This window comes from Antedon bifida, chromosome 6 (assembly GCF_963402885.1).
Source record: "Antedon bifida chromosome 6, ecAntBifi1.1, whole genome shotgun sequence".
NCBI classification, from domain to species: domain Eukaryota; kingdom Metazoa; phylum Echinodermata; class Crinoidea; order Comatulida; family Antedonidae; genus Antedon; species Antedon bifida.
This window is the reverse complement of record NC_136231.1, coordinates 20,496,803-20,568,891: the sequence shown is the minus strand read 5'-3', so window position 1 is coordinate 20,568,891 and position 72,089 is coordinate 20,496,803. Positions and strand designations below refer to the sequence as shown.

At 32.1% G+C, this 72,089-nt stretch overlaps 4 protein-coding genes across 4 annotated transcripts; 3 read left to right on the top strand and 1 right to left on the bottom strand.

The window, feature by feature from the left end:
- Nucleotides 1–21,222: 21,222 nt before the first annotated feature.
- Nucleotides 21,223–48,267, top strand: LOC144845911 (DNA-directed RNA polymerase III subunit RPC1-like). Its single transcript, XM_078703420.1, has 39 exons — nucleotides 21,223–21,366; nucleotides 24,923–25,055; nucleotides 25,717–25,866; nucleotides 26,498–26,657; nucleotides 26,997–27,151; nucleotides 27,905–27,958; nucleotides 28,354–28,475; nucleotides 28,797–28,896; nucleotides 29,948–30,025; nucleotides 30,455–30,592; nucleotides 30,777–30,824; nucleotides 30,997–31,100; nucleotides 31,240–31,285; nucleotides 31,706–31,801; nucleotides 32,054–32,194; nucleotides 32,413–32,482; nucleotides 33,035–33,162; nucleotides 33,388–33,523; nucleotides 34,061–34,225; nucleotides 34,571–34,655; nucleotides 34,934–35,021; nucleotides 35,682–35,793; nucleotides 36,084–36,197; nucleotides 36,638–36,733; nucleotides 37,102–37,163; nucleotides 37,383–37,538; nucleotides 38,226–38,347; nucleotides 38,588–38,670; nucleotides 38,799–38,992; nucleotides 39,562–39,708; nucleotides 40,431–40,517; nucleotides 41,107–41,172; nucleotides 42,578–42,694; nucleotides 43,374–43,558; nucleotides 44,210–44,309; nucleotides 45,090–45,158; nucleotides 45,561–45,624; nucleotides 46,003–46,061; nucleotides 48,108–48,267. The coding sequence occupies exons 1-39, from the start codon at nucleotides 21,326–21,328 to the stop codon at nucleotides 48,108–48,110; spliced, it is 4,074 nt and encodes a 1,357-aa protein (XP_078559546.1). The 5' UTR covers nucleotides 21,223–21,325; the 3' UTR covers nucleotides 48,111–48,267.
- A 257-nt stretch (nucleotides 48,268–48,524) lies between these two features.
- On the bottom strand, nucleotides 48,525–50,209 carry LOC144845934 (uncharacterized). Its single transcript, XM_078703455.1, has 2 exons — nucleotides 49,922–50,209; nucleotides 48,525–49,129 (listed from the first exon to the last, which is right to left on the bottom strand). The coding sequence occupies exons 1-2, from the start codon at nucleotides 50,207–50,209 to the stop codon at nucleotides 48,596–48,598; spliced, it is 822 nt and encodes a 273-aa protein (XP_078559581.1). The 3' UTR covers nucleotides 48,525–48,595.
- A 2,165-nt stretch (nucleotides 50,210–52,374) lies between these two features.
- Nucleotides 52,375–63,779, top strand: LOC144845702 (kremen protein 2-like). Its single transcript, XM_078703130.1, has 6 exons — nucleotides 52,375–52,575; nucleotides 60,340–60,471; nucleotides 60,807–61,010; nucleotides 62,810–63,091; nucleotides 63,453–63,720; nucleotides 63,767–63,779. Exons 1-6 carry the CDS (start codon nucleotides 52,506–52,508, stop codon nucleotides 63,777–63,779), a joined length of 969 nt encoding a protein of 322 aa, XP_078559256.1. The 5' UTR covers nucleotides 52,375–52,505.
- LOC144845200 (uncharacterized) lies at nucleotides 63,739–66,447 on the top strand. Its single transcript, XM_078702380.1, has 4 exons — nucleotides 63,739–63,800; nucleotides 64,101–64,220; nucleotides 64,531–64,609; nucleotides 64,916–66,447. Exons 1-4 carry the CDS (start codon nucleotides 63,779–63,781, stop codon nucleotides 65,607–65,609), a joined length of 915 nt encoding a protein of 304 aa, XP_078558506.1. The 5' UTR covers nucleotides 63,739–63,778; the 3' UTR covers nucleotides 65,610–66,447.
- Nucleotides 66,448–72,089: the final 5,642 nt, after the last annotated feature.

Below are 72,089 nucleotides of genomic sequence, written 5' to 3'. Positions count from 1 at the left end.
CCTTGAATTTAAATATAGATTCAAGTAAATAATAATTATATCATAATCATCAAAAATCATATCATATGTATGTTTATAAATAAAAAAGTCCAACAAAAATGAAACTTTATAATTGCTTTTACTGTAATTCATTGTTTGTAAATTTTGAGTTTTTATGAAAATATGGCGTGACGTAATTGATAGTAATACATGTTTCTATTAATCCAACTTCTATCGTTAGTCACACCTTGTTGCACCCCACCATTACAAAATGTAAATGTATAAACAAATGAAACTATTTACCTTTCCACTGTCCGTGTAGAAGATGCATCAATTGACCAAGTCGCTGCTAACATACACCGACTTAAAGTATAGTTTACATCTATGTTCTGATTGTCTGCTTTCAGTAGTTTTAAGTCAATTACATCATTCACTGTGATACTCGGCGTACTAGATTCTGTAAATTTTGATTTTGATTGATTTCTATCAGTAAATGTTTAGACTTAGAAATGTAGAGCCATAATGATTTGTTTGTCTTTTGAAACAGTTTAATAGTTTTAACATTACCGTAAATCTTCTAATAGTAACCCACACTCTAATAGTAACATTCCTTCTAATAGTAACTCACCTTAAAAGACAATCTATAATAATAACCCACTACTCAAAAACTTATGAAGCAGCCGTATTTTTAAAATAAGGAGATAATGCATGTTGATCTCGGGAATGGGGGAGGATTGAGTGTTTTTGAGTTTATAAGTTAGAGTTCAACCAAATTTGTTTATTCGTACTGTTTTTTTATTTTGCTATGAGTTGCTGACCGGAAAAGTTGGGGGTGGGTTACTATTTTCAGGTGCTTAATTTAAGATTAGTAATAGTAACCCACTACTCTAATAGTAACCCCTATTCTAATAGTAACCCACCCTATAAAACAATCAAAGAATAATAACCCAGGGTTACAATTAGCAGATTTACGGTATATGTACTTTAATGTACCTTCAGTTATATCCTGGCAATTAGAATTAGCTGGAGGAAGACACACTTGGTTTTGGGGTGCACAGATACAATGACCTTCACATGAGTAAGCTGAACATCTTCGTATTAACACTAATGTTCCTTCATTTACAACACCAGATGAGACGACTTCAAAGGCAGAGTGTGCTCGTAATGATGACAAACCAACCTTGTACCGATTGAACATTCATGTTATCATAAACTTATTCAATTAACATTAATAAATATTGTTTTTAAGTATTAACATTTGAAAAAAAACTTTTAGTTTCATAATTGATTCTCCTACTACAGCCAACAATATGCACCTATTTAATTAAGCAAAAAACTATAAATGTTGTAAGGTGAAATAATATAACCAAAGAGTTGAACTTACTCCATTTACAGCCCAAAGCGAAATATAAAGAACTACATTTGATTGAATATCACCTTTTACCGGCACCGATGCTACAAACACTTCATCACCATCTACTACCACAGTGCTATTGTTAGGTATGACGTCAATAATTCCATCCTATATCAATTGTAAGAGTAATTTCTTAAGTGTAATGTTATATTGTGGTAATACATTTGTTGAGTAGAAGAGATTATGTATATGGTTTGTAAGATTACTTAGGTCTGGTAATGAAAAAAGAAAGTACACGTTCATTACAACAATTTATCTGTGTTTTTATACTCACAGGAGATAAATCGGAAGCTGAGTAGCTGCTGCCAATCGTAAATCGGTATTGATTTACTCCGGAATGAGCATCCACAAAGCCAAGCCAAGCAAGATTCAAAATTCCATTACCCGGTGAGATTTGCCGCCAGGTCATCCAACCGGACTGGTGTCTATCTAGGTCAGCTGCATGATCAGTATCAATAGCAAACGTACCAACCGTTGGAGGTGTTGAATCAACCTTTGGAGAAAGAAAGGAAGTATTTTAAAAGGTTAAAAATAGTTGTTCTTTTGTACACAGTGTTCATTCGTTATGAGTAAGTATCGAGGTAACAATGTTCCTACATTATTTCAAGTGTAAATTAAGAAATTAAATTTGTTTGTTTTCTCTTTACCAATATTTTCTTAGATGACATTTCACTACAAAGTTCAGCACCATTACAGGCTACCACTTTGACTTGGTATCTACTTCCGTCGTGAAGAGCTAGATCTGTAAAAGAATAATCAACTTCGGAGCCTGCGATCTGAAAAGTATGAACACAAATGAATGTATCTTTCTTTTGTAAAAGCATGAAGAGTTATTGCTCTATGATTAATTAGTTAATGGATTGATTACCTACAGTAAGTTTTGAGCTTTGAATGGGAAAAATAATTATATCTTTTTTTTTGCCAACACTAAAATCAGTTAAATTTTAATTACCTTTGTAAGTGGAACATCAACATCACCATCATTATGTGTAAACACTGACAAGTATTGACGCCTAATACCACTTTCACTGTCACCAAACTCCCAGTTTACTCGTAACACCGAATTCAATACCTGATAAAGACATTCATTTACTTAATAATCCAAAATGTTCATTAGATTTAAATTTTATATTAGTCGAAGTTTGGCAATGCAGTTAGTATTATACATCTGCCAACAACTTTGTCGGTTATTATGCAAAATAACAATTTGTTGGGTAAAAATACTGGTCCTTTTATAAACTCACTCTACTAACTCACCTGAGTAGATGAAACAGCAACTCCTGCTCTTGTTGACATTTGAATTGACTTGATTATTTCGGGCGTTGTAACATCAACTATGAAACCATCAGACGTTCTTTCCGCCGAAAGACCAACCTTATTATACGCTTTTACTGTCACAAAAATCTTCGTGTTTAATGGTAGATCAAAATTAAGAGTAGTAAATGCAGACTCCGATAAATGATGCGTCCGTACGTCCAGGATGTCACTTCCGCCTGGTGTTGTTCCAGCCCACCATTCAAAATTAGACAATCCGGAGTGTGGGTCATTAAATCCCCACCAATGTGCCTCTAAGATACGTCTATAAACACCATAGTAAAATAAGCATTGGCAGGGTTTGGATCAGAGATATTTGAAAATACATTTGTATTTATCATGCGAATACGAAAAAACTTAACTCGTTTAAAGACCAAGCTGTACAAATAACATAATGAGGTATAGTAACTACAATATACATATAATACATATTAATCTTCTATTATTTTGTGTCTTTCATAAATCGTTAGGCTCAGCTAACGAAATCCACTTTCTAACATCCTTACTTCATACTTACCTAGAATTCTGAAAGTTGATGTCAGAACCAGAGCTGCCATCAAAAACAAATCCTGCAACCGGTGGGGAGTTGTCAATAAGTATTCCGTCTGAGATAACTTCAGTACACAGATCTGCCGCATCACATGCAGTGACGGTTGTATAATATACATGACCAGAAACAAGATTCAAATAATTGACTCTTCCATCTATATCATAACACAGAAACAGATGTTATAAAGTTACAAGTTTCAGGTTCAGAAGTTAAGAGGAATCATTGGCATGAAACTAAATCATAAAGATGTTCAGAGAAATTAAATTGTACCAACCTACCTGTTGCTAAACCAACATGTTGTTCTTCCATGACATCATCGCATCCAGGACACAGACCAACTTTCCAACTATAACCAATCACTTGTGTTCCACGATCTACAAATCCACCCCAATTAGCAAAAATAGTGGATGTTTCTTGTTGGGTGTCTTTATCTTCTGGTGGCATGACTAAATGTCCATCATACACAAAACCAGCCGATGGTGGTGATGTATCAACAGTTACTGCGCCACTGCACGTCATTGCAGATAACCCAGCTCCATTGTAAGCCTGTAACAAATGTATTCCGTCAATATAAATTAGCTTATATTTTAAACAAGGCTACATAAACTGTATCAATGAATATATAAGGATGTATGTTATATTATGTTATAATTATTATACTTCAATTCTTGTTGTTTTTCTATTTCTTTAGAAATTCACCATAGCATACAATGTGTACTCTTCTACAATTCGTAATTTAAATACCGAACGTTCAAGTATATGTATATTTGTTTAGCACTCACGTAAATACATTTTAAGATAGAACACTACATTATAACTCAAAAGTGTATATACATATTGTATTGTGTTACCTTTACAGTAATGTAATAGTGATGCCCCTCTTGTAAATTTAGATTGTAGTTTTCATTTGTAATTGCACCTTCTGATGTTGTCTTGGTATTTGGATACATGTCGGACCAGTAGGGTTGTGAACCAATACTCCATTCGTAAGTAGATATTCCACTTTCATGGTCAATAAAAACACCATCCCAACTAGAAACCAAAAACTTGATATTAAAATAATATTATTCAATTACAGTATATTGAACTTATGAATAAGTGTATCACTTAGTTTAGTTTACCTAGCTTCTACATGAGACGTAGAATAGAAGACATCGCCATCGACAACAATGCTATTTTGTCCCAACACAGGTGGTGTACTATCAACTGTAATCCCTTGAGATGTCGCTGATGATGTTAACCCAACAAAGTCAGTTGCTGTAAGAAGTAATGTGTTATAATTAAAAGATTGACATAATAAACACTAGTAAACGAAGGTGTAGCATGTGTTTCCAAAATGTAGTAAATAAGGTTATTATATCAATGTAATTCTCAAATGTACTTAGTATAAAGTACAAATTACGTCAGAGTAGGGCAAAACATCTAATTACTCAACTGCCTGACGCAAAACTACAATTACAATCTTATATAAATGTAATAGTGAATGATCTGTAAACATGCATTTGAAATAGATACATTTCAATTTGTAAAACAATAAGTGTAACAACTCAAAAGTTGTTTTAAAAAATAAAATAAATCTACTATGCCACAATTACTAGAAGATAATTACCTTTAATTGTTGCGTAATATGTTCTACCATTTATAAGATTCAGGTTATGAACAATGAGATGTTCGGTGATTCCAACGTTTACAAAATCAATGATGTCAATTCCTCCAGGATATGTGCCTATAAAGTTCAAAATTTGTAAAACTGTATTTAGAAACATACTTTCTCTAATAAAAAACTACAATGCAAAACAACATTCGGGTAATTAAACTTTTTTACCATTTTCAGGCCCCGTACCCCTATTTTAATACGGATTGTCTAATGTGACTGACGCTTTTCTTTCATGATCATTAGTGCCATATTAAAAAACGGGTGAATATAATATACATACATAATTTCCAATAATTTACATTTATATATATATATTTTTTAATATTGCATCATAATAATATATTAATGGCTTACCAAGAGAGTATTCGTAATACTTTATTCCAGAATGGTGAGGTGATGTCCCATGCTCTTCCACGTCAACAAAAGAGTCCCAACTGATACTCAAGTCAGACATTGAATGCTAATTTTAGAAATAATCATTAATAAAATAAATCGAATTTTTTAAATTATATTGTTGGTATATATACTACTCATCAGCAAACAGCTTGGGAGATATAGAGTAGTGTTAATGTAAATACTAACTTAAATTTCAATGATTTTATGTAATGTGTTCGTAGGCCTATTATTTTTTATTCTTCTTTGTCCATTCTGGTCAAGGCAATCAGTAGTTTTGAATGAATGAATAACCATTTTTTGCCAGAACTAAGAACGTTTCGTACCTGATACCTGTCTCCTTTTTGCCAACCTAACCAACCATCTCCCTTCGTTGGAGGTGTATGGTCAATCACAACGCCATCACTACATGAGGACAACTCTGGTAAATATTCTGTCCATTTTTCATGGTATTTTGTTGTTTTCTCGGCATGAATACAGATGAAATATTTTGAACCGTGTTTAAGGTTAAGTTTATCAACGTTAATATACTCAGCATCTACAAACAAGATACCAAGACAATGAAATGTACATTTTACAAGTCCCAAACAAAACATTTTCATTTTTTATTTCCTGATACGAAATAAAATCTGTATTCTTATTAAATATCATTATCATGTTAGTACTTGTATTTGATGGAAATAGCAATTTGTATTCTTAATCAAAGTCATTACCTGTTTCGCCACATTTAATTGTGTTAGGATGAGCACATGGTTTAGCTATATCTTCGAGTTCAAAGTCCGCCGGAAATTCTAATGGTGATACACCAATTACAGCCCATTCATAAGTAAAGTAGCGAAGAGTTGGCCAAACAGCGTGTAAAGACGTTTTCTGCAAACTATAGTCAACGTCTTCTTTCTCCCATAAGTCATTCTCTTCAAGTTCAACATTACCTAAAACAAATCAAATTATATTGAATTTAGTAAGTATGAGAACTTATAATACATCATCAGTTATACAAGAATGATCATTGATTATTGCAATATTAATATTAACTAATTTGACATTTTTAAATTTTTATGTATTAGGCTACCAAACTGGTAATGCTAGTGGATTGTGTTAAATCAATATCTTCTCGGATGTATATTTTTAATGTTTTCCAATACAAATTACTTTCTTAATTTATGCGTATAATATTACCGATAGCATCGATGACAATATTAGGATTTGCTTCTGGTGCTTTGTCACAATCCCAGAGTTCAGTTGAGGTTGTTGATGAAAGTCCTGCTTTATTGAAACCTCTGACAAGCAATTTTATACACGTAAACGTTGATGTGTTAAACGTCAATTCTGCTTGGAAGGTTACCTGAAATAAAAAAATAAATAGATAAATAAAATTAAAATTACTATATCGATGACAATTTAACTTGTTTTAAAACTTCTCTTTTCTTAGTGGTGTTGCAAGCTTCTTTCTTCTTCTGTTGTTTTTTGCTATAAAAGACTACAAAGTTATTGTTCTTATTTTTTATGAATTTTTTAGTTCAATTAATTCATTCATATTTTATGTTACAACTTTATGCTTGTAAGAAAACAACAAAACAAACAAGCGATAATCCAAACACTAATCATGCATTGACTACTAGATCCAATAAAGACAGTATATCAACTTACTTTTAAAAGATTTATCAGACGTAACTACAAACACGTTAACTGTGTAAAAGCATTAATATTCTGTAGAATAATGAAAATTAAAAACAGGATGACTACTTATAGGAAATCATTAAATAAAATTATTTTTTTTATTACCATTTCGTCACCTCCATACACATCAACTACTTTTTGCCATGGTAATATCATTCCATTTCCTTCTTCACCATTTGTTAAAGACCATTCGTAATGATCCATAGTATCAATGCTTAAAGATTGCTGGAAAGCATCCTGATAAAATGGCTCAAATGCGACTTCAATGTGTGTGCCACTCTTGTAGTCGAGCTCCACGTAAACTCTGCTTGCAGTCGGTGGTACAGATAGTACCCAGGATCCGTCAGTAAAAAGTGGATTAAAACATATATCGGAGTTGCACAATTCTACTTTTGACCTATAGTGTCCACCATATTCAAATTCTAGACCAGATGTCAACATGTGACTAACGAATCCGAGATTCTCTGGACCATCGAGTGTTTTCCAAATTTGGTTATTGACTATAAATAAAAGAATTGTTTTAATGGTAATTTTTGTTCCAAGCGTATACTATAATAAGCCAATGTAATAGTAATTTAATTTAGTTTGTAAATTAAAATTACGTATGTTCTCTTACCATCAACCTCTTTTTCCAAAGTCCAAATAACGTGTGTAATCAAAGACGTCATGTTGTTTGATATTTGCCAATGCGAACTGTAACTTGATGTACTACTTTGAAAATCAACATCTTCAACGCAAGAACCTGTTTATGAAAATATGTTGACGAGTATGAAAATGTTCCAATGTATGTTAATAAAGGCAATTTTAGATTTTATTTGTATTCATTTCAATCAAGGAAAATATTTACCAATATCTGAACATGGTTCTCCGTCAGCAACCTTTGTTCCGTAAATAAATGCATCCTTAGGAAGAATATTCACGCCATCTGAACTTACATTGACACTTCCGGCAGAAGATGTTGCGATGATAGTCGTATAATACATCTTGTGTTAAGCAAAAAGGGAGAATATTTTACATTTATTCATTATTGTATTGTAAGTTAAAATTTTGAAAAAAAAGTTTTGAAAACTACAGTAAGTTCTTTCTCCAGTTTAATGTAAAACAAAGTTTAACTCCATGCTGTATATTGTCAATGGTGTATGAATATGGGTTATAGTGGTGTTTTTTCCCTTTATATATCTATATCTAAAAAACGACACTTACCTTAAAATACAAAAGATTTAAATTCTCTATTTCAAAGTAGTCCAAATCACCAACGTCTACTAGTCCTTTAGTGACGTCACTATCTCCTGGATTTGTTCCAACGGCAACGTGGTAACTGACATCATCGTGTACATTTTGGAAGCCGTACCAATAGACTGCTAAGGCATCTGTCTCACTTTGACAGTCGATATCAACGTAACTCTATGAATATTAAAAAATAAGGCTCTTAATAATATTTATTTGTCACCATGTTTCACGTGGATTAGCTGCAATATACATATATAACGGTAACAGCTTTAAATGCGTTAATAAATGCTTGGAATGATTAAACGAGTCTTCTTACCACAAACGGAGTTGGTGCGGTCTGTCTAACTGAGATATCAAACACAACTCCAAGTGTTGGAAGAGCGTTATTATGATAGTACGGATCAGAGATACCGATAGTGGAGAGGCCGGCGACGTTGATTGCTTTGATCGACACGAAGTAAAGATGGTTAACATGAAGCTCCCAATCCAAGTCTGAGAGTGGTATAGCTGTACACAACTTTGTAGCATCAAATGTACATGGACTTATTGTGTTGATTGGTTGAAATGGAAGAAGCTCAGATGTGCCTTTAGAATGTCCTTTGATATAAAGTAAACAAAACATTCTGTCAAATAAGCCTATTCTGCCAAATATAACTAAGAATCGTTTAATAAAATACAATCGTCATTACGATTGGCAGAATTAGACGTGGTAACGTCATGTGCTCAATGTTGTGTTAATTATCTATTTTCCGTATGGATCTCTTCCTTAAAATAGTTACATCCAGTTAAAAATGCTATGCCTTAGTTTAAAAGTGCTTACCAACAGCGACATGGTATGTAAGAGGTTCGTCATCTTCTTCGTCAATAAAACAATCAGAGTTCCATTCAGCTAAAAGATATTCTCCAGCAAGACTGACGTATATTATATCAGTGAAAGAGGGCGGGGTGACATCAACAATGATTGGACCAATCAACTGAAATATCAACACAATACAGCAAGTTAAAGTAAATGTTGTTTGTTGACAACATACATATTAATGACTATAGTTGACGAACAGGCATTGTTTAGATGGGGAAAGATAGTAATTTTGTTGAATAATTAGTACCGGAATTTGTCATGCTTATTTATTTATTTATTTACTCTGCTCTATAAACATCACTTATACCTATATTTTATATTTTAATACTCAATGTGACGTTATGGCATATATTAATACATAACTGTCAGTGACTGAATGACTTTAAAAGAAAGTTTACCCTTGTAGTGGCCATCTTTGCTCTGTTTATTGCTTTTAAGACAATGTAAAATTCCACGCCTTCACCAAGATGAGGGTGATACGTTTTAAACATCGGATGAGATCCTGTCGACTTAAATGGCATCAAGTCTGGACCAACATCAGAAGGCGTACTTGATAAACCAACCGAATAGTCGAATATCTCACTTTCATTGTCTCCTCCATTCCACGTGAAAGATAACTGAAATTACAAAAATGTAATCGTGTGAGGTTAGATTAATCCTTCTATGGTATAACTGCAAGTTGGAACAATGACTGAACATAAATACTTTCGCAGATATTTTAAAGATACAGTAGTACTCACATATCTGTCCTCTCTCAAGTATAAGAACATTGGTAATGGCTTGTTCTCCAAACACTCTAAATCACTGATCATGTTGATTGTACCATTTGAGAATAGAACTGGAATCATAGATAATGTTGCTTCATCTATTTTGCGAGAAGAAGAACTGTAAGAAAAAAACATCATGAATAGTAAATGTGTATTTGGATAGTAAATGTGTATTTTATTTATCTATATGTATTGGATGTCTAAGGATGGATAAGCAAGCCTACGAACTACAGCGATTTGAATTGCTTTTGCTTATCCTTGCCTCCTTAGATTTTCGCCTGTCTTGTTTTTGTTACGTATGTTTAAATTTATTTCGATTTTGAAGGCTAAATAAAGAATGAATGAATGTATTATGAAGCTACATAAAATTAGAGTTACCATACTATAGATTAGCAACTACGTTCCATGCATACGTCTGGGGACGTCATCAGGGAAGGGCTTCAATAATATATACATTTATGAAATGATCAACTTGAAATCAAGAAATTGGGTAAAACTTACCTGCATTCTTCTGATGGACTCTCGACAAGTGATCTTTTTAGGTCCTGACTGATAAACCAAACTGTCGAGTTATCATCGTTGATAGTTACAAGTCCTGGTCTGATGTACAGGTTTTCTACGATTACGTCTCGTAGTGTGGGCGGTGAACTGTCAATTGTTACACCATCTGAACATACTGGATTGGATGGGTCAACAGCATTGTTGAAAGCAACAACAGTACAGTAGTACTTTCCAGAAGATGATGCTGACCACGTTGCAAACGTTGAAGTTGTTGTAAAAATTGTCTTCAAACAAAATTGTTAGATAATAATAATATCAAGTAGAACACATTAAAATTGAGCTTTAGACTTACATTTTTAGAAACGTAGTAGATACTAATGCTATTAGTTATTACGAATATGCTGAGTATATACGTTAGAGAAGCAGAAATCTTACTTAATGTTAGTGATAATATCCAATATCACTTACTATATTTGTATTATAAAAATCATCAATTGTTAAGCAGTTGTCACTAATACCATATTTATAATACTTGATGCCACTTTCCTTGTCAAAGAATCCAGACCAATGTGCATTAATTTGTAATTCTTGCTGAAAGTCAATCTCATTTTCTCCAGATATACCTTCACTTACGGTACCCTCATGCGGAGGAGATGTGTCAATAGTTATCTAGTGTAAAGCATTTTCAACATTTTATTTTTTTATTTATTTTAAACAAAGAAGCTCTTAAACCAAGGCAAATCTGAAAATGATTATTAATTAGCCAGTGAAGAAACGGCAACCAAAACACGAACTCTTATTTATCTACAATTAGATCATGTTTTATTGTGTGATACACTAGGCTATACGTTACTATTGTTTATAGTACAGTATGCCACGTTATTTGTATTATTAATTATTGCTATTATTTATATTTTCGGTGAACGTCTACTGTATAAGTCTTGCCTTATTTGATAAGAAACGCTCTTGAATAATGGAGTATTAGGTTAATGCATGATAGATTCCAAATACTGCAAAAAATCCGATTAATAACATACCTTTCTTGTTAAATTTGTCACAAGCATTGCGTAATTTGTCACGGTAATCTTCACATAAACCTCCTGATCATGTTTTACGTTGCTAATGTTCATTCTGCTCAAATCTGGTTTGAAGCTGTAGTTGATTCCGTAACAATCTCCTTTCGGAATACATATGCAATCCGGTGGATGACAGGTAAGTGGGTCCTAAATATTTAGAACATCAGGCAGCAACAACAATAACAAAGGAAGAAAAAGAAGAAAAGAGAGTTTGTCAAAAGGAAAAAAAAAAGATTTTAACGTAGCATTTGGATATGGATAATTCAAGTGTTTATTGTTCTTAATTTTGTGAATAATTCGATATTATTTATCATTTCTTACACTGATATGGTTGGCACCGAGATGATCTGAACCAAGGTATATTTTAGTACCTTCATGCATATCGTAAAGTTCCCAATGTATAGTTTTAAGACCGCTGTGCGCATCAAACGATTGGAATTCAAAACTAAAAGAAAAGAACATTCAGTATATTATTCGATTTGACGTAAAAATGTCACTATTTTAAGCAATACAAATATTTAGTTGTGTCGGCAAAACAGCAATAACGTTGGAAGAATAAAAAAAATCTTGCTATTGATGCCAATGGAATGAGCAATATATTTGTCACTTACTTCATTTCAAGCAAATCTGCCGAATTATGCACTGCAATACTTCTTTCACCGTCTTTTGATAAGAACAGATCGTCAATGATTGCTTCACTGGAGTCAACGTGAACCTTGACCGAGTCAACTAATGTATTCCCCATGATGTCAGTCCCTCTAACCCAAAATGTTATTGAATCACCGTCAATACGAGGAATATTGTAAGACTCCGAGGTAGATAGCCCAACATCATTCCATGCACCTTGATTACAGCTTGAACATCCACTATGATCCAATGAGAACGTATCCTCGAACTTTACAACGCCTAATTTATTTGGTATGGCATTTCTCCCTCTAGTGCCTGTCCATTGGTCATATTCTAAACAAAAAATTGAATTGTCATCAAATTATAATATTTTTCTTTGCTGACCACTAATTTAGGCCTAATAATTAAAGTCAACTTTCTGGTTGATACTGTAGTTATTTGATGGAGTATATCAGTTTTTCTAAAAATATATATTTCTTTTCGTTTTCCCTACATGATTATTTCATTGTATTTATTATCCTGTATATTATTGTGTATTCTGGAATTAAATTGAATTGAATTGAAATAAAAGAAAAGAACAATTAATTAATGACAGTTGTATTTTAATTGTAGTACTAGATAGCAGACTATCGGCCTAATTAATTCTAACGCAAGTATTCGTTAACTCAAATATTTTTAAAAACAAAATCTTCTTTTCTATACTTACCTGATAGTAATTCAGAGCTAAAGTAGTCTCCGATTTCATTCAACAGTTTATTCACATTATGAAATTCATTTATGTAATGTTTAGTCCAATCTACAAGAACATATGACTGTAGATCAGTCAGCCATTCAAATGCAGTATCCGGGGAAGCTGATGTCACCTGTAGTACCGTGTCTTTTTTAAATGTTACGTTGTGGATGTCATCAAACAGAATAAACCGCCGAGCGAGTTGTACATTTCCCGCCAAATCAAAAACTTCTAGCACAACTGAATACAAACCTGAAAATAGAGAGTCTCGTCACTATATCAGAAATGCAATCTCAATAAAAGGGTATTTCTGAAACGACATTGAGACACAATAGACTTAGAGCATTTCTTGCCATTTGATCGCGATCTTCTTATTTGACCGATGTATGTGTATGATAACAAATACGAATCTTCCGGAACCGTTCCATTACCAATACCGTTTATTTCCTTTAGTATAAATGATATTGAGTGACATAGATTGTATTTCTGAAGTGCCGAAATACATCAGTTTGAAAAGAATTGGACTGAGTATAGCAATAAGATAGACAAACAGAATATGCTTTTATGTGATGGCTCATTCGAATGTAACTCATGACCAATCGCAAATTATTATTTAGAAGTAATACCTAATAGGCCTACATACCCGGATGAGGCAACATGGTGTAAGTGCCTCCATTGCTGTCATCAATTGCAATCGGATTTCCTGTCAGAACTTCTTCTAGTTTATCATTGGATTGTACTGACATTTGTCTAATCTCATACTGATATCTTTTGACATCAGAATCCGGATCAGTCCATCCTGACCAACTTACAGAAATGTTTCCCTGTCAATTAGAAGGTTATACATACTGAAAGAGAATCGTATCACTAACTACGTAATGCAGATATATTTTGTCAAAAGGTATCAGAAAAGAAATACCTCTTTTGTGACATCTTTTCCACAGTTAAATGTCTGCAAAGAACAAGAAGTCGTGACTACACAATGAGCTGGGTCAATAAAGTCAAAAATATAATTCCCGGTTCTTCTGAGAATACGCCCATTGTAATAACGATTGGATTGTACGTTTGTGTCACGGTCTTCGACTGTTACATATCCACCATTTTCCACCTCTATATCAATAGTCATTCTACATTGGAAAACATTGGAAATTACCAAATTAGAAACATACAGTGTACGTTGTATATATAAAATTTCGTACAGTACAGTTAAATTGAATGTATTTCCCACTAAAAAGCTAAATTGTTTAAAAGATAAAAAGCGTCGTCTGCTACCATATTTACCTATCACCTGTAGTTAGTGTCCATCCTGTTAAATCCAACGTATCCATACCGACACAATGGTAGAGATTCTGTTCCGGAGCAGTTTTATCAGCTGAATCACTACATGGAATCCTGGCAACTTCTTTAGAATTTGTATTACCTGAACATTGTATAAACATGAATAACAATAAAAAGCAACATTGTTCCACATATACAGGTTAAAATGTAAAAGTGTGATACATAAAAATGAATATCTTCTACATAGTCGTTTCAGATTTTATTTCTATTTTCATGACTTAGATTATTTACTCGTAAAATAGGTTATTATTTATCGTGTGTTGTTTAAATGTATATTAACAATAGAGGTAATATTGATTATTAGAACTACCCTTATTGTATATTGTCGCTACGGTGACACCTCTAATCATTCCAAGCGCAAAGGCAGATATATATTTTGGAAGTGGTGGATTTGGTTGAGTGTAAGAACTTCTCCAGTCATTCTCTATATTCGTTAAGGTTAACTGTCGAACGTAAGATGTATGTCCACTATCTACACATTGGAGTTCTATGGTTCCACCAGATGTATCATGAATCTTTGAAAGACAGTAGTCCATGGTAGGTGTTGCAGACGATGTCACTGTTAAAGACATCATAAACAAATAGATGTCATAATTTATGTTGAAGAACTAATAAAGACAACTTGACTTTCCATCTGCGCATGAGCATAACTGTGGTGGGTGTTTTCATATAGAAAAAGAGACAATTTATATATATATAAAGAAAAGAAATAGAAATGTGTAAAATCAACTACTGTTGAGATAATTTATTTAAGTAAATTACTTGTTCTACAGTCAGATCCGGAAAAGCCTGCTGTACATGTACAACTCTTCTCTCCATCTGGACAAGTTCCTGGGTAGCAAAGTGTGCTGCTGCTTCTCCATGAACAATTTTCTATCAATTAATTATAGGTTAATACAAGATAACATAAAATAGTAGGCTGGTTTTCAAAAACAATTAGGTGACTTCTAATTATTGGATGGGGGCGCAGTACATGGAACAGGAGTACAGGAATAGTAAAGCAATCATGCAACATATACAATATTTCTATGTATTAAAACTAACTTTGATAATATCAACAGTACCTTCACAAACAGTATTCTTATTTAGGTAAGCTTGCCCCTTTGCCGTTCCATAGTCACCATTACATTTCATACATACTTGGTTACTAGATGTTGTACAACTTCTTAGATCACAGTTTTGTATAACAGTACAGGCTGTAAAAACAAACACACGTAAATAATCTAAATTATTTGATATTGAAATTGTAATAAGACAATAAAGCTGTTGATTATTCTAATACTAATTACATTGGCCAATTACTGACTTATTATATTGACGCTAGGCCTACTTATTTACTGCCTACTCAATATTTTGTGCAACCATGTTAGAGCTAGTGGTTCCAGCTGCATAGTATTGTATATGCATAGAAGTAAGTGGATCTCTAGAAATCCAAAGACATGTATTTAAATACAAACATCGGTTGATCTGTGATCCTTAGCTGTAAAATGTACAAGGAAAGAGTGAAATTACACAGAGACGTAGAGAAGTAAACTCAAAAGGTAGTAGTATTCACGGTAGTGATACTAACATTATGAACACATCATAGAGACTGTGATATGTATAATAGCTGAGTGGTACTAATGATACCTACAGAAGATAACACAAAAATAATGATACATACCAGGACACGATGTTCCAGAAGCCAAATAATACTGACTGTTACAGGATGAGCATCTGCAACTACGAGGGTTCAGGTTAAATGATAGATCTTTGCAGTTGCCAACATTACAATCTGTTAGAAAATACAATGTTTAGCAATAATGATAATTATTAATGTGACCCAAATTATAATTATAGTAAAACATGCATCAAACCTAAGAACTTAGGTTGGGACACGAGAATAAAAAAAAATATTTTGTGTATACCATGTTTTACCACGTTAAATTGGCAATCCACATTTGTGACATTGTTTGAAACACTGAAAATCCTGTACTACACCTACATGCTGTTTTGCAGACATAGCCAATCTTAACGTTGTCATTACATTCCTCATCATTCCAACGGTAGTTTGATTTCTGCATCTTAACACAATCAGCATCGTGCCATCGTCCGTCTAGATTAGGTTGACCAGAAGACCAATAACTAACAAAAATAATATTATAAAGACATAATAATTATCAATAATTATACAGTGAAGTGAATTTTCAGTGTGAAACTTTTTTTTTATTACTACAAAGTAGATTTATTACGAAGATTTCATGGTGATCCAACGAATTCACAATACTGTACATGCTTTTACATTGTTACATTTGAACATTCTAATGTTAAATGCTAACGAATTCCGTGACGCGGATGGTCCATATATTTGTTTCACGCAGTACTTACTGCACATTATCATGTGTTCCATCTCTCCAATAATAATCTTCGTCATCATCTTCTGTCATACCAATCCATGCATCGGTAGAAATTAACTGTCCAACAAAAGTCTGATAAAGAATTACAGTAAGGTAAACAAGTAAAACCGTGCAAATGATTAGCAAAGTCTACACAATATGCATAATTAACACGAAAGAAAAAAAAAGAAGAAAGAAAGAAATAAATAAAGAAAGAGAGAAAGAAACAAAGAAAGAAAGAAACAAAAACAAACAAAGACAGAAAAAAACAAACAAACAATAAAGAAAGAAAGAAAGAAAGAAAGCATGAAAGAAAGAAATGTAAACAAAAGTACACACAATTAAAAATAATCATTAATGATATAGGATCATATTATTAACTCGACCGTGGTTACATGTTTAAATATGGTACTGTATTCGTTTTTAGTACTGTTGAAAAATAATACATTTCCTTCATTTAATTAATAGATCAATCACTTATAAGTAAACTGTGTGGAAACGAAAGTCAACCCACTCCTGATGTTTTACATATGAGTGGAGATCACGCATACGTATATAGACCCCGTAAATGTTAGCGAGCAGTATGGTGTGTGACTTTTGATCAGTTAACTTACGTTTTCTTCCCATGAATGTATAGATACAATGTCAACCCCAGAGCCCTTTCCTCGACAGCCGCTCACACCCGATCCCCAATACACACGTGACGTAATGTGTTGGTAGCAATACGAACCATATCCACTCCATCCAGATGGGCAAACGGACTTGCTATCTAAAATGGAAATAGCCGATAAGGTAATTCAACATCGTACAAAGGAAACTTATTGAATTGTTTTGATAAACTAAAATGCAAGATAACCACAAACATGGTTGTTTTATACAAACAGTTTTACGATCGCATTTTCTCGTGTAAAAACATAATCATGTTGTCTGCTTATTAAGTTTATTTCAATTCAATTCAATTCAATTTCTTTATTGCTGCAAATGCCATCAAGGGCTAATATCCGCTAAAACATACTACATCATACAAACAAATACATATTTACATTTAAAATTGTTGTTATCATTACTATAGTTATTATTGTCATTACTACTGTTGTTGTTATTATTATAATTATTATTATTTATTATAATTGTTATATTAATCTATGTTACAATATTGGGTATTCAAATAGGCCTAGGCGTGATCAAGACATCTGAAAGACTGACAGAAATCACACCTCCAGTTTCAAAAATTTAAATAAGTGGAATTTATAATGCTGCATTATTACATAAAATGTATTTAACTCACCCCCTAATCAGACGTCCACTTATTCCCTGAATGAGTAGCCATGATTACAATTATGTGATCATGATTATATGAATATAATAATGCACATATAATATGTTGTTACGCATTATTTGTAACATACTCTCATCACAATCTACATGATGTACATTTTTTTTTAAATAAAGATCATGAAGTTAAGTAATGTTACTTAGAGAAATTGACTTTTCTTCTTACCTTGCCTCTTATCAATCAACTAAATTTGTAGTAAATCATTTTCACTAATTTTAATAATATTAAAGGAACTCTATTCATAGTTAAAGAAAACAGAATTCCTGACAGTTGTAATTATTTAATTATAAAACAGTTATCTGTAATGTATTTCCACAATACCAGTGTTAGTGTAAGTTAATATTATCTAGGTTGTGATTGTCGAATGTTTTTGTTGTGTATGTTTTATTCCATAGACTATAGTTATTACCGGAAATAAATGAATCTCCACTGTAACAACATGTCTTATATTCGATGGAGTGTAGAATATAAAACAATTAGTTGCACGTAGCCCTAAATTAATATAAAATCATAACTTACCAGCAATAAGTACGCCATATGTAATTAAAATCCATATAAGCAATCCTATTTTAAACGCCATTACTATAATCAACGTCAGTAAGTAATTTAAAAATTTGAAGTGAATGTTATCATTGAGAAACAGGACATGGCCAAAGGTTGTATGTGTTTTTTGCGCTGAGGTATCAGACAAACTATATAGTACTATCTCCCAAATTGCAGGTTTATCAACGTGTAACTAAATCAACCATATCTATTAAGTTTATTATTAAAGTACTAGAGGGTGAGCTCGCTTCGCTCGCTAAAAATTACAGATAACTGTTTTATAATTAAATAATTACAACTGTCAGGAATTCTGTTTTCTTTAACTATGAATAGAGTTCCTTTAATATTATTAAAATTAGTGAAAATGATTTACTACAAATTTAGTTGATTGATAAGAGGCAAGGTAAGAAGAAAAGTCAATTTCTCTAAGTAACATTACTTAACTTCATGATCTTTATTAAAAAAAAAATGTACATCATGTAGATTGTGATGAGAGTATGTTACAAATAATGCGTAACAACATATTATATGTGCATTATTATATTCATATAATCATGATCACATAATTGTAATCATGGCTACTCATTCAGGGAATAAGTGGACGTCTGATTAGGGGGTGAGTTAAATACATTTTATGTAATAATGCAGCATTATAAATTCCACTTATTTAAATTTTTGAAACTGGAGGTGTGATTTCTGTCAGTCTTTCAGATGTCTTGATCACGCCTAGGCCTATTTGAATACCCAATATTGTATAATAAAACATCACTTTGAATAATAACCATACCCCCCCCCCCCCCCCCCAACCCAACTATCTAATAAACGTCCATCCACATTTATAATAACACAATTATACTATTTGTAGTAGAATTCATCGCACTGTTATCTACAATTTACCAAGCATTTCTTATTCTTTTTTACTACTTTCCATATCTATTAGAGGATTTCATTTGATTATAAATGTTACCATATTATTAAAACTAAAACATTTAACATATCCCTCGAATAAGCACCTCCCTCAAATGAACTCCGCCTCTCCGCCTCCCCACCTATAAGGGTAGTTTAGTTTTACGAATGTCAAGCATTTTCAATAATGGTAACCGACAGAAAACGTACAAGGAGAACATTATCATTCCGAGAACCATCGTCTACACTTCGTCTAGATATGGAAAGTAGTAAAAAAGAATAAGAAATGCTTGGTAAATTGTAGATAACAGTGCGATGAATTCTACTACAAATAGTATAATTGTGTTATTATAAATGTGGATGGACGTTTATTAGATAGTTGGGTTGGGGGGGGGGGGGGGTATGGTTATTATTCAAAGTGATGTTTTATTGGAGAGGCGTTTCTTCAAGTAAATACCATCCTAATAATTAATACATTATTTAATTTAAACATCTGTTGAAACTAACTTCCGTGACAGAGTGGGCCGTTTCGGCCCAAGAAAGACATTACAGCTTGCAACATGGGCAGACATTTCGGGATACAGATAGCCTACAGTTATTCCTGCCAGCTTACTCAATAAAACTCGGCTATCGGGATTTCACTCGATTTTAAACAAAATGTTTTATCATCAAATCTCCCTATGTAATTTTATAATACTATTCCCCGCAATATATTCCGATTCTTTATGGCGTATATTTAATTTGATCTTTATTAATTTGTTATTTTTTAACTACTGTACCTTCACACGCGCTGTCCGTTCCTAAAATAAACAAAAAACTACTACTGTACTATCGGTTTTTTTCTTCTGTCTTCCAAATGGACACTGTATTGATTGATGGAAAGTCAAATCTATTATTGTAACTGCTCCCTAATTGTGTATAAAAGAGAGAAAATAGTTGAAACCAGGTTGTTGCAAGGTAAACTCACCGTGAACCCGGAAATTACTTTGACCGCGAAGAATTAAAATTGAGTTGAAAATCTACTGTTGAAATCATAAATTTAGTTAAAAAACTCTTTATAGGCCCTAATATCTTCCTAAGATAGAAATATGGAACAATATCGTAATAGTGAAAACTAATGTTATCAAATTTACATTTCACGGTACATCTGAGATAGATCAGGTAGGTATCCAAGGCAGAGATTTGTACCGAAGTTTTTCCATTGTGCTCGCCTATGTCAGAATTAACCATAATTTATATATAGATGCAACAGCATTAAACACTGTTATCTCCGATGTGTAGTCGTATTCCAATTGATGAAAGATGTTACCGTTGTTAACTTCAAACATCCTTTTAAAACTGGGCAACTATCTTCCACGATTTCATAGGGTATTCCATTATAGATATCTCTTAATTTACTGATAATTTATAAATAGATACAACCCCTGTTATTGTGGTACTTTTTTAAGTTTGAAAAATACCTATAATAACATATTTTGTGTTTGTTTCCTTTTCGTTTTTTTTTGTACTTATTTTTTCTATTGCGTTTGTTGTTAATAACAGTTTTGGTTAATTAATGAAGATGTTAGACCTATTTTTTCCACATCATTTTTTTACAGACGTTAAAGTATAATTTTCACAATAATATGTAGGCGCGCGAAGCCTAACACAGAAATGACATCACGAAATCAGCAATGATAATTCCTTAACGGACATATTAAACATAATTTCGCAAATGTTCTCAAATAATATATCTTTGAGTGGTACAAAAAAATATATATATATATATATTATTATTTTATTATATACTATACTAATATGTTTTATTAGTTATTACCTGAGACACCATTTAGGCATAGATGGCCACTATGAAAATAAATGACGGTAATGGCGTTCCATAGCTTCACAATCGCTCATACGCACGTCGCACACACATGCTTCTCCGTTCCCCCGGCCGCATGTTGATGAGAGCCTTGATTTAGGCCTCCTCCTAGCTAGGCCTACTGCGTGGTAGCCTAGCAAAAATCATTTAATTTTTAAATTCTTAATTTTCTACGCCATTGTTGTAATAATGAAGGAACAGTTTAGAGAAACCGACGTGGCTAAAAAAATGTAAGTTTGGCTAGGCTAGGCAGCCTATACCTACCCTATACCCTATACGTACTAGGCCCTAGCTAGCCCCTAGGCCTAGGCCTAGAGCCTAAGAAGGCCCTTTAGTATGCTAGGCCTAGGCCCTTTAGTCCTAGGCCTAGTACTACTAATTCGACCCATTATTAGCTACTAGCTAGGCCTACCTGGTCCTAGGCCTAGACCTAGGCTCGCCTCTAGCCGGTAGACCAGGCTAGGCTATATGAATTTCCAGCTAGGCATTTTAGAAAGAAGGCCAGAAGATAGCTCATAATCATCATCATGGACATGGAATCCCCATTCTCCAATGGAACTCCATGGATAGCTGAATTCTTTTTCCTGTCTTGTTCTCTTGCTGTAGTGTATGCCTACTTTCTTTGCTTTTAAATACAATTTAAAGTTAAATTTAATATAGGCCTGTCTCATACAATAACATCTAGCCTAAACATTGCAAAATATAAATGTTAACACATGTCTAACATGTTAACATGTCATGTTTAAATGACCATAACTTCTACTGAAGAATGCCCCGGTAACGGGACGATTCGGCCCTGAGACGATTCGGCCCGGGACGATTCGGCCCTGGGACGATTCGGCCCAGGACTATTCGGCCCTGAGACGATTCGGCACACTTACATTTATCGGCTTTGATGCATTTTATAAGCATAAAATAAGCTTTTCTCCCCAAACTTTATTTTCAGAGAGACTATGGGGTAGTACTACTAGGGATAAAGATGCAATAAAGCAAACATTTAAAAAAAAATTGTCGAAAATGATCAGTTTTTAGTCACGCGAACGATGTAAACAAGTTACGCCCTCTGTTGGCCGCTTGGCGAATGCACGAAATAAACAAGGTTTTCGAAGTAATAAATTGAATATAAAATAATGTTTTTTTAGTAATTTATTATATATATTATATCAACATTGTCAATATTAATAAAATACGGATTGTTAAACACCTTTAAAAACTTGATAAATACTCCAAAAAACGAAACGTCCCACTAAAAGTGGGCCGAATAGTCCCGGGCCGAATCATCTCAGAGCCGAATCGTCTCAGGGCCGAATCGTCCCTGAACCAATGCCCCAACACTTTTTAAAACATTTTTATACAGTTTTTATTCCTGTGTTTCTGAGCAGAATTATACTCACTCTGATACCATAATACTTACTAATAGTAATTAAATACAACAAAATGAAAAATTTGATGTAAGTAAATAACTAAAATAGATCAAATGTAGGTTTACACGGGTCCTCCTAAATACCAAGAACTACCAAGACCTACCAAGACCTGTCAATTTAGAGTGTTAATTTAACGAAATATGATATATATAGACTTCTAATAGCATTTCCAACAATAAAACCTCAATTCTAGCGCGATATAGACACCAAAAATGTTAAATGTAGGCCTACGACAGGAGAGCTGCGTCGAGTGTCAGTGACGCAATACAGACATTTGTGATGCAATGTATGCATCAACTCAGTTCTTTTCTCGAACGCGAAGGTTGTCGATTATTTAACATTTTTGGTGTCTATATGATATCACGCTAAAATTAAGGTTTTATTGTTGGAAATGCTATTAGAAGTCTATATATATCATATTTCGTTAAATTAACACTATAAATTGACAGGTCTTGGTAGTTCTTGGTAGGTCTTGGTATTTAGGAGGACCCGTTTACACTACTACAATGCCAGACAATGTACCTAGCTGAGCTACTACTCCAAAAAGATTGCTAAATAGTATGTATTTTATTAGGTATACATTGTATTGTCATGAACAAATGAGACAAGGGCGATCTATGCCTTCTTAGATACACATGTGCTGTGTTAAGATGACTATCACAGAATGGCAACCATTGTCACCCAGTACATGAAGCAGTGGTGAACAAATATATGCTAATACTAGGCTACTACTACTACTACCATTAATACTACCAGTTACTTTAACTACAGTAACTAAATGGTACGCTCGCTTCGCTCGCGTACCGTCTAGGTCGTGTCCACAAATGGTTCTCGAATACACAGTAATTTCAGCATAAAAAAACTGGCGATTTCAAATGTACGTACCGCAGGACTATAAATACATTGTCGTTTTCAGAAACGAATAAATAGACACGATGATTAATGTAGTCAACTAAAAACCCTGGGAATTAGGCCTACTTCTGAAGGGGGAACTTGTCTTAAAATGAGTCCAAATTTTTTATTTGAACTCATTTAAATAAACCCAATTTGTGTTTTGTATATAACATTATAGTTGAGGGATGAGGAAGAGGATGGGAAGAACAATTTTTAAATATATTCTTTATCCACTCAGTAACGAAATATGTTTTAAATGTTTTATAGGCCTAATATACCACTAAACACAGTAAAACATTTACGATTTAATAGTTAATACTTTTTTAAAACTGTCCCTGTTATAGTCGATTGACATAGTAAAGTACATGTAACGATACACCTCTACGACGTTTATATTTTTTATAATTATTAATTAATACAAAGGTTGAGTAAGCAACTGTCATTAATAAAGTTTTTATTTGTATATTATGTGTTTATATATCCAGCAGTAGAGCCTATCCACAGTCACAGTAATAAATGTTTTTTGTATATGTGTTTATATATCTAACACTAACCACATTCACAGTAAGAAAATTTCGATTTAAATGGCGACCAAAAATGGTTAATATGTATTTACAATATTGTCAAAGTATTGCAATACTATACTATATCTCAGTTTTAAGTTTATTCTCCAAGGGCCCATAAATTTACCTACTTGTGTTAAACCAAGGGCTCATAAATTTACCTACAAACTGGGAGTCTGAGAGATTGGAATGTTCCATTCATCGCAAATCAATACATTTGTATAAACCTATATTAAATCTATCAAAATAGTATTTTTTAAAGAAAATCGGCCTGTCTTGAACATTATGATACTGTACTCGAGCTGTTCAACCGGTTTTCAGCTATTAAAAACAATGGTCGTAGGAGGAGATAGGAAAATGCGAAGCATCCTCGTATTATTGTGTGCGGGTATTTTTCAAGATGGACATCCATTAGACAGTGTATACCACGATCAGAAATTCGTTTTAATTGTCAATAACTAATTATCTAACTAAATTTAATTAGTAAACAGGGTTACATCAGGTGGTTAAAATCAGTACCGAGATTCTAACCAACTTTATATACCATCGAGTAAACATTCTAGAAATAACGCATGATTTACCAAATTTTTCCCTTACGTAAATTTATATATAGATTATATCTTCAGGCCTTGTCTTTTAAGGCGAGCAAGTGCGATCACTCACCTAACACACTCCTAAACTGCCCTTGAGGAGTGTGATTTACAACACGCTTAAATTTGGTAAACTTCTACACACCAAAATACAAAGAGCACACCTACAGCATCCCTGAATGTATTGAGGAGAGCAATTTGTAGCACACCTAGGCCTGTATCTTATCATTTTATTTCATCCTCAGATTCTAGTATCATAGCTAACAATACACTACTAGTTAATTAATAAATACTTTTTATTTTATATCATTATAGAAGCCAAGTATGCTTTGGTGTAATGTCAGCAGCTCAAATGAGACAACAAGCTCATATTCATGTTGTGAGTAAAGGACTGTACCAACAAGAGTCTCACACTCCTGTTCAATATGGTGTACTTGATCATAGAATGGTAATTAAACAGACATATTTAGATTATGTGGTTATTTATAATTCATACTACTACTAATGCTTTTCTTTTTCATACTAATACAGTACCTGTTGTAATAAATAATAAAAAATATAAACAATAATACAGATAAAGTTTAAATGAGTCTTATTTTTTCGGGATGTGTTTTCTACGGAAGTGATTAACTTTGTTAAAACTACAAAATGGCCTATTCAAAGTATGATTTAATTAATCTTCATTTTTCATGTCTTTTGGGGACAATACATCGTATCACAACTGGTCAGCCCGTTTTACTCAAAATGCCTAATGATTATTTGTGACGTAGATAACCTAAACATTAGTCAATCAATAGGCACTAGAATAAATAAAATCACATAGATAAATTAAGGAGATTTATGAAAAACACTATACTGGTCAAATGCATTATTTAATAGATTAACATAACTTTAGTGTCTGGAGGTTTCTGGAACAATATAATAATTTGAATAAAAAAATTGCATTTTATGAATATTATCAAATACTTAAATGTGTATGGTAAATAGTCAGCATCTTCCTGAGTCCTCTTGCCTTTCCACTATACTGTACACTCATTTTGCACGCTGAATGGTATTTGAAAGTGAAAGTGTTCTTGTTTTTTACTGTCAATTATATTATTTTTTTATAGGGAACAAGTGAGAAGAAAAACGATTGTTTAACATGTATGAAACCACTGGCTGATTGCATTGGTCACTATGGTTACATTGACCTTGAGCTCCCTGTCTTTCATATTGGATTCTTTCGCTCTATATTATCAATTCTTCAAGTAATTTGTAAGGTAAAACATTGATAATATAGTACTATAAAGCTCGGTTTACACTAATATGACAAAAAAGTGTGATGTGCCCAGATATGGTATAGTAATATTCCCAAATATGGTAGTGATATGACATCATATATGGGCACATCACGTTTTTTTGTCACATAAAGTTTGATAGTGTAGTACAAGGCTTAAAGCTCTGTCTATACTATCCTATCAAATATTGGTAGTGATATGAAGTCATTGAGAGCTTAACATAAGTATACATTTAGGTAAGGGAAAGACCTTATCTAATCTGTTTATGGTTTAGTCTATTCTCACCTGGTTATTATTCATTGGTAACCATATAAATAATTATTATTATTAACGCTTCATGTACAGCACATCTTACACTACAAACTGTATACATTCTACATATATCACTGCCCAATAAGTTTGTCCATAGTCTTTCAAAAAACATCTTAATAAGTATAACAAGTTTGAGTCAGCAAGATCAGATTAATTTTTCAAATTATTTGGTTTTGAGAAAATGTCCAGTTTGATTATCAATATATTACTATGCTAGATATGTAAGATAAAGTTTGACTAAAGTATGAGTATCTCCAGTTTTAAACCCTAACTGAGATTATATGTGTCTTCTTTCTTGCAGAATTGTAGTAGAGTCCTGTTGCTACCACACGACAGAAAGACATTCTTGGATATGCTTCAGCGCTCTGAACTGACGTATCTTCAGAAGCGTGGTTTGAAAAAAAAGATCAGTGAAAAAAGCAAAAAACTTAAGATTTGCCCTAACTGTGATATGGCAAATGGTATGGAGTCATGGTTTTCCTAGATCCAGTGCTTCAATATTATCAATACTCTGACACCTAGCCAGGATATAAAGCTCTGTCTACACTATCAATCTAGTTTGACAAAAAAAGTGTGATGTGCCCAAATATGGTAGTGATATGCCCAAATATGGTAGTGATATGACATCATGTCCATATATGGGCACATCACATTTGTTTCCATCACATAAAGTTTGATACTGTAGATTTTTATACCCGGATTCGGTCCAATAGCCAGAGTAATCTTTCATGTAGATAACTTTTTAACATTCTATACAAAATCCTGTAATAAGACTTATTACAACAACGTTACTATTTCAGGTCCTGTTAAAAAGTGTGCAATGCTAAAAATTGTTCATGAAAAGTACAAGAGTTCCAAAAAGAAAGTTGACCCTGTTGTATCCGAGTTCCACTCTCAGTTTAACATTGCATCTGAAAACAACAAAGAAATTGATGGTTTACTGAACAAAGCTCAGGTATAATACCTGTTAACAATAATTGTTATGATTGTGTGGCAAATAAACACTATTATAGATTTGCCGTACACCATTCTCTATGTTTCCAAAGGAAGTATGGTTGAGAATGTTTCATACCTACTTTAGACATTCTTTACCATACTTCATTTTCTTTGGAACTATACGGCGACAGCAAACCTTACTCCACTAAATCTATCTTGTGTCTTTATGTCATTTTGTTTTCTTTGTTTAACTTTTGTATACATGTATACTAGTCAAACTTAAGAAATGAGACATACAGTATAAGAATTATAGATATATTTCTTATTCTTTGTATTATTATTTTTTTTGATATGACAATAATGTCACAAAATAGTTATTCACCTCTACCAAAAATTGAATAAAATATAAGTACCCGAAAAAAAGCTGTAATTTAAAGCAAACAAATTTACCTGTATATTTTGTCTTTATATAAGTAAAATCAAGGTCAGATTTTATTAAACCTTCATGTTTTTGGAGGACAGTTCATCTTTAGGGCAAACTAGAAAAATGTGTTGTTTACTAAAGCCAATGTATTATCTTATCTTGTGTTGTCTTTCTATCTATATGAAGTAATGGTATTACTCTGGCAAGTCCCCTCATTTGACAACAATGGTTGTCAAATGTTATCAAATTCAATGCACACATTAATCACCTTTTGATAATTATCAACATTTCTTATGTTTGTTTTAATACTCATATTATCAGTTTTTTGAATTATTAATTTTTGTAAAGGAATCGTTGCACCCACTGGCTGTATTAAACCTTTTCAAGCATATTTCAGATGAGGTAAATGTTATCATTTTAATTACATTGTGTGCCTAATGATTTAGATAAAAATAATATTAAGTATATGATTTAGGTCAGAAATGCACTGTGTCAATATTTTATCTGTAAAACTTGACATAGTTGTTTACTTCATGTTTGGACTTTCAATAAAGTCAATTGATTGCATTTAACCTATAATAAAGGTGTCCTAAATAATGTGTAATAATATTTACCCCGGTGTACTAGTTCACATACAGCAACTGTCACAAACTCATATAAAACAACACACACAGCAAATTGTGCACAATTAATAAAGTTATACAAGTAATTCATGTATGCTGCACTGAAGTATTTTCCATAACTTTTTTAAATAAGATTAAACACTCAATTTACCTTACTCACAAATTTTTATTTAGGATATCCCTCTATTGGTAATGGACAGTGGAAATTCTCGACCCCAAGACCTAATACTTACTAGGCTTTTGGTACCTCCTATCTGCATTCGGCCATCCGTTATAACTGATCTTAAATCTGGAACGTAAGTATTTTGGATTTGGTGATTCAATACAAAAGTTTTCAAAGATTGAAATGTTTCATAAAAATTGTATTATATTACTCTACTAATTAACTGCAAAATTTATTTTATATAAGTAAAAAAAATTGAAATAATGGGAACAATGAAGATTACTGAAAAGAAGTTATGTGATTGAATATAACAGTTTTTGGAAAGTTCACTGTACATGTATAATTTGCATTAAATCAGGAGCTCAAATCTTGTATTTATCAATAGCTGCTAATTAAGAAAAAACAATTTAAAAAATCTTATAATATAACTATTGAATTCCATTTTTGTTAATAGGAATGAGGATGATTTAACTGTTAAGTTAACTGAGATAATTTTTCTCAATGATGTGATAAAGAAACACAGGCAGGCTGGTGCAAAGATGGCTATGATTATGGTATGTTACAAGGGAGATATAAACATTATAAATATATCACAATACTTTTTTGTTTAAAATTTGGTTTTTTACTTAATTAGATATAGACAATTGACATCAACAATAGACAAAAAATGTAAATACTTTAACTACTAATCAAATGAGAATTTATCCTTTTACTATAAATTTTACTTTCAATAAAGAATCTATTTTCATATATCAGTTCTTGATTCAAAGGAAAAGGTGATAAATAGATATATATTATTATAAAAGGTATACTAAAACTATTTGTATGAATGTTGCTTTTAAATACAACAATAACAAGTAGACAAATATGAAACATGCATCAGCTAAAGGGAGTATCTTGTTAAAGATGTATTGTCCCCTTGAAAAAATAAGTCTTAAAAAAATGTTTTGTTGAATATGCCATTTTAATGTCACCTAATAGTTATCCACAAAACTTGGATCGAAAAAATAATGTATTTACCTAAAAAACCTATAGCAAAAAATAGTCAAATTAGCTGCAGGTAATGGGTTTTTGGTTGAATTTAACCATTTATTTTGTCATTTATAAGTGAAAACATTAAATTTGTCCGGTTTGTTTTCTACGGAAGTGATTAACTTTATTAAAACTACAAAATAATATATTCAGTCTGATTTTGTTAATCTTTATTTTTCATGTTTTTGGGGGACAATACATCTTTAACATTAATTTTTGTAAGCCTGTGAAACCTCTCTATAAGATATTATGATGATGAGGGTAAGCGTAGATTAATATATAAAACACACATGATATTCTACCACCGGTTCACCAAGTTCAATATCTAATATTACACATGATTATTGTCAGTTATAGGCTAAAAATTGTATTTTATATTAATGTGTACTGATACTAGAATAATTCAATTTCCATAATACTTTAATTTTTAACAGAACGTTTTTAAAAATTAGTATAGGAGTGTAACATCACTCGATAATTCATGTAATGTTAAGAAAAATTCTAGATAATCTGATAAAATAAATATACTAATAATATAAGTTATTATAAGTTTTATGATCATTTTCATTATAGGAAGACTGGGATTTCCTTCAGCTTCAGTGTGCTCTCTATATAAGTAGTGAGACGACAGGGATTCCACTAAACATGCAGGTATTAGTTACATTTGTAAGATTACCTATGAGAAGGTAATCCCAATGATTCATTTGATTGGAGGATGGTGGGTCACATGATACTCTATTGAACCCATACATCATCGAGAGTGCAATTTTGTTACTGTATAATGCAAGTTATTTTTGTTACACAATGAGCAACTGGAACATGTGACACAAAACTAAGCTGTTCAAAAGTCAACCTGTAGTTTCATGCTGTGTAAAATTTATCTACAGCTGCCTTCTCGAATGGTTTAGGCCTTGGCCTAGCGTTTCGTTATGTTATATAACAAATAATGAATGTTGTATATATTCGTGCAATGGTACAAATAATTTCGTGTCATCTTTCAAAATTATTTGTATCGTAATAACATTCATAATTTGTATGCCATAATATAATACTAATATTTTGTACTTTTCTGTTTCTCAGCCCAAGAAACCTACACGAGGCTTTTGTCAAAGGTTAAAGGGCAAACAAGGACGTTTTCGTGGTAATCTATCAGGAAAACGTGTGGATTTCTCAAGTCGGACTGTCATTTCTCCGGATCCAAATCTTCGTATTGATGAGGTATAAATACATGATTAGGCTATTATAGACTAAAAATGATTGCTCCTGGACTGGTACCATTTTCTAATGTTAATAATAAAAGTTGATTCTCAAAGCAAAAATGTTTGCTTTCCAATACTTCGTCAGTGATTGAAATAAACGGTGCTTTCTGTAGTTATCTTCTCTATGTTAATTTCGTTTTTAGGTTGCTGTTCCTGTGCATGTCGCAAAGATCTTAACCTACCCAGAGAAGGTTAGTATCTGTTGTTTTTTTTATGCAAACTAAACAAAAAATTCATTCAAATATTTTCCTAATTATTATATATTTGATAAAATTAAAGAATTGTTTTGGTTTAAATTATTATGAATGACCACATCATTCACTTTGTTTAAAATATATATAGTATGTACTTTAATTTCATCAGGTTACTAAATACAATATGCAATTGATGCGGAAACTGGTGTCCAATGGAGTTGATACACACCCTGGAGCCAATTTCATCCAACAACGGTTCACCAATGTCAAAAAGTGAGCTTCATATTAAAACACGATATATATACTAGAAGATCCAATTGAATATTTTCAGACAAACTGAAACATGGGTAATTCCAAATAAAGAACAAATAATAAATATAGGAATTGAAAGTATGTTTATATTTTTTTTTAGGTTCCTTAAATATGGCAACAGGCAAAAGATTGCTCAGGAGTTGAAGGTATTATTTTGTTGTTGATTGATCTGAAATGACAGTTATATAGTGAAATAATAGCAAGTAGTTTTATGATTTAAGATTTGATCAATTTTATTGGAAATTCATTGACTGATCTTAATTTATATGGTACGTGACGCGATTGTGTAAGTAGGTTGTGGAGAATATGGACCTTAGGAATTTTCCGTTTTCGAAAGTATGGTTTTCTTTGCACAGTCGGGTACGTCAGTCCTCAATCTTGGCAAATACTGTGGAACCTCTCTTGGGACACCTACTAAGGAGAAATTTTCTTACCAAACGAAAGGGAGGTATAATAATTCAAAATTATGACCAATACCTATTCAGGGGACACTTTTTTGTGTCCTGAAGGTTTTAAAAATGAAACATTCTATTGTCACTATAATGAACTATCAATTGCTGTTTTAGTTTGGTGACATTGTAGAGCGCCATCTAATGGATGGTGATATTGTACTGTTTAATCGACAACCTTCTTTGCACAAACTGAGTATCATGGCTCATTACGTAAGTACACTCTTTATGAAACTTTTCAATTCTAATATTTTCCAGGAGCCAATAACATTTTTATTGATTAATAATATTTTGCTTACTTGGGCTCGATTGTAACCCCTAGCCATCAGCACAACCTCGGTGGTCTAGAGGTATGAACGCCAAGCTAGTGATCTGGAGGTTGTGTGTTCGAGTCCCACCTCAAATATACTACAAACATCTGACAAATTGATATTAAAATTTGTTTGTAATTTGTTAAATTTGTAGGCACGTGTGATGCCTCACAGAACGTTCCGCTTCAATGAATGTGTGTGTACACCATATAATGCTGATTTTGATGGAGATGAAATGAACATGCATTTGCCACAGACAGAAGAAGCAAAAGCTGAAGCCTTGACGCTTATGGGGGTAATTTGCCATTTCTTGTTCAACCACCATCTCAATGAAGATTAGATTTGTATAGTGCTACTGTAAATTGATTCCTTGACTTCCCAAAAATACATTCACAATTTTGTTTTTTTTTCATGTTTTCTATTTGGTCTGAAAAATACCTAAAATAATTAAAATAATATTTGTTTTCTTTTTTATGTTCTATTATGTTAATATAATTTTGCTTTATTTATCAGGTAAAAAGCAACTTGGTTACACCAAGAAATGGGGAGCCATTGATTGCTGCCATTCAGGATTTCATTACAGGTCAGTGTCATATATCAGTTAATTAAAGATTAAAATATTAACCTGAAATAGTTTGGGGGAAAATGGTTGTAGATTTTAATCAATCTCGTTTCTGGCTAATAAAGCAGTTCAATTTAAGTCTCATAATAAATGTTAGATTGTGCTTTTTATTAAATATTTTTTTCTTAAATATTTTAATTGATATATACTTTATCTTAGTCCACAAGGACCAGTACAGGATTATGATCAGCACACCAGGTGATGATCTAATTTTGTGAATAGTTTACCATGCAAATATTCAATGTATACTGGACCAATGGCTTCACATCTCATCCGAAGGATAACGGCAATGAGAGCACCTTGTCTAATAATATAAGCTCTCAACCTCTTACGATATCCAGAGCACCTTGTCTAATAATATAAGCTCTCAACCTCTTACGATATCCAGAGCACCTTGTCTAATATTATAAGCTCTCAACCTCTTACAATATCCATATCATTAAGCTGTAATAATAATTATGCGATTTAAAATGTGAAACAAGCATAAATGACAATAAACTTAATTTTTTTCAGGTGGCTACCTTCTTACTCAGAAAGATACATTTTTTGACAGAGCCAAGGCTTGCCAATTAGCTGCAGCTATTTTATCTCGGTCAGATATAGATCTGAGAATTGAACTTCCTCCCCCTGCTATTATTAAGGTATGAATTATATACTCTGCTAATTAGTGTAATTACTAAATACCAAATTAGTAGTCGCAATAAGTTATTGCAACTTTAGATCTTTAGATCAGATTTTGAAATAATTAATTAAAATGTTAGTAATGCACATTGCAGTTACTTCAAATACTTCTTGATAATATGCAATTTTTAAAGTTTATTACACAATTATAAGAAAATAATACATGTATATTTATATATTTTCAGCCGGCAATGTTGTGGACAGGAAAACAAATCTTCAGTCTAATACTTCGACCAAGTAAACAGTCTCCAATAAAAGCCAATTTACGAGCCAAGGGAAAGAACTATAGTCAAGGAGAGGACTTGTGTATTAATGATTCATGTAAGTCTTACATACTTCATTTGATCTTTACCTTTGTATATAATAGAATTTTTCTTTAGGAAAACATTGCACTTGCTTCTTGTATTTTGTACAATTATGTATTTAATTGCTTACAATGACCTTTAACTCTAGCCATCAGCACAAGCTCAGTGGTCTAGAGGTATGAACGCCAAGCTAGTGACTGGCTGAGATGTAGTTAGCATAAAGTAAAATCTATGTTCGAGTAGAGAAATACGTCTGGCATACCCTTTCATTATGAACACCTATTGATGATTTCTGCTCAAGTAGCTGGTCTGAAAGTTTATGTCAAAGTTCATATCATATTATAGACAGATCAGAACTGAGAATTCTCAGGAGATTGTTAGATGTGTTCATGTTTCATATTGTAGCATATTTATTCAAATTGTTTCAACATCATCGTTGATCACTTGTTTTTATTATCAGAGCATAATTAGTTGAAATAACATGTTACCTAAATAATGGTGCCACTGAAAGTTTTCAAATTGTATGTGTACATGTATGTATCTTTCGTTTTAGTTGTAGTTATTTATAACAGCGAGCTGCTTTGCGGTGCAATGGACAAGGTAACCTTAGGCTCAGGATCAAAGACTAATATATTTTACATCCTTTTACGAGACGTCAGTGAAAAAGCAGCAGCAGATGCTATGGCTCGCCTTGCAAGACTCTGTCCAGTTTTCTTGTGTAAGTTCATATTTATGTATCTTTTTTACCCCATATGTATTATCTACTAGTTATTGTTTAACTAGTTAACATTCTGAAGATCTTTCTCCCTTTTTGTCTGTTTTCGTATTACTTGAAATAAGTCAATGGATAAACATGTAGCAGATGTATTAAATTACATACATAATTGCACTATAGCCATCATTGAAGAAATCAATTGCCATGCGATATCATCATCAATAATAACACAGATATCAATAAAAAATTAAACACTTTCTGATCAAGATAATATCAAATGTCAATATGACCACTTGTTCTAGAATAAATTTTAGACAATTTGAATAGTTGGAACTTGTTTTGTTTTAGCAAATAGAGGGTTTTCAATTGGTATTGGTGATGTTACTCCAGGTGAAGGGCTTCTTACTGCTAAGAGGAACCTTCTACAGGATGGGTAAGCATATTGGAATTTTATTTTGAAGACAAAGTTTTTGTAGGTCTTGCGCTCCAAGCCTGATGGCATATGGATCACTGTTACTACCTCTTGTGGTAAACGACTGTAGCAGAAAGACAGGCCCTTGCCCTGAAAGTCAAAGTCAAATCTTTGTTGGTAATCATGTAGAAGGAACGGCGTATAACATTCATATAATAATTATAGATGCCTATGTTTTAACGTTTGTATGTTCTAATAGCAATAATGTGTTGAGTTTCACCAATATTTTGGATTTACAGATATTCCAAATGCCATGAATACATCCGTGAGTTAGAGGCAGGCAAGCTGCAGAGTCAACCGGGTTGCTCTCCTGAACAAACTCTTGAGGTAAATTTTTCATAGCATAACATTTTTGTAAACTTGAATTAGAATACTTAAAATAAGAATAAATTAATAGGTAGTATGGTATAGTAATTTGTGAGATGGTACAGTGTTGTGAATTGCCGAGTGAGTATGATTAATACACGGAGTGGCTTACCTGCTTAGAGGGGCTGCTCTCCTTGCTCGTCATAAAGGTCACACAGGCACAATATTGACCATAATAATTAAGATCCGGCAGCACACTAACTATCAAGTACTTGATTATGGCTACACGAGAGAACTCAGAGCATGTACAGATTCCGTTCCTGTGTTGTGCCTGCACAGGTTAAACTTGGCTCCCGGGACTGATACTAGCCTTATATCTAGTAGCAGCAATATTCATGGTGATCAAAACATGTGTATGTTTATCCTCATTCAAATCCAAAGAGAGCGTCTCGCCCTTCGTGGACAGCTCACATGACCTCGTGTCACGCTGGGAGGCTCAAACATTATTCAGGAAGGGCATTCACTAAAACAGTAATTGGTGAGGCAGTATGGTAATTGGTAATGCCGGGTATGGTAATTGCAGCTGAGGTATGTGCTTGTTGTTGCTTTGTGTGGAAAAAAAAGCACTACAGGTAGGTAAATGAAACAAACTATTTAACATTTTCAAATTATCTTTTTCAGGCAATCATACTGAAAGAACTTTCTGTGATTCGTGATCATGCTGGCAAATCATGCCTCAAGGAACTACACAGAAGTAATAGTCCCCTCAACATGGCTGTCTGTGGATCAAAAGGTAAGGAAATATAATTCTCAACTATTTGGCTGTCGAAAACAAAGTTGGTATAAAAAACATAACTGAATGGCGAGAGAGAAATTAAAGGTAAGTCAGCTCGAATGTGGCGAGTATTGGTCCTGCCGCAGTTTAGTAGATAGATAAACAAAGTTGATACTATAGTGTGTTTTTACTTAGACATCTTAATAATAATACCGATACAAAATTAGCCCATAAATATCATTACTTTAAAATGACATCATTTAACATTTGTTTTACCAAGGGCATTTCTTTTTTCATATTTTTCATAGGATCATTTATCAACATATCACAGATGATCGCATGTGTTGGCCAACAAGCTATCAGTGGTAAACGAATTCCAAATGGCTTTGAGGACCGTGCTCTTCCTCACTTTAAAAGACATTGTAAGTCTAATCCTTCATTATATATGTTCTTTTTTTAAAAAATTGTACGTAAATCTACACTATCACCAACAACATTACAGTAAAAAATACAAAGCCACTCTGAGAGTGCATACCTCTGCCTACTGTAAAATTCTCCTACATTAGATTTCTTCGGAAAAAAAAAAATATATATATATATTTGTGTGTGTCTTAATGCTGTGTGTGATTTAGGATAATTTCACTACAAGCATGTGTATGCGAGTTTGGTGTAAAAGTTATGTAGCCAGCCTTTCAACTAACAATAGTTTCAGTTGACAAACAATAGAATAAATTGATGAATGCCAGAGATTTGTGGTGGTTTATCAAAACAAGATGAAGAATCCATTATAAGTAACCTCCTCTTCAACACACTACATCTATTCACTAAAGTGTATTTTATTAATTTTGTTTTATTCTTTTAGCCAAAATTCCAGCAGCTAAAGGATTTGTTAAGAACAGTTTTTATTCTGGTCTTACACCTACTGAATTCTTCTTCCATACTATGGCTGGGCGAGAAGGTATGCAATTGATTGTTTTTATAATAGGAAAAAATAAAAAGATAATAAAAATACTGTATAATAAAATGTAAACATGTTTTATATATAAACACATCAGGCAAAGAACATTAATTCTAAACCGCCCGGTGATACACTGAAATTTAATTTATTAATTTGAAACGATAAAGATGAGGAAGTCTGTAAGAATGAGAAAAAGTCGCCCCAACCGAGACTCGAACTCGGACCGTCTGCTTGATATGTAGTTGTCCTAACCACATTTATATATATATATTTTATGCTAATGTATCAATGCATCTACTGTATTGGTACAGTTTGCAGTGCCCCTGCAATAACTGACAAATACTAAATATCTTTTTTTACAAACATAGGATTGGTTGACACAGCGGTAAAAACTGCTGAGACTGGATATATGCAAAGGCGACTTGTCAAGGTAAACATGGCATGCATATACCACTGGTGATCCTACGTGTGTTAGGAATAAGTAATGATTATAAAATTGATGAAAGTAGAACAAAATCTTAAGTCTGATTAGAAAAAACTCAGAGAAAGAGACCTGTAGAAAGTATTACCAGAGGAAGTCTTAATATTTTCATAAATCATGTTTTTAATCCATTTATACTTAATGTCATGCTTTCTAAATACTGTACAGTCACTAGAAGATCTGTGTGGGCACTATGATTTGACTGTTCGTAATTCGATGGGCGATATCATTCAATTTATTTATGGAGAAGATAATCTTGATCCTGCAGTTATGGAAGGAAAAGATAAACCTGTAGATCTATCTAGAGTCTTATCCCACATAAAGGTTATTATAGCATTTCTATATTCACAAACACCTGATAAAAAGATTTTGTGTCACATGATATTCAATAAAATACTCCAATGAACACTTCATCAAAAGTGCAATAATGCGTATTCATTGCTGTTCAACTTGTGAAAATATCTTTCACCTCATAAATTGTACTGTTACACTCATAAACAATAATTACTTGCATATTATCTGCTTTAAAGGGTGGTTCTGGGTAAAATTTCTATTGTTTTTTAAAAAACACTGTATAAACCTTTGCAACCACATTTACTATAGGTAAAAGGTAAAGGTGAGTCCCGTGTTCATTCTGAACGTAGGGGATTGAGCTGTTAGGAGCTCATTGTACTAAGCCTCGGCATTATGTGGTAGGGTGGCCAGTTCCTTTCCACGCCGCCTTTTTTCTCCCTAGTATTTTCAACTAGGTACTCATTTACAGCTGAGTGGACTGGGAGTTGTCGGGAATTTAACCCGAGTCTATCTGTATGACAGTCAAGTGTCCTAACCACTCGGCCATCCAACTCATTTACATTTACTATAACCCCCACTTATTACCAGACAGTGAAGCAGAATGAGTGTCATATAAGTCCCCTCTGTTAAAAGTGATGCTGCAGAACAACAACACTGTATCTGTATATGAGATAATGATCACACTTTTTGTTTTAAATATGTATGTTCTGTTTTTAGGCCAAGTATCCATGTAAAGATGAAAAGCCCTTAACATGTGAATCAATTACAAAAATCTCTAATGAGATTCTACAAAAGCCAGAGTTGTCTAGCTGTAGTACCATCTTCAAGAAGGAGCTAAAGTAAGATTACATAATAGCAAATGATGTTTAAAAAACAATTTGTTTTTTTAAGATGGAGGGGCTGTGGATGGGTTTTTGTTTTTGAGTTAATTGATTTTTTAAACAAAGCTAAGTAATGTGTAGTTTAGTAAACATACATTGTACTGCTCTTATGCTGACATTTTGTATTCTGTAATAATATGCATTACTTCTGCATTAACCATGTTAAACTTTGTGCTTATTATTCGCATTTAATTTTAGGGAATATGTAGAAGAAATGTGCAACAAACTGCGAAAATGTAGGCTTGCATATGGACTAAGTGAAGACCAAACTGAAGCAAACAGTAAGTGTGTTGGTGCCCTAAAAATGTGAATGTTTCCAAAGAAAAACCATTGAAATAAAGATTAAATTAAAACATTAGTTTGTTTTAGATATATTTTTCTATTATAAATTGTACGCTTTTTTTCAAAGTTTTGTATCAGTTAGAGCGAGTGACCACTACACAGCTCAAAGAGTTCTTTGACATGTGTCGATTGAAACATCTTCGTTCTAAGATGGAACCAGGAACAGCTGTGGGAGCAGTGGCGGCACAGAGCATTGGTGAACCAGGAACACAGATGACTTTGAAGACCTTTCATTTTGCTGGTGTAGCATCAATGAATATCCTTTTACCAAATGAAATACCGGACTAACTATTTAATATTTAAAAAAATATTAAGAAGAACTTTTGTCAATTACACTAATAGGCTGAACATGTCTAAAGATCCACTTGTCTTCCTTTGATATAGAGTGATATTTTTACAAACCTTGGTAGTTAGGCAGTTCATGAAACAAATTGTATGGCACCTAGATGTTTGCCTACTACAAAATTTCAGTTGGATCGTTTTCTTGTTATAAAGTATTCATAAATTGCTTTTACCTTTTCAATCATTGTTCATCTTTATTATTGTTGTATCCTTTCCATAATCATCATAAATGTTCAGTTGAATTAATTAAAAAAATGAAAATTGAAGATTATCAATTTTAGAAAGGAAACTAGGGTATTAAAAAGGTTAACTCAGTTAAGCCAGATAACCACATAATTACAGTATGCTTTTATGTGATTTGTTGCAAAATAGAATTGTTCAATTTAAATGTATTCAATTTGTATGATACTTCAAAAATTTGATACCAAAATGACAATTCCTAGAAATTGTTTCTACTACAAATAATTCTTAACATGTATGTACATATCACCCTGGGTGTGCCACGTATCAAGGAAATCATCAATGCTTCCAAGAACATCAGCACACCTATCATAACAGCACAATTAGAAGACAATAAAGACCCAGAATTTGCACGTCGTGTCAAAGGTCGAATTGAAAAGACAAAGTTAGGAGAGGTATGTTTTTGCAGTTATATTATCATTTCCTATGGCTTATTGAATTTTTAAAGTAAAGTGATTATGATGATTTCATTCTCATGTCATGCAACATATATTTTTTTCTTTACTGTTCATATGTGAGTGAAATCTGAAATAAATTGAATTTATTTGAAAACTTTTTTAATGAAACTATAATGTTCTTTTAGAATTGATTTAATCCTGAATCAATCCATAACTTGTATTTTGAAATAGATTAAAAATAAAACTAAGGGGTCACACAGGTCAGTTATTGTAGCAACTGCATCTATAAATGTTAACCATAGATGACCATGACAGATGACAAATAATTGTTTTTAGTAAAAACTAAACAAAACTAAACATATACAGTATAATAGAGTAATTGGAAAACAATATAATTTATGTATTCATTGTGCGTTGTGATTTTGAAAATTGTGCATAAAATACTTAGTATGATGTATAAAATCATAAAATGCATAGGTCTCAAAAGAGATATTTGATATCGGAATTAGTCTTAAAGTTTACTGATCCGTCTTAAAGTTTTCTGATCCCTCTAATGTCATCGTTGTTTTTATGATACAGGTACTAATAAATTGTATTTCCAACTTTATTTTACAGTTAACTTTCCATTACTTATCTGAAAACTCTCCAAAAACCAATTTCTGGGAGAGTTGACATTTATTACAAATTGTATTGTGAATAAAATTGTGTTTATCTTTAAGGTAACTGAATACTTAGAGGAACTGGTACTGTGCGACAGATGTTTCATTCTTATCAAGTTGGATTTGGAAAGAATCAAGCTTTTGAAGGTAAATACTGTATTTGTGTTTGTTCTAAACCTTTGTATCAATTTTTATTACTTGTTTAGCAATGTAAAATGTCTATTTTTCCATTAGTGTGATAAAAATATCTTGTACCTTGTATCAGCACATACTGTACAAGAAAAATAAACTGCATTCACCAAGATTGTTGTGATCTGTTTTGTAATCCTTTAGGGCACTAAGTTTTTTCTGTGCATTAGGAGTATGATTTGTTTCAGACAAGTCTGGAATAGAACAAATATTGTTAAATATAATGTTTTTGTGTATACTGTACATGTATTTACCCAATTCTCAGTGATGTATCCCCACGATGACAATATTTGATAATACAGCATCTCATGTTGTGCCTGTATCATATTATATATGAATATTATCAGTATTTGTATGTAAGGTTATGTTATGCTCTCTGATACATGGGAAACACATACAATGCTGTATTATAAGAATTTTCATATGATACTGGCATAAACTGGATACATTACAGAGAATCAGGTGCAGTATTGACAAAAAGTATCTAGAAATGTACTCAATTTTGTTGTTTTCTTTTTATTTCTAATTTAACAATTTGTACTTTAAGCTTGAAGTTTGGCCAGAGAAGATTAGAGCTGATATTTGTGGAGCAAGACTTAAGGTTAAATTTGCGGTCAGTAATCATTATTGTAATTTGAATCGGTTGACAGAACATGTGACTTCTAAGAGACATAAGCGAACAAATTCCCATGAAATCAAGTAATTGATAATGATGTTCATAGACCATAAACACATATCTCTGAACCCTGTTATTTACAGATATTTATTTATAAGGTCGAAATAATACCCTGGTTGTCCCTAAAATGACCTAATGATAATAAGACTACTTGGTCATGCGTCAAGTAAACAAAACTATAAAACAATTTATTTTCCTTTTTTTATTGAATTTATTGTTAATGCCTGCTAAATATGATTAATACAAAATGAATTAAACAATCGTGATATATAACTATATTAACTAATTAAATTATACAGTATTATAATTCATAAAGTTTAATAACAACTTAATGTAGAAACATGTTTCTATTTTGAATCAGATAATGCTGGAATCATTAAACTCTTTCTTTCTCAGATTTCACTTTATGTGAATATACATAGATATATAAAACATTTTATGTTAACATGTTAAAATATGTTTTAAAAAAATATTTAGAACAATTTTATATCAAGAAAAACAACATGAAAGGATAAATGTAAATCACAGTCAATTTACAAACACTAATATATTGAAAAACTGTACATTAAAATCTGAAAATTGTAACTGTTTTTCAAGAAAACCAATATATGAAAATACAAAAAGTAAGTCATAATTTGTAAGTCATTCAACAACTAATGACATCTTGTACAGATAAATTTACATATCTCATCACTCTCGACCATTACACAATCTTGCCGAGTTCAACTCTATCTTACTTTAACATAGCATTTATTTTTTGGTTGACAGCATTTATATATAATTTATTTCTCTATCTAAAACTAGACTAACTATTATACAGTATTTCACTCATTTGTATACTCTTGATCTAACAGACATTTATTGATCAAGGTCAAAAGTCTTTTTGTATTTCCCCATAATGACCTAATCATCATAAGTAAAGACTTTTAAAAAAAAGTTAATTCCTGCTAAATATGATTAATATAAATTAAATGAAATAGTCGTAAAAGTTAAAATGATTTAATAATTATTGTTGCTTGGTCTATCTGTCCACTGTTGGACATATCCCTCTCAACTAATCCACTTAGGCTTTGTGTCATCAGTCGGTTTTGGACTACACCTAACGCTGACCAGATATGTTGTAGGCGCATTTTAAGAATGTCTGCCGACTATATAACAGTTAACAACTGAGAAGAAACAGAATACGCGGTTAACTCTTTACTCTTTCCGAAAGATGCAATGGATTCTTTTAACACCTATAATCAAAGTTATATTGAACTTTAGTTACATTTCACTAATTCAAAAAATTTAGATATATTCTGAGTTAAAAGTAAACTGTATAATTACTTTGTTTAAATTTTAGGATGTTGAGATTTTGAGTGAAAGTATGTTGACAGTAGAGCCACATGAGTCAGCAAAAAGTTCAATGTACTACACATTACAGTCACTCAAACAGTCCCTACAAAACATAGTGATACAGGTGAGAATGTCAATTACATTATGGCACTATATTTTAAAACCTTGGATCTGAAAAAACTTTCTTGAAGTTCTTATAGCTCTAAGTGCTTAATATTATTACCGCGGTCATTTTTGGATCAAACATGTATGGAAAAACACTTCAATATTGTTGCAGCTAGTAATCAGCACATGTGTTTTGATTTTACCTGGTACCCATTTGTACGCCTGGGTGGGGAGAGGCAAACAAGGGTTGCCTAAAGAAACAAGCAAAGCGACGAATGTTGGAATCAAACTACTGATCTTGTGATCAGAAGCCCAATGTCTAACTGTGCCACATGCAAGACGCTCTGCTCTGTGGCAACAAGTCAGCTTTTTCGAAGACAAATAAAGTTTCTTGTAACTAGTATCTTTTATATCACTCTTTTTTTATATTTGTATTTTTGCGTGTAAATTGAATAGATATGGCAATATATATTCCAATAAATAAATAGTTCTGCTTGTAATAAGGACTTGAAATAATTTCATTTAGATCCTAATATAGCAGAGAAATTTTTTCTTTTTTGTTAATCCAATGGATAGAAAGTTATAAAATTGGTAATAATAAGGATTTTGAATTATTTCAAATGTTCATTTCTAAACCTTGAGCTTAAAAACATTTTAATTTATACTATATATTTTCCTAATTTATCTCAATTGTGTAGGGTATTCCAGCGGTTTCTCGGGCTGTAATTCATGTTGACGAGAAAGGAGGGAAACAAGAATACAAACTACTTGTAGAGGGCGACAATCTCCGAGCAGTTATTGGAACTAGAGGTGTTTATGGAACAAAATGTTATTCCAATAATACATATGAGATGGAGAAAACATTAGGTATTGAAGCAGCAAGGTGAGTATTGTTTCTGCAATGACATGACTATGAAACTGTCTTTAAATAGATTTGTATTGATCTGTTTGTCATTGCTAAGTGTTCAGTGTATGTTAGAATATTTACGGCGACCGACCCAACAAACTTAGCAATAATTGGCCCTTGAAACTAATTTACCTGGATAATTAGCTATGCCTGACATGAAATAAAGTTCTTCATAGGCTTGATAACAAAAGAATTGGTATACACAGTAGCAAGAAAATCAACTTTGAAGCAACAACTAGATGCTTGTATTACAGAAACTAAATAATTAATACCAAACATCAGACCAGATCTTAAGGTATCTTTAGTAAAGCTGCACATGGCGAAAAAGTAGGGTAGTGGTGAATATTGTTGTACGCAGAATTTGCCATTTTCGTATGATGACACATGATCTAAAGTTTATGAGCACTAATGTGTTTTAGATAAGACTATTGGATTAGCTTATTTGGTCATTAATATAATGTACCTTAACCAATGCAATATTGTGCATAATCACATTAATAAAAACAAATTTTAGGTGAAGAGAGTGAGAGAATAAGGGGAAGCAGACAGAAACCAAATGAGTTATTTAGGCCTTTATAATACAGTACAATAATATTTTTCATGTAATTTTTAATTGTTTTTTGATAGAACATGCATTATGAATGAGGTTCAGTATACCATGGTGAGTCATGGAATGAGCATTGACTATCGACATGTGATGTTGCTAGCTGACCTCATGACCTACAGGGTATGTACTAGATTTTATGTTAATGAGTTTTAGCGGTTTTCCTCCAGAGAATATAATTTTGTTTGTGCGTACATTTATGATATGAAACCCTTAAAACTCACTTATTTAAGGCTTGCTAAATCGCACTATATATTTTTTATGGGATATGCTACAACATGGATTCTGTCTACCTAAGCAGGCATATTGCAATTTGTATGGAAATTACTCTTAATTCTTAATGCTTATACAGTCAATTCTCCCAATCTTCGAAAATCTCCCAAATCCAAACCTTTCTTGAAGTTCGAAAGGTCCCAAATTCTTTTTTTTTTTGCCAATAAAAGCACATTTGGAATACTAGACTTAACTCAAATCTAGAACTATGTTTTCCAGTATTGTTAAAGTTGACTATACCACACTCAATTGTTTGATGTTTTTGATAGACTTTGATATAAACCAGCTGTAGTTCTGTATAATGACAATGACTTAATATTGACAAGCATTACCATGTGTACCTAAATACACCAACAACAAGGTTGAATAGTAATTAAACAGTGAAGTTAAAGGGCAGATTTCCCTTTAAATTAATTTCCTTTTACTTTGTTCTTGCTTTGCATGACTAGCTATATTAATTTATGGGTTTGTTGATCTTGTTTAAAAAGACCATAAACAAATTAAGTATTTATCATTGATGTATTCAACTGTCCTGGACATGGTTATATTTGACTTTTATCACAGTAATTTTTTTTTACTTTGACTCTAAAATAAAAACCGTTATTTTATTGAAAAATTATTGATTTCCAGGGTGAAGTTCTCGGAATCACAAGATTTGGTTTGGCCAAAATGAAAGAAAGTGTTCTTATGCTTGCCTCGGTAAGATTTATTGAACTTTCACATATAAAACTGTATTGGTCAAACGGTATCTGATCCTGTAAATATATCTGTAGGATAGCATTTTCTTTTTTTTTATCTACATAAGAAATCATAAATATAGATTATTCATTGCAATTTCTGTTTTCTGATCATGTAATATATCTGTAGCAGTCTAAAACCTTAATGTATTTTGCTTAGATATGGATATGTACTTCTTCATAACAATCCGTTTTGTTTAACATCATGTTGTCTAAAATTACTATGGATAATTACACATATTTTCCCACATCATAGAAAAGGCTGTTATGGAAGTGTTATGCAACTTTTTCCAGTGATAAATGTTAGGAAATTCTTCTTCTTGAACATAACAATCAGTTTTTTTTTCATCATTTTGTCTTTCAGTTTGAGAAGACTGCTGATCATCTATTTGATGCAGCATATCACGGTCAGACGGACATTATTTGTGGTCAGTTTCTTTTATCTTGTGAAATTATAGATTAGTTTTTTTTATCACACTTTGCATACATCCAACAGCCAAGTAAATTGCCAATTACAGAAAAAAATAAACCTATGCTTTCTACATTAACATCATATCATGAAGTGATAGCACTGTATTGTCATGATAACAATTCTGATCAGATTTAAGATGTGAACCAGACCTGATAAACAAGCACAGTGATCACCAGGCCACAGTGCCACTACTACTGTTTTTTCTTTCACTTCCATTCATGGTTTTAAATAATCCAACTAACAGGATATTTAATTTATTTACCAATATCCTCCTACATTTCATATAGAAGCAGACAGAAGCTTGTCAAGGTTTTTTTTTAAATTTTGTTTGCAGGTGTTAGTGAATGTATTATTATGGGAATACCAATGACTATTGGTACAGGGACCTTCAAACTTCTACACAAATATCCTTTACTACAGAATTTAGTTAACAGTTCCTCACAATATATATATTTTTTTAAATATGTGCTTGTTTCCCACCGGGATGAAATGCAAGGCTGTAAACGCATCGTAAATAATTTGACCAATCAAAATGGGTGAATCGTAATTGGTCAACTCACTTGCCTTGCGTCCAAATAAGAACCAAGTTTTAGCGTGTATAGCACTCAACATGTGTATTGCCACCACATTGATGAGTATGCACTTTTTTCAACAGCGAGGAGAGATTGTGGAAAACGCCCTTTTTTTTTAAATGATCAAAACAGGTACCTAGTATTTATCTTTCCTATATATTGATATTTAATCAGCTAATACAAAAAAAAAATGTAGTGTAAATTTGACCCACCTCCTAATTTTTACCAATTCCTGATATTTGCACCAATTAGACTGGCCTATTGAAATAGTAGAGTTATTAGGCCAAAATTATTTCGTCATTACAGGCCTCTAAAGAAACATAGATTAGTAGTTACAGTACAGGTAGGATTAAGGTTTTTGTTGAAATTGTGACATTAGGTATCCCAGTGAAAACTAATTAATTAATTAATAATACTTTTTCTTTCACTTACCCTAAAAATGTCTTGATATATTTTTTTTCTCTAGAGGTTTATAGATAATATCGATAGTTATATTTCCTTTTTTCATATTAATTTTCAAATTAGTCTTTTCTTTGAAAATAAATAAAAGTTCATAGTGTCAGTCAATGTTTTTTAGGGTAAGTATAGAGTGGGGTTACACCAACATTAACCTTTTTTGAGGCCGTATCAAATTGTAAATTCATTAATGGATTTATGCGTATGGAAACAATAACATTTAAAATCAAATAAGCAAAAAAAAATGTTCTAATGTTAAATAAGGAAATCAAATTATGATATGCCCAATTTAGGTATTTTCTACTATGAAATAGCTTAATTAAAGGGTAATTGGTGAGATATTTTGCCCTAGTTTTTCATAATTATACTCTATTTTCAAACAAATGTGCAAGTAATTCTTGGGTTATCTGGAGGTCGTGGGTTCAAGTCCCACCCAATATTTAAACATTTTGTTAGCGTTCTCAATTATGTCAGAGTAGGAAATAACATCTGATTAATTATAAAATAAATACAAAATGTTTATAAGATTATGCTATTTTTATTATATAATTTTACCCAATTAACAGTTGCAAGTCATCGGAAAACATTCCTATCAGTAGGAAAAGCTAAACACCAAAAAAAGGAAGTTAATTTTTACAATTTAGAGTACTTCACTGCCTGTTGGGTTAAATCAATGTGATTGAAAATATTTACCTATTATAGTATACAGATATTGCCTCCTTAAAGGTGTGATATAACATTGAGATTCTTCAAGTGAGTTACAGTACATAATAAATTACATAAATATAGTCCTGAATAAAATGATTTGCTCCATTGCACGAATATAAATATTTGTTTTATAACACCTAAGTTTAATGAGAGGCTAAGCCAAGTACTAAATCAATTATTCCTGTAGATGGCACAAAACTACAAATATGATCAGTCAACAAACAGCCTAGCCTTGTGTCGCTCACTGTCTAAAACAAAAATTTAAAACAATGTTTGATATACACAATGGTACAACATTTTTTACACCAAATCTAAAACAATATAGTACAGGAAAACTATGAAATATTGATATTAACAGTGCATTTCTATAAGGTCCCTATATGAACATACTAAAAGTCTAGAAAAATCCAGGTAGGGAAAATAGGTTTTTTTAAAAATCAAAATGGCCGCCAATGGCGAAAATGCCTAAAAAAGGACCAACAAACATAAATGATATATCTAATAACCACTTTTATAACAGTTTCACAATGCTTTATATATAGTATATATAATAGTTAAAACATGGAAGTGCCCTTTAAAGTTTGATTGATGTTGTCGAGACATGAAACGTGTGACATCTCTGATTGACAAGTATACAGTTACCTGTTTCTCATTTTACACATGATTATGTTATGATAAATTTGTTAAAGTTATTTTTTGTAACTAACTAAATACAGCTGAACGGGAAACTACTACGACAAAAAGAAACCTTGTGTTTGACGTGCCAGACTTTCATATTCCAGGTACTTCGACATCATGATGCTTAAATGGACCAGATGTATGCAACAGTATTCTGAATGTAAAAGCTACAGTGTTGTAGTAAAATACACATAACAGACAGTATTTATATGGAAGATATAATAAATACATTTTTGATTGCATAATGTTACTACTGTAGTCTTTTTTTAGACAATGTCTACACATACGACAATATTTGAGTATGTAAAGATTTTAAAATGACATAAATAGCCGAATGCAATCTATGTTATATTATATAAAAAGAGTTATTTAGGCCTATATGTCCGGGTGAATAGAATCGAGAATTGTCGTGTATGAACTTTTGACTACAAATGACATTTAAATCGTTTTGTTTTAATTTCACCATGAATATACAGTTTTTATTTATTTCTTTCCAATTTTCACTTTGTTTTTTTAAGATGAAGTGAAAGAATCTTTACTGACAATGGTTCGGAGTTCTTGAATCTCTGATCGGAAGGAGTTTATTTCTTTATTGTTGGTTGATTTAATCTCCGATACTTCTTTGCGAATACTGTCAATATCATTTCTCATTTCATCATTTATTTTAAACAAACCATCATAGTCATCTCTGATTTGGTCCAAGTTCATCGTCACTGATTTTAGTAAGCAAAACGTGTCTTCGACTTTTACTTTAATGTCGTCGATTTCCTGATCTTGCGCAACAGCAATTTCGTTCGCATAATTAGCATTGAGAATAAGCTTAGAAAGTTCTTCTTGAAAATAATCAATATCAGATTTATTCGTGTTGTTGTTTGTCGAGAAATCAAGTGATAATTTTTTGAGTGTTTCGATCGAATCTGTCAGTTTTGCTAATTCGAATCCCCAGTCGTTGATGTCTTCGATAAGTGACTCTGTTCTTGATTTCAACCGCTCGATTCCAACGCAATTCTGGCGGACGGTTTCTGATAATGTTGGGTCTGCAAATACCTACACAAAAATGCAATATAAAAAGAACATTAAAAGTGGAAAGGTATAAATCCCATGTCAACGGTCACTCGCATTCCGAGTGCCCGGATTTTGCAATCTCATACCAAAGAAATATAAGTATTTATACCATGCACCATTTGAAAATAACTCTTTGTTCCTCGTGTTATTAGTCATTACCCCACGGTAACACCTGACAAAGCCCGAAGTTGTGGGTAGACCAACTTTTTATCAGAGAAATTAACGCGAGACAGATTTTTTCCAAGATATGCCAGTCGTTAATTACTGTAGATGTGTATGTTGTTTTTATGTCTAATCTTAATTATATACGGAAAGTGACGTTCACGATGTGACTATTTTTAGAACATTTTGAGGTGGAGTACGATATGCTTTTTTGGCTACATCAAACATTAAAAAGTTTTCTCAACTAGAGCAGTAAGTTAATTTTTTTTTTTTTTTTTTTTTTTTTTTTAATATAGCCTTATTTTGTATTGCATAACTGGCTCTAGACTAGGCTCTAGACTAGGCTAGGTAAAAATAATATAAACGCGCATGAAATTTCCACTGCGCAAGTTAAGTATACTGTAGGCGAACTCTCCAATAGAGTACGATTTTAAAACCAATTTTCAGTTCTCTCGATCTAGGAGTGTAATTTTCCGGAATTTACTGCTTTTATAATAATTTTTATTCTTACAAAATTCCCCCACCAGATACTCCAATTTATGAATACATTTATTTCATTGATTTGATGCATTCTTCATAATTATTTTCGCTTCGTTTCAGAACCTTACTTACTTGCCATTGGACATGGTTAGGATTCACAACAACAGCTTTATCTGCGTCTTTCTTCTGACAAAAATGAGTTCTACAGTTAGTGTGTAAGCCAGCAGTATGATTGTGGACAAGACCGCCGCTAAAAATTCTTCCTCGTCGTCGGGATTCGTTTTCAGAAGAATCATTCCAAATTATCTGTCTGTTATTTGTCACTAAGAACAGAGAGGGCATACACATTCTTTGTGCAATAATTCCCACATTATTCCTAACTCCGTGTCCGATCGATGTATGAAATAAGGTGAACATCATTTAAACAGAAACCGGAATGTAAGGCTAACAAAAAATAATTTGCTGTAAAACAAATTAGGCCTACTGTATCTCTATAAAAGTACAACGTGCATCTCAGCTGGTGATTTTTGTATTTGGTAACTAAGTAACGCATATGTGCGTAAGTTTGCATAGTAACCAGATCGCGTGCGCGAGGGTTACATTTGTGGACCTCATAGATCCGAATGTTTAAAATAAATAGAGATACATTCATTCCCGTATATATAGTTTTGTATTTAAAAAAAAAATAAAAGAAGTAAATGAGCTATTCATTGAATAGAAATATCAACATTGTACATAACGGGTCTAGATGTCCGTTGCTATCCAAACTTTTACCACTCGTTTTAAACATTTTTAACAGTTCAGTTAAATTTATAGGCCTATATTAAAACAAAAATTAGCATTGTAAATCACTGCTATTAAACATAAACTAAATATTATAAACATTTTTATATTATATGCATTCGTCATATGAACATATAAATTAACATAATGAATAATGCATTAACATACAATACTTTCGTCGGAAGCAATTTCTGCCACAACGTTAATGACAAAATATTAATTGTAATCCAGTCAATTATATTCACAAACACGATTCTGGAAAATAGAAAGCAAAAATCACATAATACTACTGTATAATCAACGATTACAATTTTACATTATTTTTTTGGAGGTATTTAAAATGTGGATCATTTAAAAAAGGTTTTATCGGTTTACTTACAAGAACATTTCATTTCTTCTTATTTACAACTTTGAACATATTTGAATTATTAACGTGTTTTTGATATGAAAATGAGTTTATGTTGATACAAATCAAGTACGGTAGTAAGTTCATAAGTAATTACATTTCGGAGGTAATTAACCATGGTATTGAGCCACACTATTTACATTCTCGGATATTACAACGTAGGCTGCCTACATTTGATAAATAAAATATATTTATTACCTAGATTTGTCGTTGCATTTCGCTAATGAAAATCTAAATTAGAATATCAATGTTACAATTTTAATGAATTACGCTAAGTTAACATTTTACTAATTGCTGGAAACGGTAATACTTTCCCCAAATTAAATGCATTCGGAGATTGTATGTGTTCCATCAAAGTTGTTGGCATTTCACCTGATTTGTCAAATTAGAAGTCAATTGAAAATGCTCAAATTTTACTCTTTACTTTTTATTTAAATAAAATATTCAGTTTCATCGAGCCAAAAAAGACCATTCAATTAGAAAATGAAATAAACTCATAATTGAATTTTTTCACTCGAACTAATTTTAGAAATTTGATGAAAAAACTATTACGCGTATAGAGGAAACAAAGAAAATAGGATTCTAGCAATTTTGAAATATAAAATAAATTGAATTACTTTAATGTATTTTGAAATACCTGCCTTAAACACGTCTATGTGTCAATCATACTCTAAAAAAGGTAATTTATTGGCTTAATGATCAATTAATAAACTTTGAAAAACCTAATAAACGTCGCGAGTAATGTAATACAAGAACTAAGTTGTACTGTGTAACTTCAGTTTCGATTAGGATTTATTACCGGACATTTCAAGTTAACAATAATCGTGTAACAATATTAAGTAAATCCGAAAGCTTACAAACTGAAGTTGAAGGAAAGGACAGTTCACATCAAGATGCTAATATTTAGCCACAATGAATATCTGATTATTAATTGTTTGCAGTTTACCTAAAACGGCAGAATTGATAAGGTAGGCTGATGGTTTCAGATAATATCGCGTCAAATAATAAAATAATGCATGATTAATGGATAAATTCATGCAAACGTTCAGGTTAATTCATGGAGAAAATAAAAACACTTGCTTCTCATGTGTTGATAAGATAAGAAAGAGAAACTAAAATGAGAATGCCGGACGCACCTTAATTAAATAAGCCATCTAGATAATTCTAATCAACGAGTATAAACATTTTTGGACTCATTTTGTACAATACAGAAATCACTTTTTGTATGATGAAATCATGCTGAAGTGTGATACCAGAATAACTTGATCCGTACATTAAGTTGATTCGGTGTTGGCCATGACGTAACATGCTACTGTATAAACGGCTCTGTGGCCTGAATATAATCACCACGAGTTTGTTTTGTCGGTTTATGAATTATTACTCACAGTAGTCACTATAGTGTCAGCAATGCCTCGGTAACTTGATGAATCACGCTTCTGTGCTCTGTGTTTTCATATAATTACCAGTTTCTTTTTTTTCGAATTTAATTACAGTAGAAAAAAGCAAGAGGCTAGTAAAACATCAACTATGCAATGTAAAGAGCTAATACTAATACTGAATTGGATTGGAATAACTTTTATACAAACAAGTTCGTCTGGTAAGTAGGCCTAGATTTCAATAATAAAACGTTTTGTCGATATGTAGGATGGCCATACAGTAATTTGTTTTATCTATTGTAAGCAATATTTTAACATGCAGGCAATTCTACCCCTCCCCTGTCCTCTTTTTATAAATACTTTTACTGATTCTTTCCTGCTTCCTGCCTATTGTAGTGTATAATTTAAAATTTGACATAACCAATGCCGTAATTCTGATAAATCAAAGATGGATAATTGATGGTCTTCAACCATAATTGAAGTGGAAATGAATCGGACTTTAAAGTCAAAGGTTATTGCCATTATGATATACATTATGATATAATTAGTATGTTGCCGATTAGACATAGTTATTTTTATTAATGAAGATATTAACATTTAGTAGGAATAGTCGCACATTTTCGCTAAAAGTGATTTTTGCTCATGTCTAACTATTTCTTTAGAAATGCTTGTTTTACACACATTTTATACATAATTGATAGTATAGATTTAAATTTAATGTTATTTCTGTTTCATAATATATTTTAATAACCGGTAATTCTTTTTAACTGGTGATACTTGCATAGCTGCTGTCATAGCATCAATATGTTTCTTCATCAACTGAAAATAATCACTATAATATTGTTTTAAAAAACGCTATATCTTCCACTTTCCTGGTGGAGAAGTTGCCGCAGACATATTTTGTTTCGATTGATAATGTTTGCATCTCTGTATCTTTTTTAAAGTACAAATCATCGATTTCCCGAGTAAGTAAAAAGTAAGGTACCACAGAAATCACCAGGAGTCACGCTCTGTCGTTCATTAACGATAGAAACTCTTGCATTTTAACATATTTGTGTATTTATATTGTTTTCAGTAACATCAATGACAGATGTAATTAAATTAAACTACAGTATTAATATAAATATTTAATCTCAACGCCGAGAGAGGATGATTTTAATAATATATATATTTAATAATAATAACATATTTGTATATTTATATTGTTTGCAGTAACATCAATGATAGATGTAAATAAATTAAATTACAGTATTAACATAGATATGTAATCTCAAAAAAGTCGAGAGAGGATGATTTTAATTGTACCCAAAATAAACCATTATCTTATGTTATGTACGAACATCCCAAATTACCGTAAAACATTTTCAATGTTGTATTGATCACAATTACAACACAATACAGTGTAATTGGTATCGTTTTATTTTTTCCTTTATTAGTTCAAATGTATACCTATGAATATTTTATTTTGAAATACAGCTGATCAGAATTGTTTTTGCTTAAGAATATTATGGACGGTATTAAGGTGACATCAGTAATTTGTTAAAGTTTTAAAATTTGTAATATTTTGTGTTAAATGTCTATAATCTGTAAATTGTTTCTTATGTTACTTTTATAATGTACACATTCGCCATTATGAAGACCAAGAGAGACCAGTCTTATTTCCTATTTCTATTTTCTTATGTTTGCTTATTTCCTTATTTGTAACTTATTTAATACTTTTTTCCGGCTTTGACCATCCTAGTTAAATATTGTGAATGAATCGACATTATACGGTACAGCTTTACTAGTAAAATACACAAATAGACACTCGGATCCCGGTCATGGAAAAACACTAATAAAATATCGGAAATGGTACCCTTGCGCTAATCCTACACGCGAAGGAAGGTGGCTAGCCACTTAAGTCTTCCATCCCCTCCCCCATCCATTTCCGCCAATGAATCTAAATGAATTGATATCCCTAGTTCTATCTATGACTATGGCAACTAAAAGTGTAATGACAATATAATGTTCACGGCGATGTATACATCGATGTAGCATTAGAATTATAGAAGAAACAGAAAGTTCAGTTACAGGTAGTTCTATCTAGGTCAAATGAAAAAAAGGGGATGTTTAAAAAACATATAATAGAACATTACATCTGCTTCACCTTGTACACCCAGTCTGCTAAACCTGTCATGACACATGATTTAGAAATCTGTCATGTATCTCAAAGGGAAGATTATCAAACGATGGGAAGCAGGCGAATAACACAAGAAAGGACCCGCCTTAAGTACTGTCAAGAATTACAGCTTAATCGTTACGTGATTGATCACTGTAAACAGGGAATTTATTAAAACAACATGAATTTTCAGTTTACCGAAATTTAGTTTCAGAGTCAAAGAAAAAAATAGGAATGTATTGCTGTTGTGTTTTTTTTAAATACTTTTCAGGATCATCATTCAACAAGTAAGTAGGCATAATGCTTACTAACTTGATTTTCCATGTTAGGCTTACAAAAATATATTAAGCTAGATTAAAGGTATGTTTGAATGTTCTTTTGTGCTAAAAGCCTGACTTTCAAACTTATTAACACATTCGTTTCGTAGTTTGTAGGCCCACTAGTTGGTAGGTTATAACTGCACTTGGTAATTATTTGATTAAAGATGTATTGTCCCCCAAAAACATGAAAAAAATGAAGATTAATTAAATCAGACTTTGAATAGGTTATTTTGTAGTTTTATTAAAGTTAATCACTTCCGTAGAATAAAAAACCTAGAAAAAATAATGTTTCACAAAATAAATAGTTAAATCCAACCAAAAATCCATTGGCTGGCAGATTTTTTTGCTTTAAATTACAGTTTTTCAGGTAAATAATGTTTTTTTTTTCGATCTAATTTTTGGCCATACAGGATAACTATTATGTGATAAAATAGCAAAATTTTGACAATGCGATACGATATTATTTTCTACATTGATACTAGAGTGCATTATTGTTCTTTCACACACAAAAACAAAACTCATTATGAATCTTTAGACTTCAAACGTGCGTCTTTCAAATAAATATCTCATTTGAAACCAAACTAAGTTGAGTAGGCCTACGGAACCGCAAAGTGTGTGTCGAGATGGGAATATTCAGCAGATGAGTGTTTCCGTTCATAATTATTTACATGCACAATCATTGTTTTAATATGCACAATTAAGGCTGTGCTCCCAGACGATGCACTGTAGGAAACCTCTTAATAAAGTCGCAGTGCTCGATAAAATCCAAGAGTACGCGAGCAAAGGTTTTAAAAACTCAATTGGTGCCCCTTCCCCATTTACAACAATATTTTATAATTAATTGCAATCTTTTCAAAGCCAGAATACGAATATTATAATCTCTAAAATCGCTGTAATCTAAGTTCTCTAATAATATCAGTCTATAACAGGTTCATTGTACACGTGTATTGGATTATGTCCCCTCTGGCACTGCCAAAATCACACTGTATGTCTAGGTCATTAGAATTATTCAAAATCGCCATTCGAGGAGATTATTGAACTTCATCGTTCTAAACATTAAATTAAATGACAGGTATGGTAATGACTTTTGCCGATAGGACCAAATAACCTAGGGTGCTGCTAAATGTGGATTAGTGGCACTATATAGCAAAGAGTCATAGTTAGGCTATACTTATTATGGTACAGGGTTCACGGGCTAACATCCTTAGGGAGTTCAAACATCCGTAGTAATGTAGGGCTACAACATTGAGTAGTTATGGGGTTTAAAGGATCATCGGTACAACTTAACAGTGAGTGAGATTAAATCGCCGGAACAATATTAACCAGATTACAGAATGTATTCCGTAGATGTTGTTTTTCAATATAAAGAATCGCAACGATCTATCTAATATTATTTTATAGTGTTTTGAATTCTTTGACCAATAATCGATCGACTATACCCTGTTTACTGGTAGTTTAATGCCTATGGACTAATAATTATGTAATAATAATAACAATAATAATAATGGGAGAGAACTTTCAAGTTCAAATAGCATAACATTGTTGAGATGTGTCACTGTGGTACGATACAGTTTCTTATTCGATTGCTCCTTTTTTGTGAACTCATGAGTCATGCTTCCATCACACGGAAATGGGATAGAGGTCATGTGTCTATGAATAACTTATAACTTTTGGTTTTGATAATTTATCATATGTTTTTTCTCCTTATCAGTAGATATATATTTACCTAAGGTCAACATCAAATTGGTATTTTATATAATTTTTTTTAAATCATTTAAAACTTAATTAAAATATGCAAATTCTATTTATTTTCTTCATTTAAGAATCAAGTAATTTGAACTTCAGTTCTCAATGCAGAATTTGATTAAATTAATTCAATGCGTGTGTTTTGTTTGAAATATTCAGGGACATTACTTCTCTATCGTCCTTCAGAAAACAACCTTGTACAAATAATAAATAATGTACAACCTTAGTTATTAACAAAAAAATATTGATAAAAATGTATCCATAGTAATAAAGATAAACTAATGATTAGCGCTTTCTAAAAACAAGTTTAAAAAAGTATAAGTATCGTTTATAGAACCATTTCAAAATCAATTATTGTTAAATTAATGTATATAGGTAATTATATTAGGCAAACGTCTGTTATTATAAGTTCCTCTTTTATAGAGCCATTGTAAGATCAATCTTTTCTTCTAATTGACACATGGACATTTATTTTTAAACTTTCTTTAAATGTTAATATTTATATAATTATTGTTAACAATAAAGTTATTTTTATTATGTATATGTATTAGACCAATAACTGACTAATAGGTAATTGATCAAACTCCTCTCGCAGCATCTGCATTTCTATATATCTTGTTCTTCTTTGTTTTTTTTTTTTACAGAAAATAACTTTGTTTAAGTTTTATTAAAGGCAGAAATGGTTTAACAACATTAGCAAGCTTGCTCTTATATAAAAGTTTAGTGTGTACATTATGTATTTGAATCATGTGTTAAATCATTAAAATAATAAACACATCATAAATTAAAATTGAATTAAAATAATGTTAATATTTACACTAGATAGCAAACTGTCGCTCAAGTCCAAGATCAATTCGCATTCGCAATGATTGATCGTTTTTAAAAACTGTAATGTTGTATTATTGTGCCAATATGGAACATGTCAATTAACCTTCTCTCTGGAACTGACATTTCAACATTGAGTAGAAATTCAGGATACAAAATCATGTGATAGCTATTTTATAAAGGAAACAGATCATTATTGATGTTTAGGCATAATAGGCATAACTCCAACGAAGTGGGTGACAGTAAAATCACATTGATGAAGTCATAAAAAAAGGAAACAACTATAATTGCCTATATGAAGACTTTATTGATAACAATTACGAGTTTTATACTGTGAAATAATTACATCTGGATTTTATTTATCCTAATCATTTTTCGTCTTAATTTAAAAAAAAAAGATTGTATACTGCTTAATACGTCTCATCCAACTGTTTACAACTGGAGAATTTAGGCAGATAGTAGGTCGTCTATACGTTTAAATAAAAACACAAATATATTTTTTTCAACGAGATACAAAAACAAATCCTGATACCTACACTGATATCTTTACGATTAAATAAATGTATGACAAATCACAAAAAAGGGTGGGGTGGAGACCGCACACTTACATTATATGAAACATTTAGTTATTTTTAACATTGGGTATTGGGTAGCTATATCTTTGTTGTTGCTGTAGTTTGTTTAATGCCTTTACGCTGAGTGCTCCGCTTTTCGGTAAGGTTGCAGATGAGATCTTTACTTGTTTTGAATTTTAAATGTGTATGGAGCGAATCTATCCATCCGGATTTTAGAGTCGCTACTCAGTAAATCTCCGCTCTTGGTAAGGTTGCGGATGAGATCTTTTCAAGATGACCTATTTGTGCAATTTGTATTGTATAAAAGGTCTTTACTTGTTTTAAATCCATGTCGGATGTCAGAGTTATTATTCAGTGATTTACTAAAACATAAAAACTAATTTACTCATATATCAACGTAGTACAGTAATAAGTATTTAATTTATTTTTAGAAATCACATTGTCTTAAACAGGAAACACACTAATTGTCTTGAACAAGAAGACTTTAATAAATACTTTTACTATTCTACAATGTCTATTGTAATTAATTTTTTTTTTTACTGAAAAATGAATTGTGGTTTTTTGGTATACTGTAGAACAATCTTTCATTTTATGTATTTAATTTATTTATTCGACTTAATCGTTAAAGGGGTTGCGTCAGCAACAACGCACCATAGCACATTGGTATCCACAACAAGGTTAATTGACATGTTCCATATTGGTACAATGATACAACATTACAGTTTTTAAAAACGATCAATCATTGCGAATGCGAATTGATCTTGCACTTGAGCGACAGTTTGCTATCTAGTGTAAATATTAACATTATTTTAATTCAATTTTAATTTATGATGTGTTTATTATTTTAATGATCTAACACATGATTCAAATACATAATGTACAGAATGATAAAGATATAAAAAAGCCTTTAAACATGATTATATACATAAAAATAGTATTAAATTGAATTATAATACATCGTTTGGTTTGTTTGGCCCATTGCTGAGTTTAAAACACTGTGAACCTATAGACGTTATCATCCATAGGCATTAAAACGCTTTTAAATTTTAAAACGCGGAACAGCGTTTCACATCAATTTGACTTTTATGTCTATTCCTAAAACTCTATAAGCTAAATTAATATTGTACAAGGGAATGAGGATGAATGTAAATCCAATGTTCCGCCTATTATTGTAAGCAATTGGAAATCCAAAGTCAAATGATTAGAAATCATTTAGGGAAACATAGATTTGTTGCAACAAAGTTGGCAAGCAGGGGTGAAGTGTATTTTTGTGGCTCCATGAGTAATGCTCAAATAGCTTATCAGATTGTCACATTGGAGTGAAACAACCTTAACTCATCGCTCTATAATACCGTATATAGACAAAGTTCTAATCACTACTACCATCAAACATACAGTTGATTTTTAAAAACGAGAACATGTCAGCTTAAATAATGTCAGCTAAGTTGCTTAGCGTGCATGTATAACCTTCCATGAGTAGAGTTTAGTTTTGTGGTTAAGATGATCGACAACAACTCCCGTCAGACTGTTTTCATGAAAAAAAAAAGCAATTAGCAAAAAACCTACATCTTGTTTTACCTGAACCGGATCACCACCTTTAAGAAGAATTTTCCATGGTTTTATTTGACAAAATAAAATATCAAAACTAATTTAGCCTAGTATTGTTTGTAGAAATTGAATTTAAAACATGTTGGTAATATATAGGATCGACTAAGTTTCTATTTTAAGCATATAGTATACCAATTGTGTACCTTGCTTTTGAGTATTGGAGAATATTAAATTCAGTACAATATGTTTAGCTTCTCGTTACTTCCGTTTCAAAATCATATGGCTCTTATAAGATATAATTTGCCATATCTTGTTTTTTTTTTATAAGCCTCACAAAAATATCATCATTAGTATTGTTAATTAGGAAAAGAAAAAGGTGATATTCATTTTATTTTTGTTTTTCTCTGTGGAAATCTCAATTTAAACACAACATTGTTTTGGGATTGTTAGAAAGACTTCGTGTCTTGAATTGCTTACAGAATTACCAGAAATTAGTCTATTTCCTTTTGTTGACTCCATCAATGTTAGTGTCAAACGATGATTTCAGATGGACAATACGCTGCAGTTATCGGAGACATATTGTTGACCCTTGTTCGGCTGTTCTATTCAGCTTTATTCGTACTTGAGTCTATATGTAGAACATTTGACGCATGGATACAGTAATTATGTTCTATTTCCTTTTTAATTATAATATACCGTATATATTTTTTCTAAACTAAATTATCTAGTTCTGTGTATATTTCTTCATTATTTTTCTAATAATAAAACAATTGAGAAAAATTATTATTGTAATCTGTTACCATTTTTTCGTAGAGTATGTTCGTCTCCGAGATGGTCACACCCCTTATGAAGGAAGAGTAGAAGTGTTTCGCAATGGAACATGGGATAGTATCTGCAATAGAGGATGGGATTTGAAAGATGCCGAAGTAGTTTGTCGACAACTTGGTATGTGGATATATACAATACAGTATATGTTTTTTTTTATTTTAAACTCAAGATTCAAGATTTTAAATTGGTCCATGAACTGGAAATTTGGCAATTATACATATAAACTAAACTAAAAGAGCAAAACAACAACACTTTACAACATACACACTAGATTGCAAAATAAATCGTTCTATCTATTGGTTTTCTTATTTAAGCTTTAAGTTTAAATATATTCTTAACTAGGTCAAATTGGTAAACAACATTTGTCCAAAGTTTACACTGAGGACAAAAAAGATTTACGCCTTTTCAATATTTTCTTGTTCATGTATTACATAATGATGCATATCGTTTAGGTTATTGGAGAGGTGCCATGTTTATCAAGATTGGCAAGAACGGCAAGAGCCGCAGCAAATATATGTTGTCAAATTTAGCCTGTACAGGCCTGGAGTCAGCTGTTCAAGATTGCAATCATAGAAATGTGCTCACTGGAAACGATTACTCTGCAGTTGAAGAAGAAGAATGTGCAGCGGGCCTGGCAGCTGGAGTAACGTGCAATGGTATGATGTTTTTAGAACCCGAATTATCACTTATTATCATCATGAGTTACGCCTATGTATTTTGATGTTGGCTGTATTATTTTACATTTTTTGAATTTCTAAACTAATAATGTTTACAAACTTCCAAACTTTATTTAACTCACAATTGGCCCAACGTAATTTGTCTTTATTAAATACAATATATTGTTGTGTTATGATTGATTTATGTAATTTTGATATAATGGAAAACAAAGGATCTAATACATTCTATCGACGATGACGGATAAATATTAAACATGTAACGAAACCTGTTATTGCGACTCACTGTAGTGACAGAATGTACAACCCTTGGGACAATCGGGAGAATAAAAATAATAATTTAATTAAATGACATTGAATACATACTCTGTTGCGAGAATTGAACACAATATACATATATAAAAATACCTTTTTAATTAGTAAAAAAGTAAACGAAACAAAGACAATAATTACTTCACTGACAGCGTATTAGGGGAAACATTCAATTACTGTAGTAATCGTTTAGGTTCACTGTTCGTATTTTTTTTTTACCTGATTAATACACTCATCCTATTTGGGGTGTAGTAAATACAGATAAGTTTAGCAAAACAGAAAACAGGAATTCTATCCTATAGAGGATAGTATGTTAAAAAAAATATCAATTTTATTTTGCAAAGAAATTTACATACGATTATTAACCAATGTGAATAGTCCCTATTTTAAATATTTTTTTGCATTGTTTTTGTTTTTGGGGGGTTTTATCATAAAAAATATGTTATTTGAGGGTCTCTTAGTCCATACGGTGATAGTAATATTTAAATATGGTTGTAATAAAGGATGAACAATATGGATCTAACTCACCAAACCCTTATATTCAGGTATATTTATTCATTAAAAAAAAGAAATCAATACAACGGCAGCCAATAGGCTGAAAAGTAGTATTTTACAATATTTGATAAAAAGAATATATAAATATGTATAAATAGTAAAATTTGTCCACCGGTAAGTGCCAGCCTATTCAATATTCATTGAAACATCATCATAAATGAGTCGAGCTAGCACGTAGACCTCAGGGTTCTTCTAATGTCACGAACAGGGGGAAGAATGCTTTTAAATGTATCAGACTTTATTAGTCCATTACCAAATTTCAGTAATTTATTTTTATTTTATTTTATGTCTTTAGGCAATGTGGCCAAGGATTACCAATAGTGAATTAATCACTGTCCTATCAGATAGGTGGTAATCCCCCTGATACAGGGGCTATTGTGTGAACCAGTTCACCGGGGTAACCCCCTACTCTTTTTCGAATAATGAACTGGGTTCTTTAAAGTACACACAGGTTATAACTGTGTACACTGGACCTACGGTTTATAGTCCTTATCCGAGAAGACTTGTTCCACCACCAGAACTAGGAGCGAGTCGGCCTCGAACCCTTGCCGATGTTGTTGTTGGCTCTTTAGGTACGGTAAACGGCGCCCCTGCCTTAACCGCTCGGCCATATGACTCGTAAGAATTGGACTCTTCTGTTAACTGGCGATGGAAGGTCTGACAATAATAATAAAGTCCATCTACAAAAGTACATATCATTAATTGCTTGTTCCTTTCTAATTCTCTCACCACACACACACAACATCCCTGCTCAAACAATGTATCAGAAAGCTTACAGGATTTATAACATTTTAATTTTACATTCGTTTTATTTACCAATTATATAGTAATTTGACACAATTGATATCATGTTTCATTTACCTACTTCCTGTCTTATTTTCATTTTCAAAATGTATTTTGATATTTCCTTTTAGTTCCTGGATATCAAGGTTGCTTCAGTCATCTATCAAACGGCTTAGCTCTGCGCAAAGTATGTACATCGGATTCCTCTATAACGGTTAATGTGTGCGCTGCATACTGCAGACGGCGGGGTTTTGTATTTGCAGGGGTAACTCATGGCCAAGAGTGTTGCTGTGATAATAAGGATCCGAAATCATTTCCCGAAAAAAGACGTAAAAACTGGAACTGCGCATTGCCATGTGCTGGGGATAGTACCCAAGCGTGTGGTGGCGCTTTACACATAGCCGTTTACAAATGTAAGTTTATTTCACGGATTGTCTGTACTTGTGTAGTACCTTACCATGAGTAAAATGTAATATATAGCTTCACGTGTTTTACATCAAAATGTATCTCTGTGAAAAGAAAAATATGTATAAACAAATGTAGAAACAGGATATAGATTATATAATATTACCATTTACAATTACTAACATTGTCGAACATTATATCTTGTTTAAGTAAGTTTGAACAATCATGATGGAATTAATTTGAACATTTTTTTACAAATTCACTCATCATTGGCACTCCAATATGTACGAGTCATGATACTTTCAGTTCTTGTTGAAAAATGTTATCACGTGAAATTAAAATAACATTATGATTGTCTCTGTATTGCAGCTGAAATAGGTTCATGCGGTGCTGTATACAGCAGCCCTTCTGGTTACATAACATCTCCGTCTTTCCCGTCAACATCCACCTACAACTCAGTCTGCCAATGGACAATTAAAGCACGCGGCACTTCCGTGATCCATCTTAAATTCGAAATGTTTCAACTAGGGTCGTCAGATAATATGACACTGACGACTAAAATGAATCGCAGGTTGGTATTGGCCGGGGATCAATTCCAAGGAGTTATTCCAGTAATCGATCCAGTTGTGACGTCAGAGTTAATAGTGGAGTTGGAAACTAGTACTAAAGGCTATATTTCCCAGCGCGGATTTGTGATGCAATACAAGACAAATTTAGGTATGATGATAATTAACTGCTTTTTGATTATCAGTTATGTAAGTTAGTGTATCTCCACATACGACAGTATTTCCCCATTATCATGTTTATCACATGCGGTGCCTGTATCATGTAAGGTGTAACATTGGCGATTGACCGGTACATCTTTCTGCTTCATCTTTCATTTGGCCTAAACATTAAGGTGGTCATCTAGCGTTTCTAGTTTCAGGAGTGCCATGGTTATACGATCGTCTGATTTCAGTGAACATTTCACATTTAGCTACTTAATAACATAATTTGACTTGATCTTTTTTAAATAAGGTATGGAACCAAAACCAAGTCAGCGTCCAAGTGTATATCCGGATATAATTCAAACCACGCCACAATATACAGATACCAATTATCCAGATAAAATGCATCCGGAAAAACTTTTTTCTAAAGGTATTTAACCGCTTTATAACAATTTTCACACACCCTTGACATAAGTGGCTCTCAATACTGAAACAACATAATACCATTTAATACAATGTACAGCGAGAAACAATACCAAACAGCCTACTTTCGTTCCTTCTCATAATCTTACTCCCTCCGTAAAAGAAAACATAAAAAAGTTAACATTTCTCAAAATTTAAATCAAATGTTAACAGATAATAGTATTTAACAGACATAAAGAAAACAACCAACACGTTCCCTTAAAAGTTTGGTGACTTATATGTGAAGTAAAGCAACTAACATGTTAAATGTATTACAGATTTGTTGATTGCTGTTATATGTGTGTTTGGAGTAATCATGATGGGTTTGGTGATATTTGTATTTTGTAGAATATATAGGTAAGTGTGACCGTGCGTTGAGTTTTATATTCAGGGAAACTAGATGTTTAGAGGGAGAAACAACAGTGTTTTGTTATTATTTGTATGTATATGTTTATTTTAATGGATGTAGAGTTATTAATATTATAAGAGATGACACAAAGAATAGAAATGACCGTTTACAAAAACAGCGATTGTCAGGTCAGCTAAGTCGACGACAATTTTTTTGTCGAAAATTTGTTTTCAATGTATTGTTATTGAAATAATTATGTTGGAATGGCGCTGTATAAATCGAACTATTGATTGATTGTTCTCTTTTCTTTTAAGTGGTAGCAAAAAAGAAGACGTGAATGAGGTCATATCGGACAGGGCCACAATGCTAAACCGGGCAAAAAGAATGACGTCTTTTTATATAGATGCTCCTGATGATCGTTATTACAATCTCCTTCCTCATCGTCTGCACTCAACCAAACAAGTGGTTTTAAACGACTATAGCAGAAGACCTATAAAATCCTTTAAACCCCCTATAAAGCCAAAACCAAATATTAAGCGGATAGGTGGAATGTGTGGCTTTAACACAACAAAGACAATGCCAGCTGAAACTAAGCCACGATACGTCAATTTACCACTAGATAATAATAAAAAACAAAACACGTTAATAATAGATTCTGGACCACACGATTACCAACCGATACGATACGCAAGTTCACAAAGAAACCGGATGCACCAAGTTGAATATAGTACCCCACATGCCACACATGACCACCATCCAGGTGACCGGGCCTACAATATACGTACACTTCCACGGGCGCAGTATTCTGCCAAAAACCACCATAATCAATTCTATCAAAGATTTGACGATAATGTAATATCAGATCATTCAAGATACAATCAGTATGATGAGATAAGTTTAAAATTTAGTACAATGAAAAGAAATATGTCACAGATGTCAAATTGTTCTAGAGGTAGTGATCGTGATGGGTATCTGATTCCACGAGACCCTCTTGATCACCAGAGGTAGAAGATCACTCAAGTGCTATACAATCTATAATTTATAACAATGGAGTGAATTACATCAAACAGTTAGCTTACCAACTTGAGTGTTCATACTTTGCACGAAACTCCGTTAGTAAAAACGCCAAGTAACAGTTTAGTTAATAATTTTAAATCTTGGAATTTCAATTTACGCTTATACGTCATCTATAAGAGACTTTTTTTATCTGCTATACACTTTGCCATTAATGCAATGATGTCGACCAACAACACTGTTTTTCCAGCAGGCATAAAATCGTAGTGTACGCTCTAAAACCAATGAAGTTGTAATTGTGAGGGTTGCAATGACTGGATTTGCATTTTAAACTCAACGACAATGCTAATAATATTACAGCCTTTCTAGAATCGCATTGTGCACTCTCAAATGTGACATCACAGACCCCTACTGATATTCAGAAAAAGAGCAGCATCAGCCTACAAATTGACAATCGTTGACAGAAAGTCATTAAGATTTTACACATTCAGATATACACTTTGCGAACGCCAAATAAGAAAGAGTTACTCAAAAAACATTTCGTTCGTGAAATAGGTACCTGTCTCTAAACAAGAGGTTGGCATTTAATCAACATTAATGTTATTGAAATGAGCTACAGTACGAATGGCAGCATGGTGTATGTACACTAACACGAATATAATATCAGAAATCTAAACTAAAGGAAAAAGAAAACAAAGCATAAAAAACGACTAATTGACAATTGTTGATAGAAAGTCCTTAATGTACAATTTCAGATTTTATGAACATTAAATAAAAAACAGTTACCGTACTAAAATCAATTACATCATGATTTCAGGAGGTTGGCATTGTGCCTCATAGGTCGATCACTTGTATCCTACTGTAGATAAGTTTTCTTACAATTACAGTCGTGTAAGACTTTATTTTAAAAATACAATTAATGTTTAGCCTACTTATTTAAACAAATATATAATTTAGATTGGATATAGGACATTGTTGACTGATTAAGTAAATGTTGACAAAGAACTAATTAATTAATTCAAAGCTAACAAAAGTGTTAACTCAAAACAATAATGAGATAATTAATTGGTCATATTACAATAATATAGTGTTTATTATCTATACAAAACCTACTCCTGATTTCATTATCGGCTGTCATGTAAATAGCTTAATTTAATTATTAAAACAAAACTTAAGTAAGGTAATTAATTGAATCGTATGTGGTTAACATTAATCTAATTGATTTCCATGTTCGTAAATTAAAATGTAATCAATCAAAAATAGCATTCATTCCTTCTACAATATCCAATTGTCTATTAGATGTAATTCTAAGGACTTAGTTCAACAAAAGTACAAGCAATGAGTAGAAATTTTAAATTGTATAAATAAGGTCAGATAAAATAGGACTCTTTAAGCGGGCATGAAGAAGAATATTTGTACCAAGCTACTTTTTTGTCACGATTCAGGTAGTTTCAGCGTTGAGATGACTCGGACATTCCCAGGTGGGAATTTGATGTGATGGTCATCACAGTTGGAAATGGAAAAGATATTTGTCAACCGTCTCCAGTTTTCTGGTAAACATACTTCAAAATTGAATGGATAATAGAATGTATCCGTGAGTAATGAGCACGTACGTGCCCTTCCGCCTGCATACAATGCATATTTTGACATAGCTTAGGTATACTAGTACTCAATGCACACAACAACTAGACAAAGTAGGGTATTTGAAACAGCAGCAAGTGTAATGTTTTTACTGAAGAAGTTTACAAATCGAACCTACTTTAACAAGACACATGCATATCATTGTCGTTTCGTCATTGGGATTGTATATGCCTACAATAATGTTACCTTATTTGCCAGTATCCAGGATTTTATAGTCCTATATCAGATATGGCTATTTTGAGAACCAGTTCAGTTGGGTTCGTTAAAGTACAAACGGGTAAAGTGTGTACACTGAACCTACTGTTTAGTCCTTATCCGAGACGTTTCTTCACTACTAGAACTAGCAGCAATTTGGCCTCGAACATGCCGATGTTGTTGGCTCTTTAGGTACAGTAAACCCTGTCTTAAATAAGGAATGAGGACCTAAAATGGTGGAATGAAGTGCGGAACAATGCATCGCCCCCTCCCTCTCCTTGGATCCGCATATGAGCTACCAAATGTCTGTATACAAATACAAACATCGCATCGCAGTGCACATCGACGTGTCCTCAAAGCTGATACCATATTGTACTCAATGAAAAGTAGATTACTAGGTTACGAATTAAATGTATTTGATCATTGCTGAACGCCTCATCATCAGCAGCGTTCTAGCTGTCACTGTGTCTAATCGATGCGTTCCAAATAAGGACATTATTATAACGTGTGTGAAAATATATGTGTATTCAGATGATCACTAATAGTCCCTCTAAGTCCACCTCTGTCTGATAGTATTACTGTATATAATTCAGAGTAATCTTATATTAATATTTGAATTTGTTATTATTGTATTTAACGAAAAACATCATTTCCATAGACGACTACTGTCTTGATTCATCTATTTGGACCTACAGTAAAAACATCACTGGATATCTACACACGCTGAGATCACAGTAAGTTTTCATCATTTAACATGTTTACGAGTATCTCCGAACGGTTATGTGACTTTTCTACAAATTTTCCATAAATAAATAAAATAATTAAAGTTACTGGAAATATAATACGAATTACTAATAAGAATGAAAAGAGGATTTACTAATTATCATTATTAATTAAATAGTAATTACATAAACATAACTATCACTGTAAGATAGTACAGTATTCAACTTTCCTAATTGATGACGAGTTAATTAATCGAAATATATTGAACACGACTGGTTAACAGAATTATCTTGTTTTACTGAATATTGTCACCTGTGAAGCCACGATGGGCGTGACAATGCAATACCTACTAATACAATTTGTAACGCATGTCAAAGCAAATTAACACACCAGTTATCAATAATTAATCAATTAAAAAAAACGTCACGATATGCCAATCAAGATAAAACTATTCAATGTACTGTACTAAACAGCTGTTTTTGTAATAGAGTGGTGTTCTGGCGATTGGCAAGAGAAAACAAAATAACTGGCCTATAATAGACATTGCGCAAAATCACTTATTGGGTTCTGCGCATGTCCTGATTATGTACATTTTTTTATTTCTTGAAAAAAATTCGACCCTTTTATTGTTGGCATAATCAGTTACTATAATGTGACATGCGCAGAATCACATTGTGTTCTGCGCATATTACCTCAATACATATTATTGTGTTGCTATAAACGTATATATTGCGTTATCATCATCTTAAGCATACGCATAGTAAGCCGTTATGTCAAAAAATAAATGGGTCAAAATTTGGGCCTTTTTTGAAAAATTCCTGTACTATAGTACAGGGATATGTACTTTTCAAAATTCAATTATTATGCAATAATATTACTATATAAGCGTATATTATTGCGTTATCATCATCTTATAGACGCATAGTAAGCCGTTATGTCTAAAAATAAATGGGTCAAAATTTAGGCCTTTTTTGAAATATTCCTGTAATATAGTACAGGGATATGTACTTTTCAAAATTCAATTATTATCCAATAATATTGCTATATATGCGTATATTATTGCGTTATCATCATCTTATAGACGCATAGTAAGCAGTTAATGTCTAAAAATAAAAGGGTCAAAATTTGGGAATTTTTCGGAAAATAGCCAAAATATGCACTTTTCAAAATTCAATTATTATGCAATAATATTGCTATATGCCTATATATTGCGTTATCATCATCTTATAGACTCATAGTAAGCAGTTATGTCTAAAAATAAAAGGGTCAAAATTTGGGCATTTAAAAAAAAAAATTCCCTGTAGGCCTACTATAGCACAGGGATTTTTTCGGAAAATGGCCAAAATATGCACTTTTCAAAATTCAATTATTATGCAATAATATTGCTATATATGCGTATATATTGTTATCATCATCTTATAGACGCATAGTAAGCAGTTATGTCTAAAAATAAAAGGGTCAAAATTTGGGCATTTTTGGAAAAAATTCCCTGTAGGCCTACTATAGCACAGGGATTTTTTCGGAAAATGGCCAAAATATGCACTTTTCAAAATTCAATTATTATGCAATAACATTGCTATATATGCGTATATATTGTTATCATCATCTTATAGACGCATAGTAAGCAGTTATGTCTAAAAATAAAAGGGTCAACATTTGGGAATTTTTTGAAAAAAATCTCTGTACTATAATAGCATAGAGATTTTTTCGGTGCTATAGTAAAGGGATTTTTTCGGAAAATGGCCAAAATATGCACTTTTCAAAATTCAATTATTATGCAATAATATTGCTATATATGCGTATATATTGCGTTCTCATCATCTTATAGACGCATAGTAAGCAGGTATGTCAACAAATAAAAGGGTCATTTGGGCATTTTCAGTAGCGTGCAACGCGACTCTATAGCTCACTATGTCGGTCGGTTGGTCGGTCGGTCAAACTCAAATTTGCGCACGCGACTGCAGCCATTTAAATCCAAAATTCAAATAATATGCAATAATATTGCTATAATATCACATATTGTGTTCTGAGCATGTCTGCGCATGTTACCTCAATACATATAGATTCTACGCATGTCCTGAAAAAATACTTGTACGCGGATTTTTTTTAAATGGAAAAAATTCGACCCTTTTATTTTTCACACAATTGGTTACTATAGTATCATAATGTAACATGCGCGGAATCACATATTGTGTTCTTCGTATGTTAGAGCTTCCACGACTATAGAAGGAACTAGGTCTACAGTAGTTTTATGCTCACGAAAGTTATTTAAATTGTCGAGAGAGAATGAAATATAATTTATGACACCATCGAGACGTAGTTTCAGAAACAAAAATAGTGATTTTGGCTCCCTCTATATTTAACTTTTTGTTCTCTTAACTGTATGATTATACTGTAGTACACGTTTTGCAAAAATCATAATAAAGTGTAAACGATAATGTTTGGCTCCCTCTACTGTTCAACTTTGTAGCGGTAGTAGTAATTATGTTCATTTCACTTTTTTCTCAACCAATCAGATTCGAATGTGAATTGAAACTTGGAATAATAAAATGTTATTATTGTTAATCATACATCGAGCTATTTACGTTGAATCCACACATCATATCAAACAAATCAAATTAGGCCTAGTAATACGATTAGTAGGAAATGTAGTTGAAGTCCAATGTAGTATATTTAATTGCTTCCTTTACCTGTCTATAAGCATGTTTTGCTTAGTTCTGTCAATCTATGAATGAATTGAAGAATATGAAACATGACTTCCATAATCTTAGTTTAAATCATGACATTTGTAACAATACTATTTCTACTACTACACACAGCAGTATAATTATGTTAGTTTGACAGCAAAGCTACTCAGCACATCGGCTTATTACATCGTATTACCCACGTGGTGTACCAAATATTAAACTAAACAATAAGAACGCCATTTTTACCTTATATGTTTTAAGACGCATTGTCCCCCAAAACATGAAGAATGAGGATTAACAAAATCAGACTTTAAATAGGCCCTTTTGCAGTTTTAATAAAGTTATTCACTTTTGTAAAAAAAAAAAAAAAAACAATTTTATTTCACTCATAAAAAGACAAAAGAAACGTTTAATTTTAGCTAAAAACCATTGTCTGACAGACAATTTAGGTATTTTTTGCTTTAAATTTTTTCAGGTAAATAATGTTTTTCTTTCGATCCAGTTTTTGGTCAAAGTGAATAACTATTGTGACATTAAAATGGCATATTAAAAAAAAACATTTTTTAGGGGACAATATATCTTTAAGTAATTTGCCTAACAACAGAAAGAGAAGGCGTACAAAAATGTAAATGAATGTAAACTGTTATGTGTGTCAATGACAAGGAAACACTTGCGTAGACACACAATCGCAATCGTCTTGAAAAAATACACTACATACAGGTTAAAAGCTGCAACTGACGGTTGATAACAACACAATAATTTTACAATAAAATAAAATCTACAATGTACTGTAATGACGATATGCAATATAACAGCTGTATAGGCCTACGCCTGTCCTAAAGATTATAAAATCGCCAATAATGACTCGAATGCATTTTTTTATTTATTTTTATTTTGGTATGGTAAAATAAATTGATACTGGTATCAAAATTGATACAGAGTGTAGTAGAAGTATTCGAACTAACTTTTGCTGAATGAATATGACAAGATAATACCATTTTCTATTATGATTTACATGTAGCATGATAGGCCTATTCGTAGTTTAATTTGTGCACATTATTATGTTTTCTTACCTACCGGTGTAGTATTCGTTTAAATATTATTTTTACTTAATGTATTATTTTATTCTGATACCATGCTAGTTCTAACATTAAGCATTTTGATCACAGACCTTTGACAAAGAGTCGGTATGACAAGCGCTTAAATCTGTCGGAACTCATTATTCCCA

Bases quoted from the DNA above. Each gene is read 5' to 3' on its own strand.
- LOC144845911 (XM_078703420.1), top strand. From the start codon at position 21,326: ATGAAGGAACAGTTTAGAGAAACCGACGTGGCTAAAAAAAT. The intron at 35,022-35,681 runs GTAAATTTTTCA...TATCTTTTTCAG, and splicing joins CTCCTGAACAAACTCTTGAG to GCAATCATACTGAAAGAACT. The intron at 36,198-36,637 runs GTAAGTCTAATC...TTATTCTTTTAG, and splicing joins TCCTCACTTTAAAAGACATT to CCAAAATTCCAGCAGCTAAA.
- LOC144845702 (XM_078703130.1), top strand. From the start codon at position 52,506: ATGCAATGTAAAGAGCTAATACTAATACTGAATTGGATTGGAATAACT. The intron at 60,472-60,806 runs GTATGTGGATAT...CATATCGTTTAG, and splicing joins AGTAGTTTGTCGACAACTTG to GTTATTGGAGAGGTGCCATG. The intron at 63,092-63,452 runs GTAAGTTTATTT...TCTGTATTGCAG, and splicing joins ACACATAGCCGTTTACAAAT to CTGAAATAGGTTCATGCGGT.
- LOC144845200 (XM_078702380.1), top strand. From the start codon at position 63,779: ATGCAATACAAGACAAATTTAG. The intron at 63,801-64,100 runs GTATGATGATAA...TTTTTAAATAAG, and splicing joins GCAATACAAGACAAATTTAG to GTATGGAACCAAAACCAAGT. The intron at 64,610-64,915 runs GTAAGTGTGACC...TTTTCTTTTAAG, and splicing joins GTATTTTGTAGAATATATAG to TGGTAGCAAAAAAGAAGACG.
- LOC144845934 (XM_078703455.1), bottom strand. From the start codon at position 50,209: ATGATGTTCACCTTATTTCATACATCGATCGGACACGGAGTTAGGAAT. The intron at 49,130-49,921 runs GTAAGTAAGGTT...ATTTTTGTGTAG, and splicing joins CTAACCATGTCCAATGGCAA to GTATTTGCAGACCCAACATT.